This window comes from Amblyomma maculatum, chromosome 10, assembly GCF_055883805.1.
Source record: "Amblyomma maculatum isolate TAMU_Amacu chromosome 10, ASM5588380v1, whole genome shotgun sequence".
Taxonomy (NCBI): domain Eukaryota; kingdom Metazoa; phylum Arthropoda; class Arachnida; order Ixodida; family Ixodidae; genus Amblyomma; species Amblyomma maculatum.
The window spans coordinates 98,172,674-98,244,762 of record NC_139353.1 but is presented as its reverse complement, the minus strand read 5'-3'; the positions used below and the strand labels follow the sequence as shown (position 1 = coordinate 98,244,762).

General features: G+C 45.6%; 1 protein-coding gene and 1 long non-coding RNA gene across 2 annotated transcripts in view; both read left to right on the top strand.

The window, feature by feature from the left end:
• Nucleotides 1-22,269: 22,269 nt before the first annotated feature.
• LOC146177088 (sulfotransferase ssu-1-like) lies at nucleotides 22,270-47,770 on the top strand. The gene is made up of 2 exons (XM_084581089.1): nucleotides 22,270-22,619; nucleotides 47,064-47,770. The coding sequence occupies exons 1-2, from the start codon at nucleotides 22,294-22,296 to the stop codon at nucleotides 47,680-47,682; spliced, it is 945 nt and encodes a 314-aa protein (XP_084437215.1). The 5' UTR covers nucleotides 22,270-22,293; the 3' UTR covers nucleotides 47,683-47,770.
• Nucleotides 47,771-71,900: 24,130 nt separating this feature from the next.
• The window catches only part of LOC146177087 (uncharacterized), a 10,729-nt gene continuing 10,540 nt past the window's right edge, over nucleotides 71,901-72,089 (top strand). Inside the window, exon 1 of the long non-coding RNA XR_014701258.1 lies at nucleotides 71,901-72,016. This is a non-coding gene — a long non-coding RNA (uncharacterized LOC146177087). The remainder of the gene's footprint in view (nucleotides 72,017-72,089) is intronic.

The following is a 72,089-nucleotide window of genomic DNA, read 5'->3' as shown; positions in this document are numbered from 1 at the left end:
CACAGCCCTAAGCGGTGGTCTATTGTCACAGATTCAAAAGCAGCCCTGCGAGCCTTAAAAGCGGCTCTTCGCCGTGGAGCCCATGAACAAAGCGTTGCGGAAATGCGACTGATTCATCACTATGCAATTAATGGAGGACATGACATCATTTACCAATGGCTTCCAGGACACAGCGGCATAGCGGAAATCTCCGGGCGGACGAGGTCGCAAGAACAGCCCACCAAGGCGGCGATTGTGTGTTGATTCCATTTTCCAGGGCCGACGCATGCGAGCAGGCTTCGCGCACTTCCGCGGGAACACACGCTCTCCTCGTGGAATTCTGGCCAGTTTGCGAACTGCCGCTCAAAATCCCTGAACCCTGATCTCAAGCTTCGGCTTGCAACTGACCTACCCCGACGCGAAGAAACTTTGCTGTGCCGCCTGTGGGTTGGTGTAGCATTCACAAACTAGTATTATTTTATGATCAATATGACAAACAACCCTGCATGTACAAATTGTGGGTGCGACGAGTCTATAGGCCATATTCTTTATGAGTGCCCCCTATACAGTGAGGAAAGACAGTGTCTATGCCGTGCGCTGAAGCATCTAGATAGACGCCCATTGACTGAAATTAAGATGTTAGGTCCCTGGTCACGGCGATCGTCTGCGGTGAAGGCCTCTGAGGCACTGTTCTACTTTATGAAAAGCACAGGCCTAATCGAGACTATGATTTTGCTGTTATGCTATGATATGACTGTGATGTGATGTGATGCGACATGTCTGTGATGTGACTGTACTAACTTCACCCATCCCTCCCTCACAACTTTCATGTCCACTCACCCCTTTCCCCCAGTGCAGGGTAGCAAACCGGGTTCTTTTACGCGTTAACCTCCCTGCCTTTCCTCCTCATCTTCCTCCTGCTTCTTGTTATTTACAGCTGCCTGGGTCGTTATTCCGAGTAATATTCATACATGAAGGACCTACATCCGTCTGAACTTCCCGGCAGGAAGCGAGCCGCAGCGCGAACCTTTTTTTTTTGTCTAGCGCTCACGCAGCTGCAATGGACAGGTTATCATGCACCTTTCCGTCTTTCCAATGTAGGTGTGCTAAATTTCTACGTATCCTCGATGTGTTTGTAGCCCCAACTAAAGCCTGCAACGGATGTGAGCACAGAGTACTTATGGAGAGCTTTCAACTCGCATGTACACGCTTCTCTTGGTGAGACCACCGCATTGCCATTCTAGTGTTTAATCAGGTGAGTCCATTGTAACTCTATGAGCCGTTATTTATGAAATATATAAAAGCCTAATAAAAACACGCCTTAATAATAATAATAATAACAGCTCAGCCGAGAAGCATGCGGAGAGAAATATTTCCGAAGGAAGGCAGCAGTTTTAATTCATTTAGCTAGAGAAAGACATTGACAACATACCCTACAATTTAAGATGCAGCATGGCGCAGAAACAGTAGTGCTACTAAGAAGTTACGAGAGTAAGGAATTCTACCTAATTTCACGTTGAAATTTTATTGTTTCTTTTCCTATACTGAGTTACGCTATGGAAGTGGAAATATTGAGATACTGGAAAAAATTAAACTGCAGCCAAGACATTTAAAATGGAGCTTTTGTTGTTCTGCCTGCTTCCCTTTTGAACTTGAAACTAGCAACAGTTACCACCTAACTGAGTGAGACCACCATCGTTATATTTTCCGTTTAGTAGAGCAAGAAGAGACTACAAAAGAAATTTCACCAAGCTTACCTAGTAAGCTCAGTAGTAGTCGCCTGTACAACTTGAAATGTAAAAGTACGCTTGATCTCTACCAAGAAAGCAAGCAAAAATAACCCTGTGCAAGTGGCATCGCAAGGATTGTAATGATGCAAAACGAAATTTCATTCTCTCTCCCTGCGTTTTCAAAGGGAATACAGTTCCGGCCTTTCCCATTAAATAAAGCAACGTTGCATAATATTGTATTAGACATGCCTATATCGTGATTACAATCAGCCTATCCCTCTCACTGCAGGAAACAGACTGCTCCGATGGGCCTCCAAATAAGTCGGACTTGTTTTAGCCCATTTCTAATACCGCTAGAAAATCAGTTATTATTTCTGTGCCACTGCATTCTTGCAATTCATTTTGTTCCACTCCTTTTATACATACAATATTTATTTACATACATGTTTCCAAGTTTATCTTCTGTCTTTAAGGCCTAAGGGAAGGCTTCGTTCGTCACCTTTTATGTCTGTGGCATTACAGCTATGTTAATCTCACGGCTAGGAAAGTTTATAGAAATATTTTTTGCACAGTACTAGTCGAGCATTCGAAAAAAGCGCCAGCTAGAAACCAAGCAGCAAGCAACCACAGTGCAGTGCCCAAGTCTGACGAAGCGCGAGCATTTAACTAGAAGAGTAATAACTGAGACGCAAGGCATCTGCCCGGTAATCGCAGATCATGATAGGTCATTAGTATTTGTAAAGGGCAAAAAATGACTCAGCTTATCGAGTTTTTTGACTGAGAAAGGCACCTACATAAACTCTACCAAAAAAAAAAAACAAAAAAAAAACGTCCTGCTGAAAGTGAATACCGCGCATCCAGCTATCTAAAGAAAAATGTTCGGTAAACTATTAATAAGCACATAAAAGGCCGCTTTTAAAGATATGACATGGCAGCGTTAAATTTTTTTTTCTTGCGACTGCGACTAAGGATCTCAATCGTCCTGGATATGCAATTTGTTACTGGCGTAAATACTTTCATTTTATTTCAGGCAAATATTATCTCATCCATAAGTCATAGCATAAATTCTGACGCTATCACCTCATGTGCAAAGCAATATTTATAGCCTTGATTTAAACCAATCAGCAGTAACGCACCTGCGAATTTTATTGGCAGCGTCACTGATTAGGAATCAAAGGGTCCAGGTTTCGATTTTCTCCTCACCATCCCCGCTCCCAGGAGCTGTCCTTGTTAGAAACTCCTCCAACATTGTTCTTGGAATGTTTTCTGGGTACGTTACATAACGGGATGACCAGTAAGTGGTCGACCACCTCAATTGCCAGCAACCACTTGTCAGAAGACTGGACATGATTTTCGCTTGCATTCATTACTAGAACGTCGACGTCGGGGATTATAGATAGTTTTATCTACTAGTGACGATTCTCAAGGTCACAATTTGAGAAGTCCAAGCTAATGTGAGCCATAATTTTAAAATGGCAATGCAGTGTGGTCGTCGCACAAAAAGAACGTATATATACGACGCGACGAAGGTGCTACAGTAGCATTACACCAAGGTGGCCCCACACCATGTGACTACCCGAAAGCTGCATAGGAACAACGGATGCATATCGGCCGGGATCGAACGCCGCAATTCAACACATATTTTTTGTTTCGCTATATAAAGACCATTCTGTCAGGCATCAAGTTTAGACACCTTAGTACGCCCGTTAGTGCAACATTTTGGGTCCAGCCGCTGGGCGAAATAGCTTTTGGTGGATGTCAAACAATTCGACAGATCAGAGGGCACACAATTGCTAGTTGAATGGCAGCTTAGTCTGCGCGGGTGATTCGCAAAGGTGGAATTTGAATTCCTTTCCTAAAACATGTCCCCCCCCCCCCTTCTCCGTGAGTCTTCAGACGACCATTGCGGCCAAACAGTTTCTCGAAAGACGTTCCGGATGGTGTCAAAGGATACGTCAGATAAAAATTTATCTGCAGCACATATTTATATCTAATTCAATTCACAATCTTCATCCTGATATAAGAAGGACCCCACAGAATAAAACAGATATGAATATATACCGTGTTATCCGGATGTATACAAAGTTTGTTACAGCATTACTTAATATACTGCGCCATAACGCCTCTTCCTGTCGCCACTCCATCTTCCCTCGAAGTTTTCCACCGGTCCATCGACGCTGGCCTGACGCCCTTACAACGAGCCCAGCTTTTCGCCATCCTACAACGTTTCGCGGCTTCGTTCGACTCTCAGCAACCTTCGTTGGGGCGCACAACAGCCGTTACTCACCGCATTGATACCGGCACACATGCCCCTTTGCGCCAGCGTCCGTACCGTGTTTCAGCCGCCGAGCGCCGCATTATTGACGAAAAGGTTACCGACATGCTCCAGCGCAACGTGATCCAACCGTCGCACAGCCCTTGGGCGTCTCCGGTCGTCCTGGTCAAGAAAAACAACGGTTCCATCCGATTCTGTATAGACTGAAGAAGATTACGCGCAAGGACGTTTATCCTCTTCCTCATGTCGACGACGCCCTTGATTGCCTGCAGGGAGCTGAGTTCAATAGACCTGCCTTCCGGCTATTGGCTGGTGCCGATGGCAGAGGCCGATCGCCCAAAAACCTCTTTCGTCACACCCGATGGACTCTACGAGTTTAATGCCATGCCATTCGGACTATGCAGTGCCCCTGCCACATTCGAACGCATGATGGACAACCTACTCAGAGGGCTGGAATGCACTTGACTTTGTTACCTGGACGACGTTGTCATCTTTTCCTCATATTTTCCATCTCACCTGCAGCGCCTTCAGACAGTTCTGCGATGCCTGACCGACGCTGGCTTCCAATTAAATTTAAAGAAGTGCCGTGTTAAGAATTTATAAAGAGAAGAAATACCGAGCTCTTGCTCCCGAAAGAGCAGCCAGCAAAAGTCAGCGCGTTCCTAGGTATAGGCATGGTCCACTTTCCCGGAACGACCGGGGAACGCGCGATTGGGAACAAGGGACGGCGTGGCACCCCGCTGAGGACAAGGAGGGGCTTGGGCCCGCGACGTGGAGGCTGTGCGCACGTGCGGGGTGCGAGTGCTGCTGGGAACACCTGGCGGAGACAAGAGGGGACGAGACAGTGTGGAACGCACCCTTCGTCGGAGAAAGACGCGTGTAAACTCTGATGAATATATCCAGTGTTTTTGTTACCGTTAAAGAGTTTTTGTCCGCGTGTGATTTCTTCACTTTTATTCGAATCCCCTAAAGTTCAAAGTTGTAGTAACAAAGTTCAGTCTAATATCAAATCAACAACTACTACATGGTGCCGAAACCCGGGAAGAGAAGATAGTGGCGAAATCCGAAAAGACCACGACGGACCAAAATGGAAAAGCTCAAAGCGAAGAGGCAAAGTCGACGAGGGCAGAACACGATTAATATCAACGAGGCCACAACAGCATTGCCGACAGCCAACGTCCAACAGTTGACAGCTCTGCTTCACAGACTGGAAGTCAGCAATGACGAGCTGCGGAAGATCAACGACGAGTTGGAGAACTATCTCCCGGAGGAAGCGTTCGAGACCGAGTTTACAGAAAGCGTCGAATACGACGACCGGGCCATAAACCTCATCGGCCAACTGAGGACTCGAATCGTCGCTTCACAACGGACTGCGTCTGAACAGAACGCCGAATCGACGCAAACGTCCGTGCCGATGCCCAGACTCACTGCAATCAGGATTCCGAAGCTGCAGCTCCAGTCTTTCAATGGTGAGCTTGCCAACTGGCAGTCGTTTTGGGAATGTTTCCGCGAAGCGGAGCATGATAATCAGGCCTTGTCCAAAGCGGAGAAATTTCATTACTTAAAGAGCCTCCTCACTGGGCCTGCCGCGTCGGCAGTTCAAGGGTTACAAGCGACTGAGGCCTGCTATGAAGACGCTATACAGATACTGCTGCGCCGTTTCGGAGACAAGGGGCTAATCGAACAAGAACACCTTGCCGAATTAAGGACGCTACCACCAGTGTCGTCATCAGGAGTTGTCAGAGGACTCCGCCGGATCTACGATCATGTTCAAGCCCATATTTGCGGGCTAACGGCTCTCGGAGTGACCAAAAATGCCTATTGCGCCATGCTTTGCGACATTATTCTAACGGCGCTGCCGCGAGACACGGTGGTGGAGTTTCACCGCCTGGCAAGCCGAGCGACCAAGACAGATGTATCGTCGCCGCCCGATAGTAGTCCCGCGTCACCAGCGCAGCAGTCCTCCGCCTCGACGCAGGCAGCAGACAGATCAGAGAGAAGGCTAGAGGAGGTACTACACTTTCTGCTGGTAGAAAAAGAGTGTCGAGAGCGATGCAGGCAAGTTCCCGCTTTTGAAAAGCCGTCTTACAAGGAAAACTTCGGCAAACGCGCGAGGCAGCCGATTCCGAGTGCCGCTGTTCTTTATGCGCAAACAGAGAAGACAGAAAAATGCTCATTCTGCGATTCGAAGAGGCACGGCACAGAGATCTGCACGGCTGCACTGACGAAAGAAGAAAAAACCGAAAAACTTGCCAGGGCGAAAAGGTGCTTTCGATGCACAAGGTGGGGACACCGAGCAAAAGACTGCAGGCGAAAGGTAAAATGCGGGAAGTGCGAGAAAAGGCATGCTAGCTCAATGTGTAACCCCAATTGGGCAGCGATCAAAACTGACGTAGCAACAGAGATCACCGCCATTAATGTGCATGCAGACGCCAAAACAGAAGAAACGCAAGAGACGGCACTGCAGACTTTCCGTGCCTTTGCGCTGGGGAGCACCAAATACGGCTACATCCGGGGCGTAATGGACGGTGGAAATCAAAAGACGTTCATTCGAGAAGATATCTCAAAAACACTTGATTTGAAGGTTTTAGGAAAGGCCGACTTTCGCCTAAACACCTTTGGTGCTGCGGCCGCGCAAGTCCAAAGCTGCCGGCTGGTAGAAGTTCGCCTCCGAAGTCAATACGGAGATCACGAAATAGCAATAGAGGCTATTGAGGTGCCCTTCATATTGAAGGACGTCAAACAGGTGCCCACAAATCACAGTTTTGTGCAAAAGATGGAAGTTCGAGGAGCACTGCTCGCAGACAGATCGATCCATCCGGGCATGTCTTCAGTGCCAGGTATTGGATTACTAATTGGAGCCGACCACCTTTGGAAATTTCAAACAGGAGAGGTTCAAATATGCAACGAAAATGAAGGCTTAGCAGCGGTGAATACAAAGTTTGGTTGGACGATTCAGGGACCCCAATACACTATAGCGCAGCAAAAGACGAGGACACAAGAGCGAGAGACGAACACCACGAGCGCTAACTTCCAACAAATTTTATTCTCCTGAAGCATCATATATAAACGCCAGAAAAACATGAATCATATGTGCAAACAGTATCAATTCCTTAGAAAGACAAGCTCTTTATCTGAGAGGAGAATGGAAGGTGTGCTTACACACGCGCATCCTGAACTATTTATCTTTTCGGCTTCAATGATTTCACGCGTTACTCTTTCTCTGCTTTTTTCCTATTACAACACTTTTATCAAAGAAAGGCTTACAGGTTTTTGAGTTGCATTCGAGAATGTGGTCAACTAGCGATCCGCCTAGCCGGCCGTTTCTGACGTTGCGAGCGTGTTCCATTAGGCGCTCGTTCAGACATCTCCCCGTCTGGCCGATATAGTGTTTCCCGCATGACAAGGGAATTTTATATACAACACCTTCATCGCACGACCCCGCCGGGGTGGCGCAGTGGTTACGACGCTCGACTACTGTTCCCAAGGACGCGGGATCGAATCCCGGCCTCGGCGGCAGCTTTTCGATGGAGGCGAAAAGCAAGGCGTCCGTGTGCTGTGCGATGTCAGTGCACGTTAAAGAACGCCAGGTGGTCGAAATTTCCGGAGTCCTCCACTACGGCGTCTCTCATAGCCTGAGTTGCTTTGGGACGTTAAACCCCACAAACCAACCAACCAACCTTCATCGCACGAGACGTACGGCTTCTGGTGCTTAATTGCGCATCCGCCTGCTTTTTTGGTGTTGGTTTCTTTCAGCTTGCACAACGTAGAAAGTTTCTTCGGCGCCGAGAACACTACAGTCGCATTCGCTCGTTGACCAATTCTTTTCAAATTGTGAGAAATCTTGTGCAGATATGGTAAAACAACAAGATTTTTCCGTTCCAGAGGAACCGGATTTGGGTGGCATTGATTTTCTGGTTTCATTTTTTAAAGAAGTTTTTCGGCAACAGAAACTTGAACATGGGCGGGATATCCAGCATTAGTCAGCCTCCTGGACTGCTCTTGAAAACTATCGCTCATCATGTGTGGACAAGATTTCCGGATTTCCAGAACTCGGCGGGTGTGTCGGCGAGCAGTTTTTTAGAAATTTTAGCTATTTACTTGCAGTCAACGTTTATTAACTGGGAAGGAAAACCCTACCTTCAGAAAGAAGGGATATGCATCGGGTCGTGCATAGCGCCGATTCTGAGTAATCTGTTTTTATCCAAACTTGACAAGGCTGTTTCCAGCCACCTTGAAAGCTTGGACGTAATCAATGTCTTTAGATTTGTTGATGATTTGTTTGTTCTTGTTAAGTGTGACCATGGCTCTCTTGAGCCAAAGGCTCAAAGCATTGTAACTATCATGAAAGAGCATTTTAAACCACTTGTTCTAACATGCGAATTGCCCATTAATAACTCCATTAGATTTTTAGATATTAACTTCACCTTTCACGCTCATCACATATGCTGGGCCTATCAGCCGCGTAGCGACAAGCCGATGCTGCCATATCACTCCGCTCATTCTAAACTTGTGAAAAGAGGTATTATCAATTTATGTTTTCAAAATGCTCTCCGGAAATCTTGTCCACACATGATGGGCGATAGTTTTCAAGAGCAGTCCAGGAGGCTGACTAATGCTGGATATCCCGCCCATGTTCAAGTTTCTGTTGCCGAAAAACTTCTTAAAAAATGAAACCAGAAAATCAATGCCATCCAAATCCGGTTCCTCTGGAACGGAAAAATCTTGTTGTTTTACCATATCTGCACAAGATTTCTCACAATTTGAAAAGAATTGGTCAACGAGCGAATGCGACCGTAGTGTTATCGGCGCCGAAGAAACTTTCTACGTTGTGCAAGCTGAAAGAAACCAACACCAAAAAAGCAGGCGGATGCGCAATTAAGCACCAGAAGCCGTACGTCTCGTGCGATGAAGGTGTTGTATATAAAATTCCCTTGTCATGCGGGAAACACTATATCGGCCAGACGGGGAGATGTCTGAACGAGCGCCTAATAGAACACGCTCGCAACGTCAGAAACGGCCGGCTAGGCGGATCGCTAGTTGACCACATTCTCGAATGCAACTCAAAAACCTGTAAGCCTTTCTTTGATAAAGGTGTTGTAATAGGAAAAAGCAGAGAAAGAGTAACGCGCGAAATCATTGAAGCCGAAAAGATAAATAGTTCAGGATGCGCGTGTGTAAGCACACCTTCCATTCTCCTCTCAGATAAAGAGCTTGTCTTTCTAAGGAATTGATACTGTTTGCACATATGATTCATGTTTTTCTGGCGTTTATATATGATGCTTCAGGAGAATAAAATTTGTTGGAAGTTAGCGCTCGTGGTGTTCGTCTCTCGCTCTTGTGTCCTCGTCTTTTGCTGCGCTATAGTGTATTGGAATTATGTACCAACAAGCCCAAAAAACCACGCTACTGATTCAGGGACCGTTCAGTGTGACTTCAAGCCTCGCAATCGCAAACAATGTTTGCATACTAAGAATAGGCTTGGAAACTGCAGACAAGGTCCATACTACGCTGCAGAATTTCCGGGAACTAGACGCCATCGGCATAAAAGATTCCCCAGAGACACACGACGAAAGAGCACTGAGCAAGGTAAAGTTGGAGAAGAAATGTCTGCGCTATGAAGTTGCCTTGCCATGGAAAGACGCATCCAAAGAACTCAACGACAACAAAAACATGGCAATTCGGCGACACGACAACTTGACAAAGCGACTATGCCGCAATCCAGAACTCGCTAAGCAATACGACGACGCCATCAGGAGTTATTTCGAGGCAGGGCATGCGGAGCGGGTGACCGAAGAAGTAGCGTCTGGGAAAGTTTATTACATGCCACATCAGCCAGTCGTACGTAGTGAGGCAACTACAACGAAGCTGCGTGTCGTGTTCGACGCATCATCACACGCTCCGAAGAAACGGTCACTCAACGACCACATGGAAAAAGGACCTAACCTCGTCAGTGATTTGGTGCAGATTCTCTTGCGATTCCGCCTACACAAGGTCGCTCTCGTAGCAGACATCGAGAAAGCATTTCTGGAGAGAAGCGTGCGGCCTGAGGATACAGACGCCCTGCGGTTCTTCTGGTACAGTAGCCCGCCGCTTGACCCGTCAGCATTGCCGGATATCGAAGAATGGAGAATGACTCGGGTACCGTTCGGTACGACAGCCAGCCAGTATTTGCTGACCGCTACCCTCCTCCACCACCTTGAATGCGCGACAAAGGAAGTTTCGAAAACGGCGAGCCTCATGAAGGACTCCTTTTACGAGGAAGATCTGGTGACGGGGGCGGCTACAGTAAACGAGGCGTTTAAAATGGCCACTGAAGCCATCGACATAATGAGCGACGCCGGCATACGCTTAAGGAAATGGTCCTCGAATTCCGATGCAGTCCGCGCGGCGTTTGGGCATGACGAAACTACATCTTCGAACGGTGAACAGAAGATCCTGGGAATGAAATGGAGCGCAGCTGACAAGATGGCAATATCCCTGGCCAGTGTGATCAGCTCATTAACTAGCGGAGCTGCGTCGAAGCGCGTAGTGCTTGCAGACGTCGAGGCTACGATTAATTCTCGGCCACTAGCCTATGTCTCCTCAGCACCAGAAGAAACATCGGTTCTCACGCCTTCCCATCTGCTCACTGGGAAACGGTTGATTGCCTTGCCCGAAGCGAAAGCAGCGTCCGTTCCTTCGGCCAGTGCAACCGACTTAGGTCGAAGGTGTAAGTACCGATAAACGGTCATGGACTCGTTTTGGAAGCGATGGCTGAAGGAGTACCTGCTTCAGTTACGCTCGGTCCACTTGTCCGTTTCCAGCCCTGCGAGTGCGATCACAGTAGACGACTTGGTTATCGTGCATCAAGAAAAGGCGCCCAAGCATACGTGGAAGACTGCTCGCGTGGTAGAGGTCTTTAAGGGGCGAGATGGACATGTGCGTTCGTGCACAGTTAAGATGCCTTCCGGGGCCATCATAAGGCGACTGGTTCAGCTTCTCTATCCCTTGGAGACACGCATAAAATGAGTTGCACTCATTTGGGGGGGGGGGGGGGAGGGAGGATGTAAAGAATTTATAAAGATAAGAAATACCGAGCTCTTGCTCCCGAAAGAGCAGCCAGCAAAAGTCAGCGCGTTCCTAGGTATAGGCATGGTTCACTTTCCCGGAGAGACCGGGGAACGCACGATTGGGAACAAGGGTCGGCGTGGCACCCCGCTGAGGAGAAGGAGGGACCTGGGCCGGCGACGAGGAGGCTGTGCGCACGTGCGGTGTGCGAGTGCTGCCGGGAACGACTGGCGGGGAGAAGAGGGGACGAGACAGTGTGGAACGCACCCTTCGTCGGAGAAAGACGCGTGTAAAATTTGCTGAATATATCTAGTGTTTTTGTTACCGTTAAAGAACTTTTGTCCGCGTGTGATTTCTTCACTTTTATTCGAATCCCCTAAAGTTCAAAGTTGTAGTAACAAAGTTCAGTCTAATATAAAATCATCAAGTATTACATGCCGTTTCGGAGCACGAAAGCTAACCATTCTTGGGCATGTCGTCTCCAAGGATGGTGTTCTAAACTGCGCGCTGTGGCAGAATTTCCCAAGCCAGCTAATGTTAATGAACTCCGCAGCTTCGTCGGCCTCTGCTCGTACTTCCGCCGCTTCGTTCGCAATTTTGCCACAATCATCAACCCTCTCACCAAACTTCTGTCCAGCTAGGATCTTTCAGCCTGGTCTCCCACTGTAATGATGCCTTCGTGACACTCCGCCACCTTCTGACGACTCCGCCGATCCTGCGTCATTTCGACCCTTCTTCTCCCACGGAAATCCACACTGATGCCAGCGGCGTCGGCCTCGGCGTAGTACTTGCTCAGCGGAAGTCTGGCTTTGATGAGTACGTTGTCGCTTACGACAGTCGGACCCTAACAAAAGCGGAAGCAAACTATTCCGTCACCGAGAAAGAGTGTCTCGCTATCATCTGGGCGAAAGCAAAATTTCGCCTCTACTTGTAGGGCCGTTCTTTTGATGTCGTCACCGATCATCACTCCCTCTGCTGGCTGTCTCCTTTGAAAGATCCTTCTGGTCGACTGGCCCGTTGGGCTCTGAGGCTCCAAGAATACGACATTAACGTCATCTATCGCTCTGGCCGTAAACATGCAGATGCTGATGCTCTCTCACGTTCTCCATTGCCGTCGAACGCCACTCCTGCTATATCCGTTCTACATCCCACCGACATGCACACCGATATGACTTCCGAGCAACGCAAAGACGCGTGGATCGCTTCACTCCTGAATGTTTCATCGGGCCGCGCTTCACAACCTCCTTGCCGCGCTCTCCGTCGCCAGTCTCACCATTTCGCCATCAGAGACGAGCTCCTCTACCATAGGAATTACCTTCCGGATGGTAGAAAGTGGCTGCTTGTAATTCAGACCCATCTGCGCTCTGTTATTTGCTCCCATTACCACGACAATCCCCAGTGCGCCCACGCAGGCTTATTCGCCTGCGACCTTCACTCGCCTGCGACAGCGGTACTACTGGCGTGGGATGTACCGTTATGTTCGTCGGTTCGTCCAGTCCTGCCAAGAGTGTCAGCGCCGAAAACACCCACCTCGCCAGCCCGCCGCTCCTCTGCAGCCCTAGACCTGCCCAGCTTAGCCCTTCGAGCGCGTTGGAATCGACCTGTACGGCCCGCTTCCTAGCACATGAACAGGAGATCGCTGGATCATCGTTGCAATTGATCATCTCACACGCTACGCCGAAACGGCGTCTTTGCCATCTGCTACAGCCCAAGACATTGCCTCCTTTATCCTCCATCACAGCATTCTTCGCCACGGGGCTCCCAAAGAATTGCTGAGTGACAGAGGTCCCGCCTCCCTTTCAGAAGTTGTCGTAGCTGTTCTTAGAGAATGCAAAATTGTTCATCGCGCCACTTCCGCGTGCCATCCGCTAACGAAGGGAATGGTTGAGCGTTTTAACCGCACCATGGGCGACATGCTGGCAATGTATCTAGCTTCCGACCACTCCAACTGGGACAGCGTTCTTCCATTCGTCACATTCGCTTATAACTCTGCCACTCACGCAACTACTGGATTCTCGCCATACTTCCTTCTGTACGGTCGTGCGCCCTCTTGTACCATGGACACCATTCTCTCTTACCGATCGGATTCTTACAAATTCACAACTGTTTCACAAGCTGCAGCTTATGCTGAAGAATGCCGCCAGCTTGCCCGGTCCTTCACTTCTCACTCTCAGCAACAGCAGAAACCCACACGAGATCAAACTGCACTTCTTCCTACATACCGTACAGACTCTTTGGTCTGTCTATGGTGCCTTCCTCCAGTCCCGGCCTTTCATCCAAACTTTTGAGCAAGTATCAGGGCCCCTACCGTATTGTCAAGCAAACGTCCCCCGTCCACTACCTCATCAAGCCCCTTGCGCCATCCACTGACCACCGTCGCCGCTATCGTGAAATAGTACACAGTAACCGCCTGAAGCCTTACTACGACCCTGCCATCGTCACATCGCGATAATCCGCCAGTATGGCGTCTTTTTGCCCGGGGGAAGGTGTAAAACAGATATTCGGCTCTGATATGTTCAGCGCCTGATGCCCTGAAGTGAACGACAACCATGTTCAACGCGCGTGACGGTCAGGAAAGAAAACGACAACGAAGCTCTCTCACCGATGCTCGGGCGTGCGCTTACAGAAGTGCAACGAGTCCGACTGATCGCAGAACGTTCCATTGACTGTTGACGGCGTAGCGCCCTGTTCAAGGACTCCTATTAGAATACTTATACATGAACGAAACAAAAAAAAAACGAAGTATATCATTAAAGCTAGCGCTCGGTAATCTGTCGCTGCCTCAGTGTCGGCTCATTTTTTTACAGCAGAGTGCTTAACCCTGTTGTGTTCAAATTATGAATATAACGTAAGAAACAAGAAAAAGGAACAGTGGCCTAGCAACATTGGGGAGGTATTGGCATTCTACACAAGTTATAAAAGGAAGAAACGGGCAAGGCTCAATGGATTCAAAGAAATAATTGTGGTACCTAATGGTAACCGAAAGGACAAAAAAGTACCCGTTGCATAAAAGGGCGCCCCATTTGTATGGTATACGAAATTGAGACATTTTGCGAGTAGTTGTGTGGCACCGTTCACACAGGGCACTGTTGATTTCAGAGATTTGGTAGAGACCGTTGACGGCCTATGGGAAAGACACATGATAGTGATTATCTCTTTCTTCTTTTGCATCTTTAGTCCGCGTTTTAGCGCAATGAATGAGTTAACAGCCCACAGGCCCAGTAATATCAGGCTGATCAAGAGACGCCTATTCTTCATGCAACATATGTACGACCTAACAGTGGAAGAGAAAACATCATGCTAAGCTAGCTTGCCCATATTGAAAGAAACGCGGCCTGGAATGCCAAGCATTTGTTTTAGGTAGATCAAGGTTTTCGCGCGTGACCTTGCGTAGGGTGAAATTTTGTCGCAATCCACAGTGTTGCTCTTGGTTATTATTTCCAGGTAAATTACAAGACACAGGTTGACCTCGTGTATCCGATTCTAGCTATGCCGTAACATTCTCATAGATATAAGTTACAGTGATAGCTCAAAAGGTGGTTCTTCTTAGAAAATACTGCCACAGCCTTTGACGTTAATCGTTAAGAAAAACTTACTCTGGACTAAGAAAAAGCTTAATAGATATATCTGAGCCAGTTGTAGATCTTGCATTGGTAACTAAGTGATAAGAGAGTGTGACAGCGCTATGTGGAGAGCTGGGTGGTAGGTGGTTACTCACCTCATTGTTGTATACCTCGTTTCTGTGTTCGAATTTCAATAAAAAGACAATATTTATTGCCTGAAACATGACAAAACAGATAATAAAGTGAAAACATTGTGGTTTCATTTATGAGTAAAAAGATTGCTCATGTATATCTTTATTGTGCACTATGCTTAGGGGATTCTTAGTCCTCTTCATCGCGGTTTGGCATGCACAGTAAAGTAGCTAATAAAAAACATATTTTCATCTCCTCAAATCATGAGTTTGTTTCGCTTGTTGTAATACGAAACATTAAAGAAAAAAAACCTACGCATGCAGATATGACATGATGGGTACATCGGAGGAAAACAAACGGCGCTCATTTTTCGATTCCCCTCCTCTCTTCACCTTCAAGCAGGATAGGATAGGATGTGATAAACTTTATCGCTCTAATTTAGAGGTATTGCCGCCAGAGTTTTTCCATCTTCTTTGCGTCGATGTCGTGGCTCCTTTTCTCAAGGTCGCCCCTATTCCAGGGCACGATTGAGTTTTGCTGCTCGCTGGCCATGGATGACCAGTCAACTTAGGAGGACTGGGTTGCCACTGGAGAGCATGCTCTCCCACTGTTCCACACTCGAAGTTTCTATTTTGTGGAAAGCTTTGTTTCTATCGCATTCCCAAGTGATGTGATATGGGGTGGGTATAGTACCGCACCATGGACAAAAGTCCCTATATTGGTTCAGGACAATTTTACTTAAAATGTGTAAATTAGGGAAGGTTCCAGTTTGCAGCTTCTGCCAGTAGACTGCTTCGTGTTAATTTACTTGTGGACAAAAATCCTCACGCCGCCGGCGATGCACGAATCATTGCCGTGGCTATAACCATAGGTTTCTACACTTTTCATGTACGTCCTTGCAGCAAGTTTCAGTTTCGCATTTTGCAGCTAGCGCGCGCAGTACCCCTAACATCGCTCGCATAACGCAGTATAGGCATAGAGTTCCTTACACTAACTAGAGGGAAAGCTGAGGGCGCTGCACTTCAGCCACCATGGGCGCGCTAAGAATCATGGGCCGGTGTGCTACTTGTTGCGGGACAGTCGGTTTTTCTCGAGTACGTAGAGTGGCGTTACTGCGATGTTTCTTTTTCGTCATCAACATAGACCACGAAAGCCATAGTAGCGAAGGCGCAAAAGCAGACGTCGCCAATAAATGGTTTCTGTTTCCCGAAATGCCACTAAAAATTTCCTTAAGTGATAGCACAACGATAAATATTTTCATAACATTTTTTTTATTTCAAAGTTTGTCTATTAAGTGCGAAATATTGGTATTTGTGCTGCTCAAAACTAAGCCAATAGGAGAAAGGGCCATCGCTTATATTGGATAAATCTCACACTGGCATTCTGTTTCTCTCTCTTTTTGTAATTTATAGTCAGAATATTCAATCTTAGGACATTATTTACGGTAGAACAACGTTTATCTTTGCATTAGTTTTGGCCAAAAGTTGTAGTTCTGCACTCGGTAGCTCACCGGCCCATGATGCTTTGAGCGCCCATGGTGGCTGAACTCGCCGTCTGGAAACTCCATGTAAACGCCCATAGACGGCAGCATAGCTTTCCCTCTAGGTAAGAGTAAGAAACTCTATGAGTATAGGGCACGTGTTTTGTCATTCTACCAATAAACGATGTCATACTCAGCGACATTTAAAGCGATAGATCTATGAGAATCCCAACTGTCTGAAGCGAGTAAGAAATTCGCTTCGTGCATCTGGTAAGTTTCACCACTTGGTGCCAATAACGAGGACAAAACTCGTAGGTTAGGCAGGAATTCATATTTAAAATTGGTCACTAACGTGAAGTTCGAACGGATGACAGTGCCGTGCTGCTGTCTTCTCGTTGCGGCTGATGTGGTAGTCGCCTGAGGCGTCCTAAATGGATATGTATTTCAAGACAATGTCAAGCGTCATAGAGACAGCAGTCCTTGTTCATATCAATTGCAGGCAATATTACCGCGAGCGTTTATTGTTTCTTCTTGATTTAGATTCTTGGAAAGGCTTTGAAAAAAAAAGATCAAATAACCGAAGACGTCATTATTCTGGTAACGGCATTGCCAGTCGTAGCGCTATTATGGGCAAACTTTGTATTTGCAAACAGGAACACATATGGACAGTTTAATTCAGGCGATATATTTATTTCTATTATTGAGAGCTAGCTTCATAATCACAAACAAACCTTTAACATGAAATGTGCATTTCGGGTAAAAGCAACGTTCAAATTCTTTTGTACGACTTATAGGCGGCGCTGGCGACACGGCGATTGCCATGTTGCTCTGATCCCAAAACGAGTCAGGCTACGAGAGAGGCCACTTTGAAGGGGTCCGCAAATTTTGACCACCTGGGATTATTTAACGTGCCCTGACTTCACACAGCACACGGGCGACCAGCTTTTTGTCTCAATGGAAAAGTGGCCGCTCTGCCGGAAGTCGATCCATCATCCTTGGCGGAGCACTCGGGTGTCCTAACCACTGCATCACACCGGCGGGATTCATTCAGAGAAAGGTCAAATGATGTTAAAACTAAGGTACAAAATTTCTTGCTTTGTCTCTAAGCACTACAGCCACGTATTCGTATTTTGACATAGGAGCTTTCATTTGAATGAAAGGAAAATTCCCATAAAAGGCAGTACATCCTTCTAGATGCCTCTAGCTCATAATAAAAAGAATCCTGGCGTGCACCGGAGCCCGGCCTTGTGTTGCAAATCTGCGTGAGACAATGCGTGAAATCTCGATTGAAATCTGTTAAAACGAAGACTTGTGTATTTATTTTTTTATTTCAGAGATGCTACCAGCGAGGGCCTTAGGCAGGAGTGGGACGTACAGTATAGCAGAAGCAATAAGCTGCAAAAAAGTTACATCAAAAGACGTCAGTAAAGGAGACAGACCTTTTGACCCCGTTTGAACAGACAGCAAACAAACATATACTGGGCTGAATGATCTAAACCCCGTTCAACAGGCGTAAAAGTTTAAAGTTAGAAGAAGATGCAGAAAACGACAAGGAAAAGAAGATATGTGAAACACCCGTACGCAGATCGCTGCAGATGATCAAACAGCATTTCGGTCCAGAGACTAAGCGCCAAATTTCAAAATACTCCTTGTTTTCCGCTACTTCCTCATGTTCCACGAAGAGCCATCCATGCTTCCTCAACTCAATACGGGGTTTAAGGGAGACGTCGGATTCTCGAATCATCCTTGGCGGCTCCTTGGCTAAGGGGGAACTCAGAGTGAACAGGAGCGGCTAGCATCGATCTGGTGTCGAGAATATGAGCGTATAATGGTTCAATTCGAAAACAAAAAGCAGGAGCACGTTTATAACGTTGTGTCTCTTTAAAGGTGGGCTCATATGCGCTATCATGTTTTATTTGATATGTTTATTTAAACGCTGTACTTGGCTTGACAAAATGACCTGGCCACAGGAAGGTGTTAAAACTGATATACTGTGCTGGAACTGCAGCGAATATCCGCTCTGCGCAATTTTCCACGCCCAGTGGGGGTCTCCAGAGCCGCCAGAGACGCCCTACGGCGCAAGCGCGAAGTAAGTTGTTCAGGGAAGCGTGCGCTGCAGCGAATGAACGATAAAATGGAGCATGAAGGTAGCGCACTTCCTGCCTAGGGGAAGGTTCATTCTAAGGGAGGCCACACTAAGCTCTCCTCGGTAAGGCATGTTTAAAAATGGAGGAAAGGAAGGCGAGCTGCTCTTAAGGCGTCCTTACACGGCAAGAAGTGTTTCAAAATTTGGCACTCAGAAACTTGTTTCAACTTTCTTTCAATGAACTCGGAAGGCGGGCATTCCACATTTTTAGCAGGAAGTGCGTTTCACTCTCAAACTGTTCAGGGAAAAAGCAGTTATTTGATGAATCGGTTTTGCAGCTATATTTTTCACTTTCTTGAATAGTTTCAATGCGTGGTCTGCCGACTAGCCGATTCTATATGAACGCACTTTTCTATGCCAAGCCTACTGCAATAAATCGGAAGCATATATATTTGTTCGTTCCTGAAAGCGTTGTAACTGCAAAACATCTAACTTAGCCCTTTTCTGAAGTGCTGTATATGCTGTTCGTCACCTGTTTTGAATGGGCGGTTGAAGGTCCTTCCCAAATAACCATATTTTTTAATGGCCTTCTTTAGACTTAATTGACATGTTCATTTTATTTGAGTTTGGAGGTTAATATATGACCCATAAATATTTGTTACTGTCGACGCATGTCAAGAAGTGCTCGTTAAGGAAATACGAAAAAAGAAGAATTTTTTATTGATTAATATTTTCATTGATATGGTATGTTCTCTATTTATTTTTATCTGCCACGTTTTGGAACAATTCTCTATTTTAGCTGAAGACATATTCAATACAGTCCGATCACTGGGATGTTTAATCTCTTGGTAAAAAATAAATCATCTTCAAAAACGTTTATTTTCACGGACACTTCACTGACGATATCACTAATGAATACTAAAACAAAAACAAGCCCAAGGACAGAACCCTGCGGGACGCCCGGCAGGACCGGCCTAAATCAAGAATACACATACCTTCGACTGACACACACTGGCGCCCTGAAGAAAGGTACACCGCAATCCAGGAAAGCAATGATACAATTTTAAGCATGGGTTTCAGTGTTAATAATAACGGGCAGTGGGAAGTACAGTGAAACAATTTTTGGAAGTCTGAATATATTTATTTGGCTCTGTCTGTCTATAGCAGCTGGAAAGCAATCTACTGCCTCAATTTACTGTGAAATCCTGGAAACCATACGGAAACCATGGGGCCGTTGATGTATTAGATTTTGTTCGTCAAGGATATTAGGCATGCTTAGATATGATATGCTTCATTACTTTCCCGGCGTGTATACGACTTAAAACACTTGCGCATATAAAATGACGGTTTCTTGTTTTTCACATCACACGCGGTATCAGCTGGTCCACGTAGTTGACGTTATTTTTTTGCCGGTAATGTAGATGGTTGGCTGTGGAGGCGGTAATTGCCGAGCTGCGAATCGCTATGATGAAGTCGGAGAAAGTAAATTAGAGGGAAGCGTGCATGAGTGAACTTTGTAATGTGTTTACAACTTGAGTGGGCAGATGTCCACGTAAATTGTTATTGACTCTACCCATTTTAAGTTTTACCTTATCAACAATACAAATGAGAGAAAGGTAATGAGTGTGTCCACGCACGTGCATGTTATTCACATGCCAAAATGGTGGTCGGAATTTAGTGGCTTGCTATTCTTAGGAGCTCTAATTAGAGTAATTACGTTAAGTGGAGTGTATATCAGCGTCACATGAGTTTGAATGTTTTACCTTAGAGAAATAATCTCTGTGCACCGCCGTGGTGATGCAGTGGTTAGGGCGCTCGACTAATGTGCCCAAGGATGCGGGGTCGAATCAAGGCCGCGGCGGTGACTTTTCGGTGGAGGCGAAATGCTGGCGCACGTGTACTATTCGATATTAGTGCATGTAAAGAACCCCAGGTGGTCGAAATTACCGGTACCCTCCACTACGTAGTTTGTCATAGCCTGAGTCGCTTTGGGATGTTTAACCCCATAAACCAAATCAATCAATAATTTCAATGACGTCACGAGCACACTAGTCCCGTGATGCAGTGCATCACGTTGTTTCATTATCACCAGCGCTACACGTATTTCACATTTCTTAATATTACCTGTAGTTGAGTTAGATCGCTGTCATAGGAAAGTGTTTTTAGTGCGGTGATCAATCACGTAATGTGCTAGACGGCCCCTGAAGCCCATGACCTCAAAATTAAGCAACATCGCAAGCGCAATCTTTTCAAACCGTGGCGGCACTAAACACTCGACGTGTCATCAGCGCCTGGAAGTTTCATGATGTCTGGCGAGGCAGGAAATGTCATTTTGACACCAGATTGCTGCTTGTGGGCACCGCAGTGGATTTACAGATGGGAAGATAGCCCGCTGAAGAGATATATTAGCGCCATTTTGCCATCCTGAAAGCGAAGCTTAAGTGGCATGAAAAGAGGCCTGTTTTTGCAGTGCGCAGATTCGTATCAATCTATTACTCCTGTGTGATTAGGGCTGCCATTGAGGCGGAAATTTCCCGTTCTGCGTGCGGATATTCTCTGAATAGTGCTTGAGGTACTGAGGTATTTGCCACATGACACTGGACGTGAAATTCATAAGAACGACGTATATACGCTCGAACTGTGGCGACGTAAATAGGGAATCCCCATTGGCCTAAAATAATGTGACCTCGTGTAAACAGAGCTTTGGGCAGACGAAAGGCTAATCTGGTAAATCGTTCATAATGTGATAAATCGCTCGTCTGGCATGACTTATACCGATGTACGCAGCCGTAGGAAATTTTTTAACTGATATGGAGAACTGAAGGCATCCAGCATCAAGAAACTATTCACACGAAAGAGCCAAATTCGTAACTAAGCTAATGGCTATCAGAACATTGGGCGAAAGCCAAATATATAGCAGGCGACCCATCCCTTAAAGGCGTTGCCCCACTCCCATACCTTTAAAGTAGACCCACAACAGTTCAAAGACCTCTTGTAAAGTTTTAAACATTCGCCTAATTTTATTGGCCCGCCTCTAAATTAACCCCGCCCGCCCTGAGACTTCAAATTTATTCCACCTAGTGAGGTCTACGACCCGAAAACTTAGGGTTAACGCTCATTAGCGGGTGTAATACGGAGTTACATTTTATGATTTTTCATCCTCCCATATATCTCTGGATTAATATCTATTTCCTGCAAATAGAAGTAGAATAACGAATCTCATTTGCGTAATCGGTGTTTAAGCTTATAAAGTTCCTACAATATTTGGCGAAAAGATGGCTCAAACGTGCGCAGCTTCTAACGGTTTACTCATTTATGAAAGCGCTCTAAGACGACCCACCTCACAATTTGGATAATGACTGAAGACTGATGAGTACAGTAGAAGTCGTATTGCGTCAAATTGCAAATCTTTCCATCTTAAACACTTGGAGAAAGTTCTATTTTCCTCCCTGCTAAGAAAGATTCCTTAGCAGACAGATGTTAACACCAGTGCCACAGAGGGATTTGCTGTGACCTTGGGAGACAAGTGTACGATTGCACACCGACTATATATCGAAACGCAGGAGATGCGAGTAGAAATTCACAGCGGTGGCTGTGATGCTGTGCGGCATCAGGTTAAGACGAAGACAGTTTCGGTTCGGAGGCCATCCCACGTGTACAATGTATTGCCTGTGAGATCCAAAACTAGTTTCCCTAGTATTTTACCAAGCCGCTTACGAACACGTACACTGCCTTAAATTCTTCTAGTGAACATGCTGTAACGTCAATAAATTGAATATATATAATATATTTTCGAAGTGTCCGCTTAGTGCCCGAACACTTGTATTTTAGTGTTTCCTACTCCATACGAGCGAGCAGAAAAGAAAACATGCCCTTGTAGTCTCATGTTTATAAATTTGGTGACCGTTCGAGGAGTACCTATGTATTAACGTCTGAGGAATGATGTTAATTATTGCGTGTAACTCCTTTCAGCAGCCGTAAACAGAATTAGGAGCACGATGCTGCGGAACATGTGTAAGCTTGTGGACGGGTTCCTCATCAACGACTTTCTGCAAGACGAAAACGTGAGATCGGCGCTGAACTACAGTGCGAAGCCCGGGGATCTGTTCGTCGTCAGCTACCCAAAGTGCGGAACAACATGGACCCAGTATATCGCCTTTTGCATCCTAAACAAAGGCCAACCTCCGGAAGACTACACCGATTTCATGCTCCGCTCTCCATTTTTGGAGCTTCTGGGTGCTGAGTCGGTGCACCGGATGACTGGCCAGGGACCCATAAAGACGCACTTTCCTTTTGACCGGCAGCCACAACATCCGCAAAGCAAGTACGTGGTGCTCCAATACCTGATATTATTTTATGAAGACGTGTCTGAGACCGAATGCTGCTTTAGCAGTGATTAATTCATGGATGTATTATAAAATTGCAATTGTTGTATTTGTATTTAAACTCCAGCTATCATCAATTATTACTGTTCACCAGATAAGAGTTTCTTCTCTAGTAAAGCATACAATACTGGGTTTACTGCACAGCTTGTGTCATATTGCGCTCATATTTATTTTAAAGCGGTAAAGAAGCCTTAAAGCTGTAAAGAAGAAATCTGGCATAGGCAAAACCCAGATGTATGCGCCAAGGGACGAGGCTGCCAACGTCATCACGAATATGGACAAGATAGTCAAAGTAGCCGAGGACTTCTATACAGATCTCTACAGTAGCCAAACTAGCCAGGACCGTAATGAGATTGACGGTAGGGAAAAACCGTCAGACGTTCCAGTCAGACGTTCCACGAGGTCAAGAAAGCATTAGGAACTATGAAAGGGAGAAATAAGCTGGAGAGGATCAGATAACTACAAATTTGTTGAAGGACGGGGGGGATATCGTGCTAGAAAAACTGGCCACCCTGTGTACGCAGTGCCTGGTGTCATCGACGGTACCGGAACCATAGAAGAATGCAAACTATATCTTCATTCACAAGAAAGGGGACTCCAAGGACCTTAAAAATTACAGACCAATCAGCTTACTGTCTGTTACGTATAAGGTATTTACTAAGGTAATCACTAATAGAATCGGGACAACCTTAGACTGCAATCAAGCAAAGGATCAAGCAGGTTTTCGAAAAAGGCACTCTACTATCGATCATAACCATACCATCAACCAGGTGGTAGAAAAATGCTCGGAATATAACCAGCCCTTATACATAGCATTCATTGAATACGAAAAAGCATTTGACTCAGTAGAAACCTCGGTGGTGATGCAGTCATTGCGAAATCAGAGGGTAGACGAGCTGTACGTGAAAGTGCTGGAAGATATATATAGTCGCTACACAGCAACCACAATTCTGCATAAAGAAAGTAACAAAATTCCCATAAAAAAGGTGTTAGGCAAGGAGACACGATCTTCCCAGTACTATTCACAGCTTGCTTAAAGAACGTATTCAGAGACTTGGAATGGGAGCAGTTAGGGATACGGGTAGATGGAGAATACCGCAGTAATCTGCGATTTGCTAATGGCATTGCTTTGCTAAGTAACTCGGGGGATGAACTGCAAATAATGATTGATTACCAGGAGAGAAAATGTAGAAAGGTAGGCTTGAAAATCAATATGCAGAAGACTAAGGTAAGCCTCGGGAAGGAACAGCAGTTTACGTTAGGTAGCGAAGCACAAGGAAGTAGTAAGCGAATAATTCTACTTAGGACAGGTAGTAAGCGCACATGCGAACCATGAAAAGGAAATAACAAGAAGAATAAGATTGGGATTGAGCGCATTTGGCAAGCACTCGCTGATTATGACTAGCAGCGTACCGGTATCGCTCAAGAGGAAAGTATACAACAGTTGCATCTTACCTGGATCGCCAAAGCGCAATCTTGACACATAAAGCTACTTGGAAATGATTATTCTCACCGGCAGTGAGCAAAAAATATTGATTTGCCACAAATATGCATCTTACCTGTACTTACCTATAGGGCTAAAACGTGGAGGCTAACAAAGAGGGTTCTATTTAAGTTGAGGACAACGCAGAGGGCTATAGAACAAATAATGGTAGGGGGGTAACATTAGGACAGGAAGCGTGCAGATTCGGTCAGAGAAATAACTCAAGTTACTGTCATTCTAGTTGAAATCAAGAAGAAGAATCGGGCATGGGCAGGACATGTAGTGCGAAGAGAGGATAACCTATGGTCGCTAAGGGTAACAGATTCAATTTCAAGGGAAGGAAAGCGTAGCAGGGGGCGGCAGAATGTTAGGTGGGCGGATGAGGTTAAGAAGTTCGCAGGGGCCAACGGGGTGCAGCTAGCACAGAACCGGGTAAATTGGTGAACTATGGGAGGAGGAAGAATCAACAATTATTATGCCCGAAATGTTTCGGTTGGTGCATGCTTGCACCAGACGGGGTGGTTCCCTAGTTGCGGGACCCATATGTTCCCAGCAGCTCCTGGCCCCTGTCCGTTAATGCGAGCTGAATGGATAGGGCGGGGCTGGATAACAAGGTCTCCCACCGCTGAAGGGGTTGGGGATTATGAGAAAGGCCTTCGCCCTGCAGTGGGTATAGTCAGACTGATGATGATGATTTATTTTCAGCCGTTGCAAAAGCAGGAAAATACTGTTGATAATGGCATTTCACCCACATATTTCTGCCTTCAATGCTTAAGACGCATTGAAAATAGTTCAAAACATCACAAGTGGCCATAATAGGATTATCTGCGAAGTGCTGATGCCTCTCTGTTTCTCCCAGAATAAAAGCTTGTGGGGAAAATCGGTGCATGATAGCCGGAGACGCTACAAAACGAGGACTCATGCTGTTATTCTGAGATACCATTCTTGTACTGTGTGCCCTATTATGTGAGCTTGAGTTTTGTTATCTCTGTTCGTGTTGACCTTAATGTGCCGGTGTACCAAGCCTCTCTGATTGCTTTAAAAACTGAAGAGAGGCGTGTGGAATGTCTCCTTATTTTTTGTGCCACAACTTAGACTTGCGATTACAATAATTGGAAAAGATTTCCGTAGACGTTGGTCGTAGAAACCAGTATTCTGCGGTGAAGTTCGATAGACTGATGGCTCAGCTAGGAGTTCGCGGAAAGCGGGTACCAGCTTTCATCGTTGAAAATGCTTGTGCATGCCGGTGGAGTGAACATGTCATGCGGACTTAGCTATTAGAGTGTTCGTGCGATGGCGACGATTTCTGAAAAGGAAGTCAAATGGGTTTAGATGGATGCACACAGGCGTAAGCGCTAGGGTAACGCTTGCACGGGTGGGTTGATGACGACTACTGTAAGATTTCGAAGAATTGAATATATGGAACTGCTACAAAACACGTTGACTAGTAGTGCATATGTGGACAAACCATTGACAGTGAAGCTATGTGTACATGTTTAACGTTATTTCCATTAGCGTACTAAAGTTGACAATTTAGAAATGAACCATAAATCGCAATATGAAGAAAACCTTTTACGTTCAATAAAAACATTTAGCTTTCATTATACAAATGTGCTGTTAAAGCAAGCATTTAAAGTGGGGTGGAGAGTACAATTTACTCCGTGTTGCTGGTTTGAATGTTAGTCGAGGGTAAAACTCAAGGACACCAATGTCCATCTACTTGCGTCAGGCAACACCACTGTGTGCCTTGGTAAACGTCCGATGCCGAGTGTGAGGCGGAATCCGCCTTTTTCGCGAGGATGTGGCGCCATCATGCGGGAGCGGGCGGGAAACACATTGAGCGGCAGTGTAGCAGACGACGCGAAAACTCACCATACGAAATGGTCACGCCAACGCTAGTAGAAAGCGAAAGCTTCCCCCTTTTTTGGCCTCGGAGCGGAAAGTAGTGGCAGTGATTGCAGCATATCATGTTCACGCAGTATGGGGGAAGGTAGAGCGTTTTCACAATCCACTCATAACGCACGTACGCATATACTATCTTCGTATTGTAAGAGCGTGTAGCGCGGGCAGTGTTCGACGTGACAGAATGAGACGCTCTCAGCGTGCAGGTTTTCGGCAGACAGGAGAGCGTGGGGGCAGAGAGAGAGAGAGAGATCTCAAAGGGCAAAGCAGCCAGGGGTTTGTTGATGCTGCAGAGCTAGGTGGAATCGTCTCCTCTGACTTTGAGCGGCGCATATGCGCGGGGCGTCTTGAGTTACCGCGCAAAATGCGGTCACCGCAGCGCCGGCATGGTGCAATGGGCGTCGCTTCCTCCTCGCGTCATCTACGACCGTGCAGCTATAGGATTTCATCCACGAAGATCGGCAGAGAGTCACATATACACACCCCGTGAAAAGGGCATTGTCCCGGCCGGAATGCACACCTGCAGGAAACGCGCTGCATTTTTCTGGCAATGGATGATTCAGAGCTGTAGCCGGTTTCTGGCGTCAGGAGTCAGAACGGATGTGGTCGCAGTGGTGAAAAGGTTCTCGGTGCGCAGAGAATGGTCATTCTGTTGAGAAAGGATCTCCAACGTTCATTTCTGCCTCCGCCGCCATTTGTGCGGAATCAACAACTTGGTGACAGATGTGAACCTCCTACATATCGGATGTGCATCTCGGTCAGGAATCAACCCTGTTCTACGTCCAGAGCGATCCACTCTGCAAGTGAACGAGAATGAACCCTCCAGGAGACTCATTTATTGTGCCGGGCGGTTTCCTTGCCGTTCCCAAGCAACCACCGACATCCATCGGACGGCCAATGGCCATCCGTTTCGGATGTTCCGGATGGCCGACGGACGACCGCGAACAGCCAGTGGACGTCCGTCGGCAGTCCGATGGGCGTCCAAATGGACATGTTTGTCTGGCCAATGGACATCCGTTCCCGGATCTTCCTCGCATATATGCTGCATGCATTCTTTTTTCGCTCCCACGAGGCAATAAAATAGAAAAGCAGCTTAGAGTACAACAGGCATATTTTTATTGTGAAATGTCTAATTTATCACTATGACGTAAAACTTGAAGCGCACATATTCCGTGATGAAGTGGAAGCAACCAGCTTTCTGCAAAAAGAAAAAAAAACAGGTTAGTAATTAGCCTGTAGCTCATGCACAGCATAATCCTTGACTCGAGGTTTTCTGGAGGCCAATAACAAGAAAATTGAGTATTTCTCATAATGTACCTGCCCTAGAACACTTGTTACAAGCAGTCTCAAATATCAGCGAGGTTCTGCCCTCCTTTCCCTTAGTTCACGCCAGTTATATCGCACCCGCTATCTTTCGAATATCAAATAGATTCATCTGCAATGCTTCAAGGATAAAGCTAAATAAGCTAAACAGTTCAGAAGGCAGTATCATACAGGCCATACCTTAATTAAAATAAGCTGATAACACGCTTCAATAATTTCAAGCACAGAAAAGGCCACTCGCTATCTGAAATGCTTTTTTTTGTAGTGGTGCACAACTTTCAAGAGTGTCAAGTGCATCATATGCTCCGAGCGGCAAAAACACAGATACTACAGGTATGTATGCACCTAAGCGAAATAGGCATGATGAAAAGTACCTACTGGAGTTTTCACCCAGGCTGTAGCACACCAGTGATAGCTGCAATGAGGATTTCTTCGGTGCATGAGTGCTGCAGTTGCACCGGGGCCTGAAGGCGATGTATTTTGTCCCTTCTTATCTTTATGTGCGAAAGGGCTAGGTAGCTAAGATATCACAGGCGGCTGTGTGCGCTAGGCCGTAATATTTAGCATGTTTTATCGTGACTGCCACCTGACTAACAAGAAAAAAAAATACGGCGTTTTAATGCACTGCCGTTCGCGAGCCTCATGACCAGCTCAACCACTCGGCTCGCTAACGGCGGTGCATCACAACAAACACCCTTTTTTTTTCTTTTTAGTCAGGCGGCAGTCGCGATAAAACATGCTAAATATTACGGTCTAGCGCATACAGCCACCTGTGATATCTGCGCTACCCGGCCCCTTCGCACATAAATAAAACAAACGACAAAATACATCGCCATCAGACGCCCCGAACAAATGCTCATTGCGGCTATCACTGGTGGGTTACAGGCTTGGTGCAAACTCCGGTAGATACTTTTCATCATACAAATTTCCTTTAGATGCATACATACCTGTAACGAAGTGTTTTTCGCACAGTCGAGAGCACGCAGTCGGCTGCCAAGGTCGCCCATCACGTCTTGACGCTTGGTTGCCCTAATCCAAGCTTCACGCTGTTGCAGGTCGCGGCTCGCCGAAGGAAACCTAACAAAACGCGTCTTGCATCCCGGCACGCCTCGAGAGTGGCAGCCGTAAGCGGCACAGGTGGTTGGCATCGTTTTACCGAGGCTGTGAACGTGACCGTGCCTCCCGCCCCCGTGCGTTGGCTATGAGTGCGGCGACGAGAAGCGCCGTCGACGCCGCTCAGTGTGTTTTCATCAGTCGCCGCTGGGGCTTCGCGCATGCGCAGAAAACTCGCGCAAAAGGCGGATTAGCTCTCATGTCGTTCATAGCTTTTATTTGAGGAAAAAGGCATGCATCAGCATACGTCCGCGCTTATTCGATTCCTGATTTATTCCTACGAAAATGGTAAGCCTTATTGGATGGTAGTGCATGTTACTTTCATTTATTTTCTTACATCTTTTTATCGTTTCTTTCAAAAAATATCTGCTCTGCTATCTCTTCTTGTCACTTAACTTGCCATTGCTGTCACTTAAAGGAATATTACACACCTATTTTTATAGATAAGCAAACGCTCTTTTTTAAGTAATTTTTATTGGTTAACTTTCTGCCGAGTGTTCTCATAAAACGAATAAGTGTATTTCATGAAGGCGAAAATTGCGAAAAAATAACAATTATTTTGCAATCATCGCGACTGTGCTGATGGGCGCCCTAAAACGGATGGGAAAAGGTTGAAATCACAAAAATACCTAAACACTAACAAGTTACATTAGCTTTTCTAATTTGTCTTTTGATTACAATCAGTGAATTGTAGCGCCAGTAAGGTCACTCAGTGTCAACTGATGGGTGAGGAAAGTTGCCTTCTATCCGCGCAGAAATCAGGCGAACAACTTTAGTTTTCCAACGCATGGAAAGGTGTAGTGGAGGGGGAGTGTTGCCAGCCATAAAATGACAGTGGCCTGGTCTATCCGTTTTTGCCGGCTTGAGCGGCCCAGTGCATACTACAGCACTTATCTTGTAATTTTCAAGTTGGGGGCTGGAGTCAACACGATGACTCAGCTTTCATGTGTATCTCTACATATACGAGCCTATGTTGTCTCAGCAGTCTCCGCGCGCCTTTTCGATGTGTGGACAGCCAGAATTAGTACTTCCCAAACTCGAGGCCATTATCCCCTGTTGATATTTAGCATTAGGTGCTTACTAACCTGATCACGCGTTACAATTCTCCTGTCTCAACCAAGCGCCTCATTGATCAGTTTTATTGTTAGTGGCAGATTTAGGAGAATTACATTACACGTTTTTCTGACACATTTTTATGGCATCTGCAAATGCTTTCACCATAATAGCTTAGTAAGCAATCAGGTGTACCTTAAAATATTTCCTGAATTGCATGATTACTTCCCGAAAACACCTGGTATTTCCTTGGCCGACCCTCATTGGCTAAACAAAGGACCTAAAGGGAGTTCCCAAATCTATCTGAGGAATACTCCACAAAAGAAAAACAGAATAAAATGATGTCTAATATTGTGAGCCTTTTGCTGAGATTAGAGGTTTTTGAAATTATGCTTTTACTTTTCTGCTTCCAAGGCGCAGGAGTTGGGCGTTTGAGGTTACACTTAGTGCGGTAGCGCATAAAATTCCTCACTTCAAAATGCATCACAGTTGCTGCAGCTCGGAATTGAGAGACAGAGGGAAAGATAATGGAATAGAAAGGCAGGGAGATTAACTAGGCGATGCCCAGTAGGGTACCCTACACGTGGGGATGGGAACAAAAGGAGAACAAAGAAAGAGCACAAGCAGTGGTGTCGGTCACGTGTACAGAGATCTATGACAAATGTTGTAGAGAGCGTACACTTAAAATCTTGACCTCAGCCCCAGTCCTTTAAATACTTAAGGAGCGCCTTCACTGCTTTCCTTTCTGATGTAGGTGTCGTCCAAGGGCCCATAATATTAGCTTCTGTAACAGGACGATAATGTAAGCGGCGGATTGTAGCTGCCAGGAAGGCATGCTCAAGCTCTCCTTGAGGGCTGTCACAAAGCATGTGCACAATCGTTTCAACCCACTCGCACTGGGAATTTAAAAAACATGTAGGAAAAAGTACCTGAAATATTTTCTAAATTTGAAGAGCTAGTTCTTTTGGCAGCGTTAAGAATGGGGCAACACCATTTTCCTTCTTTTAACATAGCGAGGTTAAGGAACTCTGTGACAAAGAGAGCATTCCTGCTTTCAGTTGTCTGCCGTGAAGTTTAAGGGCAGGTGTCCACCATGAAACGAAGTCAGACATAAAATGAAAGGAAAGTTCGCTGGATCATGTATTAGCCAAAGTCAACTTGTCTGGCCGCTTGGCCTTCAAATGTTGTTGTGGCATTCACCTGGTTTTGTGTAGTGTAAAGAAGAACAAGCAGGGACAAGGCCGTTCATTCGAATGCCCTACTGTATTCTGTCTTCATCGTCTTCTTCTGTTTAGCTCCTGCACTGTTCACTTCGTTGTCGCCTAGTACATCACACTCGTCCACGACTGCGCTTGTCCTTACATGGAGTGCCACCACATCGCTGACATCGCATCTGCTGCACATGGCGTTCATGTTTTTTTCGGGCTACCCTCCTGCGGAGCCATGATGATATTCGCACCGATAAAACTTGCTTATTGTCTGGTTGGGCGATTGGCGCGTTGCGGGACTCTTTGGGCAGTTGCCACGTGGGTGTTCTGCCAAGGCCTTGATGATAGTCTACTCCTGAATGTTTCTCCAATACCAGGTACTTCCTGTTGACTTGCTCTACTTGCGCGGATGGTTATCTCTGATCTGGAACTGCCTTCGTCAGGCATCCGCAGTGGTGCCGAAAAGTGAAGCTTCATCACAATACATGTGTTGTCGACGACGCCACGCACTTTCGGCCCACATACGGAATGCGCACAGACCCTCTCCGGGGTCCCGCCTCGGACTCGACGGGGAGTGCTCTGCTCCGCGCTGCGAAGTAGCTTTCGGGTTACTCGGCCATTCCGACCCCGGACATCTGGTGGGAGAGGGTGTGCGGGGAAGGACCGAGTGGACCGTGCCGCCACCGAAACGGACCCTTTTCGGTCAGTGTGTGTTCTGTACGCCGTGCGAGCGAGTGTTGTAAACGAAGGGACAATAAATCTATTCCGTTGTTTTGTTTTTGGCGACTGTGTCGACTACAGAACCTTTCTCAGAAGTGGGATTTCAACCAACTACCTTCCTCAACGAGTGCCTCTAAAGTTATTCGACCACGAAAAGCCACGATGATGCTACGCTCGAAGACAACGAATGGAGGACCCGAGGGCGAGGTATCACGACCGGCTCACTCGACGAACGAGAGCGTACAGAACGAAGGCGAGACGCAGCCCAACATCAAAAGGGGATCAATGAACGCTGCAACGGCATAGCAGCCGCGACATGGACAGCCCCAACGAAGCAGTGCCCGTTCCCAGTGCCTTCGACTTTCAGGCGCTGATGCAGGCGGCGATCCAGACGGCGGTACAAGAGTGTTTGCAGGGAGCAGCCCAGCTAATGCAATCGGCTCAATCGCCACCACACCACCCGTCAGCAGGAGCATTGGCCGTCGCGGATGGACGATTGGCGACGGTGAGCGCGCAACTGGTGCCAATATTCGACCCATCTTTGCACGATCAGCCAACGGTCGATACGTGGCTCAACAAAGTGGACAACCTGGCTGCAGCCTACAGTTGGAGCGACCAGCAGACCACTTGCTTCGCCCTCACGAAGCTCCAGGGCGTCGCAAGAACGTGGTATGATGGGCTCACAGATGTCCAACGAACTTGGGTCGACTGGAAAGCCTAAATGAAGAGGGCGTTTCCTTCAGCATCCAGTTTCCAACGCACATTACGGGACATGGAATCACGAACGAAGGAGCGCCACGAAAGTGTTGAAGCGTACTTCTACGACAAGCTGGCCAAAGCAAGGCGATGCAACATCGGTGAAGCGGCTTGTATCGAGTACGTCATCACTGGACTCAACGACGAAGGTCTTGTGCGGACCCTCAGCGTTCGAGACTACGCAATCCCAGATGAGTTGCTCCAGTGTATGAAACGGCTCTGCGACAGAACGGACACCATGAGGCAGATGAGACCTAAGACACTCTATCAGCCGTTGGATGCTCGACGTTCACGCCGCGTCCAAGACGGCAACGACTGCGTAGCGGCAACTGCTCAACGTACACCTCGCACCGGAGGCGAATCGGCAAAGGCACCCGGACGGAAGTACAATAAAAAAGGCGAGCCACTTTGTTTCAATTGCTCTTCATACAGACATTTTTCGGTAGCATGCCCAAAACCTTAACGCAAACCGCGATGCACAAATTGTGGAAAATCGGGCCACGAGGCCAAAGATTGTTATTCGAAGAAAGGCTCGACAACTAGCAACGGGACGAAACCAGCTGTCCTTGCGCAAGGAGCAACGATACAGTGGGCAGCATGGTGCCAAATCAGAAGTATTTCATGAGTGCCAACGTGAACGGCAAGCCGATTAAGGCATTCGTCGACATGGGAAGCCAGTGCATAACGATGCGGGAGAGCGAAGCAGAAAAGTTGAAATTCTCATACGAACCTATAAACCGTCCCTTTACGATCAGCGGGTACGGGTCGGGAAAAACGACGCCAATGGGCAGTTTTGAAGCGAAATGGACGGTGGACCAGGCTACAGCCGACGTACAGATCCACATTGTCCGAGACGATGTACAAGCTGTCCCACTGACTGTAGGGCCACTCTTTACCGAGCAGCCGCACATAACGGTGGCGCGCCGCAAAAATACAGTGCGCATTTTCGAGGAGCATGACGAGTTGGAGGATGAGGACGGGACTCTGGCCGACTCAGCTGTACCAGCCCTACCACCGCGCTGAATGAACTTGTGGGCAAAGGAGGCTGTTGTCATACCTCCGAATTAGGTCTGCTTCGTTGCACTGGGCAGTGACAACGTTACTCACAGTGACATCTTCGTCCACGGAAAGCTGCACGAGCCACGCGGCGAATACGCAGCAAGCTGTGTGCTGAGGGAAAACGAAGGGTGCGAGCTATGCCTACCTGTAGCGAATGTCTCAGAGTCTCCGTTGATCATCACGCAAAACCAGAAAATCGCAAGGGGGACATTGAGCATGGAAGAAGAATATTCGGAACCCTTCATTCTCGTAAGCTGCAACGAAAAAAAGCCGACAAAGGCAATCGCTGGAGCTTCAATGCGCCATGTTGATGCCCTCAGCAGGGCGCCAACCTCGGAAGCAGAAGAAATTGATGTTGCAAGAAGCATTAATGTCTTTGTAACGGAGCTCACCGACGACGACTGATTGACGCTTGCCCAGAAAACGGACCCAACGTTGCAGTCTATCGGAGACAGCTTGAGGGGATCGTCGAAGACGTAGAAGCGCACCGCATAAGAAAGGAGTATGTCCTGATAGAAGGCGTGCTTTTCAGGGGATTATGCAACAAACTTTACGTGAAGAACGCAACGTGCACACCTAGAGCCAACGGGCAGGTCGAGAGGTACAACCGAATGATAACGCCCGCCATTGGCAGTCTGTCAGAACGAGGCGACGGAACAGACTGGGACGAAACGCTAACGCAGATGCAATGGGGAATCAACAACACCGTAAATCGAGCTACGAAAGCGACGCCATTCAGTCTGCTTTTCAACTTTCACCCACGAAACGTGACGGGAGACCCAGTTGATGACGCCATCGCACTGGAGCTTGACGCCAGCCTACTTAAGCTACGGGAGACGGCAATTGACAATATTCGTCAGGACCAGAAGAAACAGAGAGAGCGTTTCAACAAGCGACGAAAGACAGCGCCCAGCTACCAACCAGGCGACATAGTGTTGATCGAGAGGGAGCCAGTTTCAACGGAAAGTCGCGCGAGCTGTGCCCAAAGTACAGGGGACCGTACATGGTCGTGGAAATTCTTCCCAATGACCGATACAAAGTGCAAGACTTCCCCGAAGTACAGCGTACCCGGCGATTCTACGAACGTGTCGTGGCGGCGGACCGGATGAGGCGCTTCACTTTGGAAACCGCGGCCAGCGGCGATTCATCTTCAGAAGACACCGAAAGCGACGAGGGCCAAGCGGCCTACGAGTAAGAAAAAAAAGAGAAAACGCAAGACCCCATTCCAACCGAGGGCGGTTGAAAAGAAAAGGATGGCCGAATGTTGTCGACGACACCACGCACTTTCGGCCCACGGACGGAATGCGCGCAGACCCTCTCCCGGGTCCCGCCTCGGACTCGACGGGGGGTGCTCTGCTCCGCGCTGCGAACTAGCTCTCGCGTTACTCGGCCATTCCGACCCCGGACATCTGGTGGGAGAGGGTGTGCGGGGAAGGACCGAGTGGACCGTGCCGCCACCGAAACGGACCCTTTTCGGTCAGTGTGTGTTCTGTACGCCGTGCGAGCGAGTGTTGTAAACGAAGGGACAATAAATCTGTTCCGTTGTTTTGTTTTTGACGACTGTGTCGACTACACATGTTGCTGCGGCTACTGTTTCCACCGGAAGCACCGTGCCGTGCACAGCTTCCCTGAGTACGCCGGTAGGTCTCTGCTCGTTCCTTACCGGCAAACACGCGACGTCCTGCGCGGACTTCACGTCTAGCACACTGACATTGGCCGCAGTGAGGCCTTTTACTCCTGGAATTACTTTATATCCAACTTCCTGCCTTTTCTGGATCTGGTGAAGGTTACGGGAGTGTTGCAACGCGGTGCGGTGGACAAAAATGTCCTCGCCAGTGTCGCTGCAGTTGATGAAGCCGTAGCCGCCGATCGTGTTAAGTCCTTCAGTCTTCCACTGATCCGCTCTCGGGAAACGTTGCCTTTCTTCGGGTGATGCACCGCTTCCTGTTGGTGTTGCATGCGTTTAGCCTCAGGGGCTAGGGGCAGTACGGCACGAGCGGAACTGCACTTCGCCGTTTTCGATGGACAGAGCCACGTCCCCTGACATGAGGTAGTCCGCACCCAAGATGAGGTCAGCAGGCAAGTCCACAAATACCGGGACGCCCACCAGGATCTTGCTGCCAGCCTGAGTGTGGATGCAGATATTTACTGCACCAACGGGAAAGGCGCTTCCCCCCAAGCCTTGCAGTGTATACGAGGTCCATTGATTCAGTGGGAGCGGTGCATGGCGTTGGAGCAATATCGTTTGTGGAGCGCCAGTGTCAACGAATGCGGTCAACCCCCCGATGTCGTCGATATGCACCGGCAGGAAAGGCAGAGGATGGTTCTGAAAGTTTATGCATGGACGGGCAACATCTTGGGGTTCTGCGGATGTACCAGCGGCAGCGAGAGCCCCGCTACGAGCTGCGGTGTCATGCAAGGCGGCTGCCCGGTGGACAAAGATGGGCAGACTATCGGTGTCCAGAGTGGTCATACTGGATGCGTGGGTGGCATTGTGCTGGCCGGCGACGATGTATTGCTCAGTAGCACGCGCGGCCCACTCGATATTGCAGCCTTAAGAAGACGGGCAACGTCTTCATCTGCAGCCTGGCGCCGCGATCTCATCGTCGCGAATTTAACGTCGTACGCATTGGCCAAGGGTTTAAAGGCAGCAAGGAGGGCAGCGGTACAGGCGGCCAAAGTGGTGCAGCGGCGGCCTTCGTATGGATGCCAGGCAAGGGCGGCACCCTGGAGGTGGTCTTCCGCGACGGCGATCGTGGTGGTGGGTGACCAGGCAACGCCGGGCAGCAGCGTCAACAAGTTGAACCCACGCTTCGGCGTCATCAGAAAAACCACGGAACTCCGGAAGCGGTACCGGCGGTACTGGGCACCCAGAGGACAGCGAGGCGCTGCCAAGCGCTGCAGTGCAAAACGTGGATAACTCACGAAGGGTGGATAGGGCTTCCGGAAGAAGGGCCAGGGCCGAATCCACCGAGGAGGCATGGACGCCATTCTCGGAAGGGGTAGAAGACCCAGGCGCCGAGTGAGCCAGCTGTGTGACTGCCCGGCCGCTTGGAAGGAGGAGGAGGTCGGGTAGGTCCGGGGCTGGCCTGACGTTAGTCGACTGCTCCAATGTAAAGGAGAACAAGCAGAGACACGGCTGTTGTTGCTGTTGTTGTTGTTGTTGGCCGTCTTTCGAGCACCCTGCTGTATTCTGTCTTTATCGTCTTTTACTGCTTCGATCCTGCACTGTTCACTTCGTCGTCGCCTAGTACATCACACTCGGCCAAGACTGCGTTCGTCCTTAAATCGAGCACTGTCACAGTAGGTAACCACCATTCCATGATGTCCACCCATATGTATACTGCGCCTTGCATTAAAAACACGGTTTTACAGAGGGTATCGCGGCGACTCTAAAGCAAACCTTGAACGTCTTCATATTTCAAATTGTCAGATCATGCATAAATATGCCTAAAAAAGCTTTGGCTAGTACCTCCGTATTTCCCGTTATGCTTAACCTTCATTCAATTACGCATTCGCTGAACTAGCATTAAACTATAGAAAAGCTAATGACTTTCAAAGTGGTGCTGCTGCTTAACGATACTTTTTACAATTATAAGAGTATTAAAGATCCATGCGCATGCATAAATTCATGAGAGGAGATTTAGTAGGCAACTTTGACGTTGAAATACTCATACAAATCTATTTGTAGACTTGTACCAAAATGATTTCATGATTTCTTTCCGATATACCTGTCTGGCATAGGAAATCGTCACAGGTGTTCCCAATAGGTAATTTCGAGTAGCGTTTTTCTCTACGCTCGGCCAAGGTTTCCTCAGTGCTTGTGACCAATTCATACATCTTGGCACATTTTACACAGAAGGGAATGAAAAGTGCATTGAATTCGTCGGGATCCACAAACTCGAATCGGCGCAAAATGGCCGACGACGATTCAAGTACTGTCATTCAGTTTATTCTATTTTAAATCATTGCTAGGGGAAATAGGACGAAAAACTGAGCGAACATTGTTACTAGAACATAGCTTGTCCTATGGATAGAGGTCAAGGTTTATAGTTAAGGTTTTGAAGTAGGTGTTTAGCAGTTCGCAACCAGTTCTTCCAATCAGCTTGGACGTGAGATAGAATTGACAGTAATCTTGTCGAAATGCCGTAGAAATGCACACCAACCATCCTAACAATATATTCGAACCTCAGTAGATCAATGTCAGTTGTAGATTGGTATGAACCTTGAAAACAAAACACCGTTGTTTATAATAAGTGAGCCATGTGTATTATGGCATTGCTGCGCAATGGCTTTTTGTCTCTTGCTATTCTTCTCGCCCCCTGCTGAATTCACACAGGTGTTTTAATGCTCCACAAAGAGACTTTACACGTACTCGCCGACGGTTTGACCTTTATGATTCACAAAAAAGCAGAAGTTGAAGGGCAACAAAAGATAAAAATTCAGGGTTAAATTAAATGAAAATATTTGTCGTCAGCTCGGCGCCAGCCAACAAGCGACCTTTATTCTGAGTGTGGGCGCCAGAGTTCAGCTAAAAGCCAAAACTCACAACTGCTCCATTTTCATCATTTCGTACGGCGTGCCTACTTATACGATGTTTTGCAATGCCATTCCAAAACAGCATTTTTTGCTAGTGGTACATTTGCGAACCTGCCCGAAAGGAATGGCAGCTCTTCTTCCCTGCATATTTCCCTTATTTCAATACGCACTTATTGTTGTGTTTGCGGGCCTCCCGCAAGAATTCGGTATACGTCTTCGTAAAACATTAACACCTAATATACAACATATATTTTCGGGCAAGATGTTCTCGTTTTGGTTGTGGCCGAGGCCGCCCGCAAATTTTGGGCCTAACTATCGTGAAAGTACTATTTCATGGTCGCACAGCCCAAGCCCAAAATAGGCCGTTAAATAAGTGCGATTACTCAGCCGTCGTGTATGTGTCAATCCTGTCAAATTTTGTCACGAACCGCTTTTTAACCATTCGTTTGCATAGCGGATTGTGGCTAACGTCGCATTTTACGTTGAGTAAGTTGATGTCCGATGGGATCCGCTTTTTGGGCACTTGTGGCCAAAGCATGGTATAAATGCATAAAATGCAGCAGACATGTAGGCAAAGTATCTCATAAAATAGCCTCTACAGATAAGCCCAATACCAAGGAGTGAAGAAAAGATCTATGTGACCGTATTAATTTAGACGCCCAACATATTCACGGCCAGCGGTATGTCTGGTCCCAGCCAACCAGGTCGGCCAACCTGGTGGGCCAGGTAAAATGACGGGGTGGGAAAAGTGGTGGGAGATAAGGACTTTGGACTACATGTAGGAGGGTTCAGTTTCAACGTTTTAGGAAGGCAGTTCTGGGAGCGAGGATGATGTGCAAGCTTTTAGTGCTGTAGCCTATGGCTTCACAAATAATTTCGATTAAATTCTGCAAATTATGCGAGCTTCACGATTGAAAAAATACATTTAGAGAAGTAGGACTGACAGATGCGACCTCATTCAGATGCAGTTTACTTTGATGGCGTTGTTAATGAGCACCCACTCCTCTGTGGAGGTGAGCATCACCATAGGATTACAGGCGTCCTGTATGAAAATTCGCGGACGAGGTGTTGGGCCAGCTCATTACCGTTAATCCTATAATGACATGCAGTTAATCGAATATTTACAGGGTGTGTTTTCAACTGGAGCAGCATACTCTTGGGTTACGCAACAGTAGCCAGCCAAATAGAGAAAGAACGAAGAAAAGAAAGACGAACACTGCTATTCCATTGGACAGGAACTCAATAGCTTGTATCGAGAATACCAACTAGCTCAGTTTTAAAACATTCGTGGGGCGGTTTGGACCACTTAAGTCCTCTGAGGTGGAAAGTTTTATAGCGCGGTGGTTGTTCGGTTTTTGCACGCTCTTTACTGTTGTGCCGCAGTTGTACCACTCAGTGACGTCATTGGAATAACTGTGATGACGTCGTTTGGTCCATTAACGAATTGAAAAGCAAAATTAGTTTATTTGTTCTCATAATTGTTTCTGTGGTTTAGAAACATTTTTTTAATTATTGTTTATGAGTAATAAAAATACATCACTTATTTTGTTACTCAACTGATCTTTGTTGGTATTGGATTGGTTATCAATGATATTTTTTTTGATGACATCACTGGTTGGTGATCGAGGACGTGATTTAATTGACAGGTGGAGTATGACCATATCTGCGGATAGGCTGACATATGGAGGAAGCACACTCGTCAGCCTATAAAGCATTTTTCCTTAATATTACGCTCATCATCACAAGGCAAAAAAAAATATTATCCCCTTACGCGCACCTATAGCGTCACGGAAAGGTTTGTGCATAGATGTGGTAATTTGGCTAAGTTGTTTATTACATAAAAATAAATACGAGCGCGAGTAAGGTCTTGCGTTTTACAAATTCTTGTCCGCCAGGCCGTGTGCCAGAGCAGTAAGCATTAATATAATTGCCGTACCGAGGTTCCAAGCAAGCGGTGACATATCACTGAGACATACAACGTTATGTGGAACCATGTGCGCGTGTGTGTCTTTTGGACATGCACCTACAGCTTGCATTTCAGTCGACACCAACACTCGAAAAAGGGAGGTGAAAAAAAATCAAAGTGGCAATATGTGGTATTTGCGAGTATGTACTCCTCTTCCCGCAAAGTGTAAACCTGGCGAAAACCGGCACCTGCATTCATTGCACAAAAAGAAAATAATCATGCTTAAATAAATGGGCATGCAAAAATCTTTACAATTTTATCAATATCATTGCATCTGGCGATAACAATGCGTTATTCCTAAGCAATTATTGTAATTAGCGGCGCTAAATAACCCTCCTAAGTAACATATTTCGCTAGTTGGGTAGGCTAGCTGTACTTAATATTGCTACATATCAGTTCCTTCTCATAGTTTTTATCAAAGTTCTTAGTTTTCGGTAAATTGTTGCGCTTCGGCATTGTAGTGCCCTGCATTATTCGTAATGAGTTGGTATAGCAAAGCATGTCAAATCTGAAGTGATCTTGCCCTTCTACCTAGTGTGGAGGAAGCATGCCCGGCCTGTAATCGAAAGAGTGGCGTTTAAGTATCTTAGTCAACCCATTTTTATTTTACACATGACTCTCGTAATTGGTTTTAAGCCACTTTGTAGTGTTTATTGACGACATCATAACCAGCTTCGTCATCAATGTGTTGGCCAATGAGAAAATGTATATATTACTCAAAGGTTCCCGTAAGATGGCAGTCCCAAGGGAGGCCCTAACAAGTTGCGGCGGAGGTCCTTGCCGGTGAACTACCTGTTATGCGTGCCACCTCGCCCGCCTCACTTCGGTGGGAGACGACAGCTATGGCAAAAAGCGTCTCTTCTTTCAGTCTTACTTCTCGCACTTCTTTCAAATCTGCCTTCTTCACACAAGGCAGCAGCAGTAAAGAACCACTAAGCAGTCCCGAGAATTTCATTTTCCTTAATCGTCCAGCCGTCATAACAAAGCTAGTGCGTTGAAACATTCGATCAAAAAATCTGGGCCTATATTTCCAGCTTACAGTAATTTATACATACTTTAAATATGGTGCAAAACACATGAAAGATATTTAATAAATTTTATGCTTTTTGGTACAGCCCACAGCAGCCCCCAGCGCCCATCGCTGGGTGTAGTAGGTGTCATCAACTGCAGAGGGATTTCATATCAAGATTCCTTTACTAACCAATTCATTCACGCGTTCCACGTATGTTAGATGATTGTTTTCAGTTAGCGAGGGTAATACAATAGGAAAGAGCAGGCTAGCTTTGGCAACTGTGGAACTGTGCCTCAGCCCAGCGCGTATGTGTCCACAAAAGCAATCGCAGTGGCTCTGTGCTTAGTTAGATACGCTACCATGGTTCAGTTCGGGCAATGTTTGCAGACTTTTGATCGGGCCAGCAATCATAAGGCGTCTCCTTGATGTGCGATGTGAAGATAGTTTACAACAGCAGGCGAATTAAATTTATGCGAAGACCTCAATATAGGGCGCTCGCCTCTCTCTTGCTTTCGACCCTTCTTTCATCCCTTCCAAAGGATGCGGCGCGGCTTAGCTGCCCACGACAAGCGATGAAGTTCTTTGCACCCATTTCTTGAAGCCTTGGCTTTCAGCGAGAAGGCGCTGGAACTGCCTTGCTAATCCTGGCACCTTGCCTGTTATAGTACTCATTCTAAAATCGCGAAAGTGCCTCCGGAGCCCTTGTAGTGCTCAAGAGGCCCGCTGCGGCCCTTATTTATCTTCTTTCTTTCGCTGACTTTCTTTTCGCCTCCCACCCAGTGCGGCTTTCGTCTCCAAAATCATAATTTTTTCTAAATAAAACAAGCCGCCATCAGTTTTGCCGTATCGTCAGTCTTAGTCTCTTCCGATGGCTTATTCGTTTCATTCTTAATTTTAGAGAAAGCATGAAATCAGCGGCGAAAACTTACAAGAAAAATACATCCAGAAGAGGTTTTAAATCGGCCTTACTTGGCTCATGAGTGGCATAAAGAGCAACCATTGCCAGGGAACCGCAGAAAAATCTCGTCTCACCATGGATGCTGTTTTGCCACTCATTCCTGTCCCCGGGGTAGGGGAAAAATAGCTGTGGTTTCAAACCTAGCGTAAAGCTTAAGCTAAAGCATGGTTACACAGGGTAAAGCTATTTACTTAACAGGTGTTTTTATAGGTATGGATATTGAGAGACTCCGGTAGATCTATAAAGTGTTCGTCTTGGTTTGAACTTGTCGTGCTCCGAGTTCGTAGCGTGTCTGCGTTCTCGACATTGACGTCAGCAGTCGTGTATCTCGCCGCACAGCTGGTCATGCATTAAACCACTTCCCACCTCAGTTGACTTTTGACCTTGACCTTTGATGGGAACATAACTGCCCAAAGTGGTTGTGACTTCAGTTCCAACTTCTCCTCCAAGATTTTTGAAGGTCATCGGAAGTACAGGGTGACCTTGGACTTATTTCGCTTAGTGAACCTATCGCTTCAAACTTGTCGCAGTTTAAGAATGGCTTGAACCTAGTGATAGAGCGAATGCTGTGAGCGTTGCAGCGATAGCGTCTGCAACACCGCCTTTTCAATAAGCAATTTTTCCATAATTCTTCAATTTTTTCACAGGAAAGGAAGGGATCTTCGAAATTTTTCAGTCAAATTTGCTTGAATGCCGACGTCTTAAAAACTTGTGTGATGAAGCTTTCAATTCAAAGACAAATAACCGCAGCTGTTAGCATGTCCTTCTCTACACACTGTTTTGAACGGTTGTTCGTACGGGAACGTAAGGTTAACAGCAAAGTTTTGCGGAATCTCAAATGCGTGGCGGATCGATGGAAACCTGCATTGGTATGCCATTTGCCGCAGTTGCACTCGATGACGAGGCGAACGGAAATCGCATTTGAGGCACGCTTTGCACACAAACGCCAGTCCTTCCTTCGCTTTCAAGCATGCCTCGTCGCTTTTTTCTTCGTGTGAAGGCATGCTTGATAGCTAAATAAGTACCGGCGTGCGCAAAGCCTGCTTCAGACGGAAGTTCCGTTAGCCTCGTAATTGGACACAACTGCAGCAGATGGCACAGCAATGGAGTTTTCCGACGCTGTGCCACGCGCTGAAGATCCTGGAAACTTTTGCTGCTAAGAGTACATAGTCGCTCTGCTAAACAATATACTCCAGTATTGAGTTTGCTTTATACTGTAAGGCTTAATGGGCCAACGTGACTCAGGCTACGAGGGACACCATAGAAGACGGCTGCAGATACTTCGACTATCTTCATTTCCTCTCAAAGTACATACACTTCCCAGATGGTGTTGTTACCTCACATTTAGCCTCTTTAAAGCGGCTGCCGACTTAAATCTTTTCAGCAGAACTAGGAAAATGCTAGCGAAGTGATGTGCCTCACAAAAGACATCAATGGTATAAAAATAATATTTAGAACTACTAATTTTACACCTGCTAATAGCCGTGATTCATTTTTCTCGTTCCTTGAACATGGTCGGTTGAGGATTGCTACCCATTGAAAGACTTGTATTCGCTGCTGAGCCCAAATGCGTGTGAAGAAATATGTCTGTTATAATGACTGCTGCTCACCACCTCGGCTATTTCCATGTCTAAAGGCTGCATTGTTTCCTGCTTAGAGCGGACAGAAAATTGTTCTGTGCGCGTGGCTCAAAAAATCTCTTTTCGCCTTTCTGGTTGTCATGGCAATTGCGGTGCAAACCGTTGATTAGCCATCGAAGAGGAGAGTCGGAAGTCGGAATGCTCATGACTTAGCACAGCGGGCATTCTCAAAAAGAAGGATAGTGACGAAGTCGCAACCAGTGTAACAAAATGAGTACAGAGGGCATTGCGCTACCTGTCGCGTGATTGTGGGCGCCACAGGACAATTACTCGGAAATATAGGCAGCCAAAATGCGAAGACGAGCTTCCAGCTTCAGGCTCATAGACGTCTAAGCTGAATTTTTCAGCTGCCCCCCCCCCCCCCCCAAAGCGAGTAAAATCTCATCTTTGTGCGTCTATTTACCACATCCCACTCAGGGAACCCCGGTCATTATCGGTAGACTTGTCGTACCTGTATGATTATCTTTTAGTCCCTTGAGTACACCTTATAATATCATTGAAACATTGATAAGCATGCATCCTAGTTTCAATCCTGTTAAGAGAGTGGACCGGCCAGAATCAATATTGTAAACAAATACTAATGTGAAACTTTCCACTACTTAAAACTGTCATCAGATTTAAAAATAAAACAGCGCAAAACACACGCACGAAAGAATAGAAACAGACACCACAAGCGCAATCATACAGTCATGTGGCATTTCTGTAGGGGGGGGGGGGTTAGAACTGCTGTCTTTTTATGTGCAGTCTACATTCATTGAATGGGAAGGTCTTCTATACGTCCAAAAAGCAGGTGTGTGTATAGGTTCTAGAGGGGCGCCTGTACTTAGCGATATTTTCCTTTCCTTTATCGATAGAGCCATTCAAAATGACTTAGGTGAGACAACATCACGCATTTTAAGATACGTGGATGATTTCTTAGTATTTGTTGATAAAATGCACTTTCCGAGGCATATGGTAGAAGTGATGGATGTATTCAAAGCGAACGGTTGTGGTTTACAGTTAACCAATGAAGTCCCGGTTGATGATCAAATAAAAGATTTAGATTTATGTCTGTATATAGAGAAAGATCATTTATGCTGGAAATATTCGCCGCGGACTGACAAACCTTTACTTAACTATGTATCTAAGCATTCAATAACCGTTAAAGCCGGGATTGTTGTATCTTCTTTGTCATCGGCGTTATCTAGATCCTGCACACACAGAATGGATCAGAGCTTCCATGATCAAGTACGGAGGCTTAAAGAGGCAGGTTATCCAGATGAGGTGATCACTCTTGGATGCAATAAATTAATCAAAAGGCTCAAGACCTTGCCGTCTACTCAGAAAGTTTGTGAAAGGCAGAAGATAGCGGTTATTCCCTATATACACCGATTGTCGCATAACCTTAAGAATGTGGCCCGTAGGTTCGGTGTTCGAGCTGTTTTTTCGGCCCCAAATAAGCTCGGAAAGATTTGTTCTATCGTTGATAACAAGAACAGTAACGCTTTAAATCCAAAACAGGTGTGCAGGATAAATCATGACCGGGAGTATGTTCCTTGTTGTCAGGGGGTGGTATATAAAATTCCCCTTTGCCTGTGGTCAAGTGCATGTTGGCCAAACGGGACGTTGCATTAACACACGTCTCAGTGAACATAACCGCTCCCTGGTATCTACCCGTTCCTCGAACTTAACAGACCATTGCCATATATGACAATCGTGTTCACCTTTATTCCATTATAGCGGCATTTTGTGCAAACACCCGGTGCAGCTGACACGTGAAATCGTTGAAGCCTTTGAAATGAGGAAAAGAACCAGTTTGTGCGTCAGCGAACCTTCGCTGTTACTGCGCGATAGTGAAGTGGCGTATCTTGACAACACGTAGCCACACGTGCTATTCTTTGTATTTGTTGTGTTCCCCTATTTATAGTGTTTCCGATGATTAAAAATCAGTTGAGAACAGCGCTTGTGGTGTCTGTTTCTATTCTTTCGTCTGTGTGTTTTGCGCTGTTTTGTTTTTAAAACATGTATCACCAACTCGCCCGCTTTGCCACTCTGTCATCCGAGTTTACGACTTGTTCCAAATGCTAAACAACAGAGATGAATACAAGTGCCCTGATTTACCGTTGTCTTTCTTCTCGACCTGCGTCAGGGTATAAATGGGGTGTTAAAGAACAAAAGGCGAGTTTTTGAATAAATACGAAATGCAGTCAATGCTCTAATTCAATCAAGGAGTAAGCGATGATATGACTCCTGATGCATGCACTATATGATGAAAGGTTGCTCGGCTGGAGCACTGCTATTGCCGGCCGCCGTATTATCGCAGTGCCTGGTAAAGCTTGAACAATTATTTTAGTATTTTTTACAGCTTCACAAAATGTATTGTGCTATACGGGACATTACCTCTGCAAAGGGTCGGCGTTCCTTTATTTGCGTATTTTAGTCAGTTCGTGCCTTGCTTGATATGTTACCGCGTGCCATACATTCGATCATAAAGTAGGCCATCTTACCCAAATTAAGGCTCCTCAGCCTGAAAGGTAGTTAATGAGTTCATGATAAGTGAACCTTTGTAGCGGCTGCTCCTTAATAGCAGGGAAGGAATGTAAAAAAAAAAAACAATAAAGCGAAAGCATCCGCGTAATTTTCAATACCTCAAATCAATTTACTTTGTTATACCGGACTTAACTACAGCAAAAGGTTAAGCGCTCACTAAGCTTAGCGTTTTAGTCACTTGTCGCACATCATGACAAGGCACAGTTCTTTTATCTAGCAAGGCAAGGTAGCTCATTACGGAAGGTATTTCGAAAACAATATTATAAGTCTACAGCTCACCGTAGGACACCACAGTGATTATAATGCTTCTCATGGAACCCCTTGTCCCCGGTGTAGCCTGACAGTGACGTGTAGCAAAAACATAGCGTCCATGCCATTCTGACAGGCCCAGCTTGCCAAACGAAGGGTAGATGCATCGTGACAACATTGTAAACTAGAAAATCCGCACATGACGGCTTGTTTTTTACACATCCGTTGCTATTTCTCTTCATAATATAAGGAACCGTATTGGTCATGCTCTCTTTCCGTTTAACAATAGAACGTGTTTATACATTAACATACGCTAAGAAAAAACAGCCTCCATCTGCACTGAAGCAAGCATTGCATATTATTTATACACTGTGAAATATACTCTTTGGTTAACAATTACCAGCCCCACAACGGTTTTTTGAATACACAGAAGATATCAACATATCGTTTACGTCTATAACAAAATTTCTCTTTTTTCGATTTTTGTTGTGTTGCGCTTGAGTAAAAGGCCTACAACACTTCTTTTGCTAGTAGCAAAATTTGAGTCTTACCCTATAAACTGGTGGGAACGGCTGCCTCAAAGCAGCCGTTTTCTCTAAGCAGTGTAAGGAAAATGACGCCCGTTTTGCGACTAATTGGATCTTTAGTTGTACCCAAATTGCTCACCAATAGCGACACACCACACATAATTGTTTTCACACTGTACAGTGCTCGCTGTACATAAAGCGCAAACTATTATATTGCCGACATTAAAGCGCTACAGTATTCACTGGCACAAAAAAGAACTCATTAACTTTCTTCAATAGCAATGCGAGGCGGTATTTAGGTTACGGTTGCTTAAACATAACCACGTACTGTGTTATTCTGTTACAGGTACATTTACGTCACACGGAACCCTTACGACTGCTGCGTGTCCTATTTCCACCACGTCCGCGATTCGCCCGTCTACAACTATTCAGAAGCGAATTTCGACATGTTTTTTGACGTCTTTCTTGAGGGCAAGGTCAGCTGCGGAGACTACTTCGACCACCTTCTATCGTGGTACGAGCATCGGAAAGACCCAAATGTCCTCCTCATCACGTACGAGGCTCTGAAAGACAACACGGCAGCATCGGTGCTCAAAATAGCTGACTTCATTGGAAACCAGTACGGCGAAGAACTGCGCAGTAATCCAAACCTCTACTCTAAGATCACTGACATGGTGAGTGCGTCAAGCATGCGCAAGGCCTTCAGCCAAGGTATCAAATCTATTATGCCTAACTTGCTGGCTCTGCCCCCAGAGAAGGCGTTGAAGTCGGTTGAGGTCTACCGCGAAGTGCTGAGTAAAAAGCGCATGTCGGCCGCCAAGAGTGAATTCATCCGCAAAGGTGTCGTTGGCGACTGGAGGAACTACTTCCAGCCGGATCACATCGAAAGAATGAAGGCTTGGATTACTCTGAAGACGCAAGGCAGTGATGTGATGCAGCTTTGGGCCGATTGCGGACTTCCGTGAGACTAAACGTTGCCAATAAATACCATGACTTTTTCATTCTAACTGAATTTACATTATGCTAAAATAAAGCGTATATTTCCAATGTAGTGTGGAGATCTTCATCCTAGCCACTGTCATGCGTCGCGTGCTGGCGCACTCGAGGACGAAGAATTTGGTCGCTGCCTTGCTGATTCGCCACGCCTGACGCTCCACTGCGAGTTCCTCCTGAGCGGCTGGACCCATCTGGGCTAACTGAATAAGCACACCCCTACACTAATTATATTGGACATCTTCCCGTAAAAATGCGCATTGGTTTCATTTGTTCAACGAGAAGTTTTCATAACAATGTTAGCTTGTTAGTATAATTGCTCGCATGAAGCTTATTTTTCGTTTTTTTTAACCCTCAGGGGTTACAAGAGCATTCTAGAGGGGAAGGGCAAAGCAACAAATGGTACTGTGGAACTGAATTGAAGGAACTAAAATAGGAGAACAACAACAACAAACAACAAAACTGCACTTATTTTAAACATACAAGTAAGTTGCAAAATATCAGATAAATTGACTAGAACCGATCATTTCATGTAAGATCAGCGGTTTCTGTACCAAAATATCTAGGAATGAAGATATATTAATATACAAAAATGTGAATGGGAGGTGCGAATGGGAGGTGCGATTGCAGGTGCAGACCCGGTGTTGAACGTGTGATGAATATGACACGTAGGCAGTGGCTTTGAGTCATGCTTTACAAAGTCGTACACACCCTATTGCAAAATCCAGTGCCACTAGGTGCCAGCGCCCCAGCGCCATAATTAATTATGGTCCCAGTATGACGCTGGAAACTCGGCGCACTGGGACGCCGCATACTGGGGCGCTCCGCACTGGCGGCACTGTTCGCCCGGAGAAAAAAAGGTGCGGGATAAAAATTTAAAAATCAAAAGTAACGAAACAAGTTAGGTACAAAAAAAAGTAAAAAAAGAAAAACAATTATTGCACCAAGTGCGCCTCGAACATAGTTTCCAGGCAAATATCAAACACTAGCTCAGCATGCTAACCACTCGGCCACGCCGATAAGTTTTTTTTTCTTTATTGCATGGAAAAACTTGCGTAAAAAAGGAACAACTCCACTTACCTAAACATGTCCATGTCTAAAGTTACCGGGCTGCTTAATACGAGCCCGTCATATCCCCAGCCCGACAGTGCACAATCATAAGAACATCAAAAGTCTGGGAGACAAACACATGCGTCTAGATACGGCATCCAGTTTGGAGGTACTTCACGTGCAGCATATACAATTCTCACCAAAGCACACTGCTCCCGAAACACGGATTTGGACGATCTTGGTGGCTCTGACAGCCTGCCGATCATGCTGCTTTTTTAAAGGCTGAAGAGTCCCATCAACACAAATAGATCGTAAGGCACGACAGAGTTTTTGTCAGGAGGCAAAAATCTAATAGTATTAGGCGTACTTTCAATGTCCTTTTTAAGAGTTCTTTGTAGTATGTCCCAAAAGAACATACCATCACAGCACAGAATAAAGCAATGACCAATTGTCTCAGGCACGTTACAGAGTCGACAATTTACCGACAAGGGCACAAACATCTCCTTATTGTGAAGAAATGCCTTCACAGTCAACGTCGCTGTGTGTAATTTGAAAAAGAACGTTTTTGCAGCTGCCTGAATGCACATTTGCCTAACAGGCTTTAGAACAGTGGTGTCCAAAAACCCCAGATAAGGCCGCCGATACAACGGTGTAGGGAACAAAGACTCAGTGAGAGCCTGGGTCATCTGCTTTCTCGAGAGGCTATACAGGTAATCTACAGAGAAACGCACAGTGAGAAAATTGAAAGTGTCAGCAACCTCCTTAAGGAATCCCCATAGACGCCCCTCACGAGCCTGCCCAGTTGGTGCGAATAAGCAAATGTGGACTAAGACGCCTAATGAGCACAGTTACAAGAAACGGATGGTTTGCCGATTTGAAAAAGAAAAAAACGGGAAACAAGTTGGTGCGCAAACAAGTGAACAAGGCCCACACCAGCAGACTCTAAGGGAAGAAACAAGTTGTCACGCCGCATGGGCTCCCATTGAGAGCGCCACACAAATGTTGCAAATATTCTGTGTATAACTTGTACTTTCCTTCTTGCACAATGCAGGACTTGAAGGACATACGCAAGCATTGCAAACAAAAATATGTTACAGACCTGTGCCCTAGCAAACACTGACAGTTCCCTACCCATCCAAGCCCGCGTTTGTCGCCGCATAGGTACGGTTTGTGAATCCCAGTAGGCTGCGCTGTTACGAACTTGGTACAGCGGAACCCCTAGGCACTGAAGAGGACTACAGTCCCAACATATGCCTCCAAACTGGCTTGGTCTAGTGCCCCAGTGTCCCAACCAAAAACCATTGGATTTATCTACATTAAGGGCCGCGCCTGATACATAGCAGAACTGTTCAGTCAAGTGTAGAGCCTCAAGTACACTCTTTCTGTCAGAACAAAAGAGGGCGATATCGTCCGCGCACGCTAAAATCTTTTCACATTGAGCCAGAGAGAAAGCACGGTTGGCTGCACTGTTAATTATCCTGAGACAGAGGGGTTCCAGATATAAGCCAAACAACAGTGGAGACAGTGGACATTCTTGACGAACACATGATTCCAGTGGTATTGGTTTCGTTAGCTACTAATTAACAATTAGTCTTGTGTACGTGTTCATATAGCACAGCCTTATTCATTTGAGCAAAACGTCACCAGTGTTTGCATTCTTCAAGACCGCGAACCAGAAATTGTGCCGAACTTTATCAAACGCCTTCGCCAGGTCAATTTGAATCAGAGCTACTTGGCCTGTCTCATCTGATACTGTCTCAATTACTGAACGTGCAATATGGATATGTGTTTGAATACTACGTCTTCTGATACCACATACCTGATGCGAACCTATCAAGTCCATGATAACCAGCTGAAAACGAGAACAAAGGATCTTGGCAAAAATTTTGTAACCAACATTACAGAGGGAAATTGGACGATATCCTTCAACAGTTTTCGACCGATTAGTATCTTTGCTTTTGGGAATTAGTATTGTGTGGCCTGAATAGAAAGTGGGAGGCAGGAAACCCACATCATAAGATGCTTGAAGTACTTCCATCAAAACAGGCGTTAGGCGAGGCGAAAATGTTTTATAAAATTCGCTAGTAATACCATCTGGGCCAGGAGATTTCTGGTTCTGAAGGTCTGAAATGGCTGATTAAATTTCGTCCAAAGTGATGGGTCCCTCTACTACAGCACACTTCTCATCGTCTAGTCGAGGAAAGTTCTGAAGTAAGGAATTATAATCGAAACCCTGATTTGGATGTTTACAACTGCCGAACAGCTTTCGATAATAATCATAGAAAGCAGCAAGAATACTAGGAGCATCACTATATGTGCAATCACCATACTGAATTTCCAATATTTCCTTCGTAAGAGCATTCTTTCTTTCATCACTGAGGGCCCGACGTGAAGGTTGCTGGTCAAGAAACCTTCGAGTCCTAGATCTTATTACGGCCCCCTTGTATTTTTCCGTCGCAAATCGTTGAAGCTCTGCCTTTACGTTATTAATTTCTTCAACATAGGCACCCAGGCTAACCTTCTCTAACTCATGTAGCTCAGTTAGAGTGCGCCCAAGCTCACGAAGGTGGTGTCTCTTTAGGAACGCGATTCTTGCAGAGGCTTCAATTGCCAAGTTTTTGGTTTCCTGTTTAAACAAGTCCCATTTTTGGAAAACTGACCGATCATGGCCTGACCATGTGTCTTTCAAATAAGTAGGTACAGCACGCTTAAAGATTTCATCTGAGAGCAGACAGTTATTCATCTTCCACAACTCCCACCGAGGGTGAAGTATCTGCCAACTGTACCTCCCTACCTGAAGGGACACCATACAATGGCCACTGAAGGAGATGGGCCGCACCCAGTGACCAAACACATTTGCTAACGTGTCTGCAGAACAAATTCTGTCAAGGCGCTCATTAGAGAACTGAAAATGAGTGAAATGAATACTGTCGCCTTTTTCCTGCCCCACATCCACAAGGTTGTATTCACAAGCCAAATCGTTAAGTAATGCAGTACTAGGGTCACATCTCTTACATACTGCTGATCGGTCCTCATCCCTACAAACACAATTAAAATTTCCCGACAATATAATTTTGCGATCTGTGCACAAATGGTGAACTAATGAAAGAAAAAAATGCATTCTGTCTCGCTGTTTTAAAGGGGCGTAAACACAAATAATTCGCCACTGCACACCTGAGATTGCGAGGTCACAGCATATAAGTCGCCCCTCGTCATCTATGCAATAAGACATGGCTTTCATCTCCAGCGTTTTGGCCAGGAATAGCATACACCCTCCGGACAAGCCTCTAGCGTGGCTAACAATAATGTTATATGCCGGCAAAAACGGCTCAAGAGCAGCTTCCGTCTCTTCATCGGAGGACAACTTTGTTTCCTGAATTGCTGCTACAGACACACTTCATTTCTTTAACAGATGTCTTAACTGCTGCTGTCTCCGACGATTACGCATACCCCTGACGTTAAGGGTAGCGACTTGATATGCTGCGACGCTAGCCATTTTTGGTACTAGTCCTTTTAAACACCATCCCCTGGAATGCGGTGGCCCACCTGCAAATTGGCGGCCTTTCGGGCAGACATCGCCCTCCTCTTTAAAGGCACCCTTCCTGTGGCCTCTACACAGTGTGCCTTCTGGCCAGCACCATCGATACACACCTCATCATCTGCGGGACGCTTCAAAGGCACTTTGTTGTCCATGTCCTCCTCTGAGACACTCAAGGCTTCGGCCCACGAACCTGATTGTAGCACATCGCTCGCTGCCACACTGACAGCCGACAGAGAACCGTACGAACCAGAGATCGGCGCCACAGACGGCTCACTGTTACCCTCCAACGACGAAGGAGAATCAACGACGAAGGAAGATAGGCAAGCATCCACTGGCAGTATCTTCTCCATTGGCTCCACAGGAGGCATATCCAGGCGTCCTTCAACTACAGGTGGTTCTTGGGCAGCAAGCGCAGCACTCTGAGTGGCACTCACAGGCGGGCCCGGGTCCGGCGGTTTTGGCTGTGGAGACGCTGGTTCTTGATGGCCAGTCACTGCAGATTCTTCTGTGTTGATGTGAGGTGCAGAAGGCTTCTGGTCCTCATCAATTTGAGGTTCACGACTTAACTCACCAGTTACATCAACAACCTCAGACACATCCATGATATGTTCGGACGCCACGTCATCTTCTCGTGACCACTGGCCTTGACGCAGTCTATCGGCATAACTTAATACACAGTTCTCCACAGTAAGGCCAAAGCCCCGGCACTGGGTGCATCGAGGCGTGCGGCACTGACGCCGTACATGTCCTACCCGGCTGCATCGAAGACACAGTGGAGGTCTCCTTGGGATAAGAACTAATGCCTGCACCCCATAAACATTAAGAGTGTCGGGAATTCTACTTGCTGAAACTCCGTCCTTGAGCGTGAGGGAGATTTCACGGTTCGCCGTTTCCATGTGCTCCATCCCTGGGCACCGCCACTTTTCACGCTCCACATATTGAATCGTTCCATAAGGCTCGAAAGCTTCCAAAATCCTCCGGTTCTCCATATAGCGGGGAAGCCAAAGGAGCTTAACCTTGACATTCTTTGTATCCGGGTCGAGCACCATGCACCGAAGTCCTTTCACAGGGAACTCTGCTTTGTTAATTAGCTTCTGCTTTGAAGAACTACTCTCACAGGTAACCATCCACACATGGCTCATTTGGTATTGACCAATGCACAAAGTTTCCCGGAAGTCCAAAATCTGTGCAAGTGCGTCTCGAAAGTCAGGTGCTCGGTAAGGGCGACCCTTAAGGTCGGCATGCAGGAAAACGGTATTAAGGACAACATTACCGGTGGGCAGGCGTGGAAGGACAACTTTGTACGTTTCGGTAGTATCCTGAGGAGTCGAAACACCTCGGCCAACGGCCGATGCGCTGTTTCCAGCAAGCAACATTTTCAGGCTCAGCCGCCCACGCCGAGAACTGAATTTTTTTTTAATTTCTGCAGTTTATGTCATGACCCGCATTTATAAGGTTGGGACTTCATGTTTCGCAGTCTACAGGCCCCATTGCTACCGCTCTAATAATTGCAACTTCTTGATCATTTTAGCTTGCTGTCTGCTCTCAAGACTTGAAACTAATGTTCTGGGTGCCTATGCGCGCTATTTTGTGCACTCGAATCATTTTAACATGTGAACTTTGACATCGCTGGCAAATTTACCCACGCCGGCTCTTGGGTGGTGCTCTGCTACCGTGGGCGTAATTTTCGCTGAACACGTAGCTTTAGTAGAAGCAAGCTTCAATACCGGCAAGCGCCGCAGCGATGACCCTAACTGCGTGTAACTAAACCTTATTTGTGTGTAAACATTGCGGGTAGCGTTGCGACGACCGAGGGCTCGGCTGCTTGAACCGCACAGTAAGAAGGAGCGCAAAAGCTTGAGAATTACGCCAAATATTATGTATTACAAGCGCTGTATGTTGTTGCCTTTTCTCTCACGGGCCCATCGCTCGGTAAACTACCACCTTCCTGGTTTTAGTTTTTCTTTCTGCTGTTTATACTGGGCCGTGGTGCAGGCTACGCTCGCCTGCGATTGAACCCGCATTGAACATTTTGGCACTAATCATTGTGTTAGAGTGCCATTAAGATCAGCTGTGAAGCTGGTTATGCATGGTAGCCCACATTATTCAATTCCAGCTTTAGTTGTGCGTTAATCGCCAGTGTGTCATGAGATCGAGGCGCGGCGGTCGTTGTCTCTCTCGAAATGCTCGAAACGACGTATGGAAACATGGAAACTCTAGAAAAAAGATACTGCCTTTGTTTTCTTACAAATGCGCAACGACTTCGCAGCAAAAAGCGCTTGCTTTAACCATATTTTTCATATGCCCCCCGCTGGTCGATTGAAAGTACGCTGTTGCCCTGTTGGCGCCTGAGGGATGATACTCCGGCTGACGCCGCAGGCCGCACCTGCTACACTGGGGCACTGGGACCAGTGCGGCCCCAGCGCACATACAGCGCTCCTCCCAGTGCATCGCGGATGCCAGTGACACACCCAGCGTCAAAAGTCTAATCCCAGCGTTTTTCTCCCATCGCACCAGTGCAGCAAGTGTCTTCCCGTTACTGCTCCAGTGAATATCACAGACCTCCAGCGTTCCCAGCAGATGCAGTGCAAAACCAGTGCGAAAATCTTACTGGTTTCGCACTGGAGACGCTGATTTTTGGAATAGGGCTGTCACGTGTTTCAGTAGTAGTTCCACTAGAATGCGACACTAAGTTATAGAAAGAGACAATAGTCATAGCCTTAACTTTGGTCTCCATGCCTGGTTGCCCCTGCTGCTCAGTGTCAGAGCTTTTTAACGCCGCGACGGAGCAGGATACGCCTTCTGCGCGAGCTTTAGGCCCCGAGGCAACACAGCTGGCTGTTCACAGTGGTTCACTGTCCACAGGTCAGTGCGGCCTTTAGTCGCGGGAACGACGCAACGAGGCACAAGGATACTCTTCGTAGAGCAGGTGAGTCTCGTAGGTTCTACTCAAGCTTCAAAAGATTCGCACCGTTTGCGAATAAAGAAAACGCGCACGAATGCTGCAGGTAACGCTGGCACAATTGTGTCTTCTTCCACAGGAAATGCTCCAAAATCAGGTGTCGAGTCATCCACAAGAACCGAAAGTAGCGAATTATTCAAATCAATCTTTCCCGTGCCACAGTCTAAAGTTTCGCCACACTCTTGCAGAAAATCATTTCCAAGAATCAAATCATGTTTTGACCGAGGCAGCACTGCAAATTCTACTCGAAACTTGAGGCCGCCAATAACAACTTCCGAAGCACAAACACCAAGAGGAACTAAAAGTTCACCACCGACAACACGGAAGAACACTGCACGGTCACCACTGAACGTTACTTTCCTACCTAAACGGTTCTTAAAACTCATACTGTAGCACCAGTGTCCACAAGAGCCATGGTTTTCACACCATCAACAAATATTTCCAATTTGTTCTATAACATGAACACGGGTAGAAGTATGAACGTCATCGACTCGCCGGCGGCCTCACCTCCATCGGCCGTGCCTCTTAGTTTCCCTTAGGCGGAGGGGAAGAACGACGTCTAGGGGAAGGTGACCTGCGCGGGCGCTGGGGTGGCGGCGTCACACATGAATTTGCAAAAAGGTTCGTCTTGGTACGGTACTCTCTAATTTTGAGAGAGTGGTCATGTCGTTTAGAAATGTAAAATGGCTGTTTTAACTAACTTTCAAAATAAATCCCCGTTTTTCCGTGAATTTTTTAGTACAGCAATTTTAGGCTCAACTTTCTTCTACGGAAAGCGAGTGGTTCCCACTGCAATTCTTCTTTCATTGCTGTACAACTATCCCTTCGCCCATACCTCCCTAAGACGAACCTTGCTGCTTTATTACGAATTTTCTCGAGTTTGTCAATTAATACGTGATGTGCAGGGTCCCATACAATACACGCATATTCCATGATGAGTCGAGCACAAGCGAGAAAATCAGTTTTCTTGAGGTTTGGCTGCGAACCCCTTAATCTTCGCTGTATAAAATTTAGTGCTCTACCTGCTTTGGTAACCACATGGTCGACATGAGCATTCCAGAAACAGTCATTTGTCAGTATAACACCTCAGTATCTGTATGTACATTTCTGGCTGATCAATTCATTGCTTATACGATACTGAGCTTGGACATTGATTTTTTTCCGTGAAAAACAAAGATGAGCTTATTGCTCCGTATTCAAAGACATTTTTCACTTAAGACACCAATCGTGGATAAGTCCTAAGTCAGTCTGGAGTTGAGCAACATCATTGGCATTGTTAATTTTCTTGTACAAAACACAGTCATCTGTAAACAGACGTATTCTTGAGGAGATGCCGAATGAAATATCATTTATAAAAATTAAGAACAGGAGTGGCTCCAGGACCGACCCCTGCGGGACCCTCGATGTCATATCAACATAATCTGAGCATTTGCCGTTCAGGACTACACGTTGGCGGCGGTCGAGCAAAATAATTCTGAATCCATTTTATTGCAGCTGCATTCAGATCTACCATTTTTAGTTTATAGAGAAGGAGTGGGTGTGACACAGTGTCAATCGCTTTCCGAAAATCTAGAAATATGCAGTCTGTTTGGCCCCCGCGGTCAACTTCAGATACAAGTTCATGGTAAAATTCGTCAAGTTGAGTAATACATGATAAGCCTTTGCGGAACCCATGCTGTTCCTTTATTAGCAAATTATTCGTTACTAGCTGGTTCATTATTTCGGTGCATAAGATGTGCTCCAAATTTTGCATGAAACTGATGTTAGAGAAATAGGCCTGTAATTTGACACATCCTTTCTGGCTCTGCCTTTGTGAATTAGGACAACATAGGCTATTTTCCAGTCTGGTAAAAGAAGTGTATCCAAAGATTTTACAAATTAGATATAAATGCTGTGAAATAAGATGAGCACAGTTCTTTAAAAGCAAACGGGGCGATATGCCGTCTGGACCACAGGCCTTTGATTCATCTATATCCTATAAGAGCGCTTGAATCCCTCTTACACTTATTTCAACTGGCTGCATTGTTGGCTCATAACTTGTGTATTGTTAGGGACTTAGGATATCCTTAGATAGGAAAACAGATTTGCAGTCAGTACTAAAACACGTTGCCGTTTCTGCATCACCTGAAATGACCTGTCGATTATAAACGATACCACCTACGCCGAAATGAATCTGATCCACACTCCCTTCAGTAATGCCAAAAGAGTTTAGGGTTTTTACTTCATTTTAACGTCCAGCATTTCAAAGTACTCTTCGTTCGCAGTTTTAAGTTTTTGCTTTTGCTCACGCGTTAGCTCAAGTAATCTGCCAAGGTGATCTTCACATTTTGTTCTTTTAAACTTGAGGTACGCACGCCTTCTTTTCCTTATTATCTTTATCAAACAAGCAGTCACCCACGGCTTTCTACGTTTCTTCAATCTAGCCGAATCTATATTTGGCACGTGAGCATCCCTCAGTTCAAAAACATTTTACTAAAATCAGCGCCATAATTCATGAATATCTCACTCATATAAGCACTCAAAAATGGGCAAGTGATCGAGTAATTTTCGCACAGTCTAGCATAATCACCTTTCCCGTAAAAAAAAAAGATTCGGCTTGACTCACATTTCTTTTGTCTATTATGTGATGCTTTTACTCATGCAATGACCGCATGATGATCACTAATGCCTGGACTAACATGAACAGCATTAACCTGATCTGGAGAGTTGGTGAAGAAAAGATCTAAAATAATTTTACCCCTAGTTGGTTCTTGAACGTACAGTAATAGGCCAAATGTATCTATGCTACTCTTCATTTCTCATTGATTCCGCAACCTGCTGTGGTTACACACACGCCATCACCCCAGTGCAGATCCGGCAGATTGAAATCACCCCCGAGCAATATCGGGTTTTTAGAAACCTCGGAAATAATTTCATAAAGTGATTGCAACATGCTCGGATCAAAACCGGGTGGGCGATAAAATGATCCGACAGCGTATGACGAGTTGTCGTGTAGCGTAAGTGTACACCATATTGATTCAATATCGTTGTAATTGACATCTAGTAATGATGATCTTAAAGAAGAATGTACCAACAGAAAGACGCCCCTGCCAGAGCGGGATCTGTCTTTGCGGTAAGCAACAAATTCTTTAGGAAACACCTCGCTATCACGAATTGATGCATCTATCCATGACTCAGTACCAAATAATATGACTGCATTTACAGACTCCAGAAAACTAGCAAACTCAACTTTATTTACAATGCTTCTGCAGTTCACAATTACGGCAATTAAATCTCAGAAGTGCAAGATGGCGGGCTAGTTGGCACTGCATAATTAAATAAAACAGCGCAAGGAACGGGACGAAACACGAAGGAATGGAGACAAAGACACAGAGCCTGTGTCTTTGTCTCCCTTTCTTCGTGTTTCGTCCCGTTCCTTGCGCTGTTTTATTTAATTGAATCTCGTTGAAGGACTTTCCTTGGATGAATGCGGCGTCATCGTTTCATGGCTAAAACAACCACCTGTTCTTCGTTGTCCCACGTAAAAGCCTTGTCCGTTCAGAATATGTTTGTCATAGTTTAGGTTTATCTTGATTTTGTCAGCCTCTTTAGTTTTGCATATTCTCACAGTCGCTTCCGCTCCCGCACCCTTAAACGCTCTCGCGCAACGCATGACTTCTCGTTTTTCTTTATAGGAGGCAAAATTCGCTATTATCGGTCGCACAGTGTTATCATCGTAACGCTCGACACAGTGCACCTTTTGCAGTGTTTGCAATTCAATCCCTAGCTTTGACTGACAGATGCTTTCGATTAGGTTATCTAATTCTTCCCATGTTTCTGATTGGTTGCTGTCTTTTACATCATAGAAAACAAGGTTTAGCCTAAGACTTCGATTTTCAAGATCGGTATTCTTGCTGTGCAAATCCTTTACTTCTCGCGTCTAGCGTTTAATAACATTTCCCTGTTCACTAACCAATTTGTCAAGAGCGTCAATCTGTCCACTAGCATTATCGAGTTTACTGTTTATATCCCCTATGATGGCTTCATGCTTAGTGACCCTCTCGTCAATGGTATCTAACTTAGCCATAATAGCTGCCTGACCGCTTTGTAAACTCTAGAGCAGTTCCACCTGACTTTCACTCAGAGGGCCAGGATTGAGCTCAATATCTCTGGAAAGTAGCAGTAGGAGCACCAGGTACAACACCCGATTCACAATCAGGCGAAAAATGCTGGCAACATACAAATCTGTGTACTCGTCTGCAACGACAAACAGAAGCACTTAACATGGGTGGAGCCGGCAATGCAGACAAACGTTCTCGTATTACAATAGGGTAACGGTAACTAACCTGCATGTGCAACAGTGGCGTGAGGCGCATGTCTCCAAATCCAACAAAGCCAAAGTGCAGCGGGTTTAAGTAGGTTTGCTTGTTGTCACGTGGTTCCTTACGTTGCTCGAAGAAGATTGGCGAGTCGCCGACAAGGAAATCAGTGTCCGCGTAAAGCTACCTTGGTAAAGCTTGGAAACGTTGATAACCGGTGATCCGCTCTTGTCGACGATAGACGACACGGCGGTGGCCTCCCAACCGTGCACGGCCGATGAAAAAGGCTTGATGAGTCAAGAAGACATCGCTTGTCCGGTCGGGCCAAGCTCAGCCGAGGTTCCGAGCGTAAAAAATGACCTGCATGTGCAACAGTAGCGTGAGGCGCATGTCGGCAAGCGTGCTGGCTCCAAATCCCTTAAATTATAGCCTCGACGTTGGCTGCAGACAGGCTCTCGCTGCTGACGAACCACGTTTCTAGAGTAGGCGCGGGCCTCCTTACCGTCGGCTGGTGCTTATAACGTTGAGTAGAGCTTCGGCGGTCGTCCATATGCGATGCGCCGCTAGGTTGAACCCACGGAGTGGACAGGACGGCAACATTAGCCGGCTGTGCTCAACTCTGCCGCACATATTCTTCACCACAGATGGTGTCCCCGTATCTTGACAATTCCTCGCGTACAATCTTGTATCATATCAGCCATTGAAACTGAAGGACAGGCTTCAGCACTGGCTGCAGAGATGACATTGGCCAGTCTTCCGAATTTAGGTGTAATTCGTCGCAGCTTGAGAGCCTCAAATGTTCTACAACGCTTTATAACATCAGCAGTGGTGCTCAGGCTCTCTTTGCTAATAAAAAAATTATAGACGTCTTCCGCTATTCCTTTCAGGAGGTGGCCGACTTTGTCTTCAAGCATTGTGGGATTGACCAGCTTGCATAGCTTTGAGTTGAGTTCAATGTATGCCATACAAGTTTTTCCTAGTACTTAGGCTCGGTGAAGCAAAGTTTGTTCAGCGCGCTTCTTCTTCTTTGCAGGTTCATCACTAAAATTTTTCTTAATCTCGCTTGAAAAATAGCCCATGTACTTAATGAATCCTCGTGATTATCGAACCAGTCAAAGGCAGGGGCGGCAAGAAAAAACACGTTAGCCAGCTTAGTAGCGGCGTTCCAGCGATTATATTTATTCACTTTTTCATAGTGTTTTAGCCACTCATCAACATCTCCTCAGGTTTCCCAGAGAATGTACGGGGCTCTCGATAATTGGGCCAGTTGTTCGCCGTGGATGGTCCTGGCTGCTCGGTACTGCCATCTTCAGACATGTTCGATGGCATTGGATGTAATCCAGCCAATCTACGGCGTCTTTGGTAGCTGGAACGCTCTGTAGTCGCATCCATGCACCTCCACCAAGATGTTACGTGTTTTGTACGCACGGGGAATTTATTTACAGGGATCGGTCCAAACAGGACTGTGGCGAAGCGTACAAACGTCCCTCTGCCCTTGTTCTTTCTTCTTCAACGATCTACCCAACCGTTCCTCTACATCTTCCTTCGACTTTCTGCGAAGGCGCGTGACAATACCATTCTTTGCCACGGGGCTCCCAAAGAATTGCTGAGTGACAGAGGCTTGCCTTTCTTTCTGAAGTTGTCAAAGCAGTTCTTAGAGAATGCAAAATAGTTCACCGAGCCACCTTCGCGTCCCATCCGCAAACAAATGGAATGTTTAAACGTTTTAACCCCATCATTGGTGACATGCTGGCAATGTATGTCGCTTCCGACCACTCCAACTGGGACCGCGTTCTTCCATTCGTCACCTTCGCTTATAACTCTGCACTCAAGCAACCATTGATTCTCGCCCTACTTCCTCCTGTACGGTCGTGAGCCCTCTTGTACCATACACACCACTCTCCCTTACCGACCGGATTCTTCCGAATTCACTACTATTTCACAAGCTTCAACTTATGCTGAAGAATACCGCCAGCTTGCCCGGTCCTTCGCTTCTCACACCCAGCAACAGCAGAAAACCACCCGAGATCAATCTGCACTTCTTACCATACAGGCTCTTTGGTCTGACTATGGGTACCTTCCTCCAGTCCCGGCCTTTCATCAAAACTTCTGAGCAAGTATCAAAGCCCCTACCGTATTGCCAAGCAAACATCTCCCGTCTACTACCACATCGAACCCCTTACGTTATCCACTGACCACCTTCGCCACAACCGTGAAATAGTACACAGAAACCGCCTGAAACCTTGCTAAGATACTGCCATCGTCACATTGCCATGAGCCGCCAGGATGGCGCCTTGCCGCCCAGGGGACGTTATACAACAGCTAGGTATTCGGCTCTGATATGTTCAGCGCCTGGTGCTGGAGAAAACGACGACCCCCATGTACAACGCCTGACTGTCAGGAATGACAACGACGACGAAGCTCGCTCCGACGCTCGGGCGTGTACTGACACAAGTTCTACGACTGATCGCCCAACTTTCCCTTGACTGTTCACAGCGTAGCGCCCTCTTCAAGGTCTTCTATTACAGATGTGATGTACTGATTAGATATACATTCGGTTGGCTTTGCATGTTACGTAGTTAATATGAGTCTTCCAGAAAATGTTATTCGTAACATGTACGCTGAGGCACTTATAAGCTGAAACAAAACCTAGTGGGGAATCACAATAGTGTAGTTGGTACAAGGTAACGGACTGCGAAAAATTCGCATTGTTTTACATTTTGTTGCTTCAGGTCCATTTGCAAAAGGGATCACAGAGAGCATAATGTGCCTGAGAAGCTTCGCAAGTTTTAATTACTCAGTTTTTGCTATTGATCTGCCTGGCGCCTTCTGGCACAAATGTCAGCATGACTTAACCTGAATTCGCGACAGCGTGGTTTCGATTGACGCCAGCGTCGCGAAGCGTAGGTCTCGTAGAGCCGAGACAGTTTCGTCATGTTTGCTGCTGTTGGTAGACAGCTGGACCGCATGTCAGATGTGACTTGACCTGCGCTGTAGGAGTGATTGTGGCCTTGAAGGATGCGTGTCGCCGCATCTCATTTGTAGTGGCTACAAACAAAAGTGCACCGAAAACACATTGCAGTTTGCTTATATCGAGTACCCGACATGACGTGCCACCGCTTGCGCGCATTTATGTTTTCCCTCAAACCTATTCGCAACTCTAACGACAGGGGCGCTGCGAAGTGTGGCCCCTCTGGGCAAGATGGCAGCAGTATCAAAGTCTGAGCGCAACTCGTTCCTTTAAAATGTATTTCTGTTCCTTGCTTGTGACAAGATCTGCGGTATTTTGTTAAACGTGGTTGCGTTTGGGACGGTTTACGCTTCATTCTGACATGCCCAAATGTCCCAGGGACTATCAGACCGACGTTCAGGCGCCGGCAACGCTGGAGATCCTCAACAAATAGTGATCAGCTGACGAAAGTGTTTATGAAATCTACCGTGGAGAAAAATACGTGTTACTGCGTCGCCGATGCTTCTACGGAAGCACTTTGGCACTGCACCATGTTTACATATTACAACAGGTAAGGATCTCAACGATGTCGCGGTTATTCAGCGTGAATGGAAGGCACCACGCTCATCTTATGAGCCTCCGGTCGTCGAGCTTGATGCTGCTCTTTGATAGCGATCAGCTGTATAACACTTTTTATTTCGCCAGTCTGCGGTATATATTCGTTTCCAAGAAAAATATGAAGCTACATGACGAGAATGATCGTCGGGATTATTTTAAACGAAAGTGTAGATTTGGCTTGTACACAATTGGCACTTTAATTTAACAGCGCATTTCACTGAACTAGTGCAACAATTCTTTCGTGATTAATGGTGCCGCTTGATTTGCTCGGCGTCAGTTTGAGCACGCAGGTGTCTTGCGTTTGCGTGTTTTGTCGCTACGCGGATTGTCTGTGTGACGTGCATGTATAATGTTGCTTTCCTCGAGAGGGCGAGCTTGGTAAGTGATGCCTTCGAAAAGCTTGCGTGTTGCGTCGTCTCTTTCGCGGGTGTATTTACATCTAGGCTACGGATATTAAAAACTCTTTCTCTAGCGAAGCCCGCGGGAATTTTCGCTGACTCAGGCAGTCTGTGATTGAGAAGCTTGTTAGTATAAATTCCGTATTGTGTCGTATTCACACGCTGCTCGGCCAGCCTGGCTTGTGTCTATCTGTCGACGATGTACTTCCAACCCAGTTAAAGGGTTAAAAACAAAATGTGCTAAGAAAGTTGTTATAAGGGCAGAGAGGAAAGTAAACCATAAAACTATGCTTTCTGATGGCCTGCATGGTTCGTCACCCTCAATTTCGTCTTGCTCCTTTGATGCTTGAACCAGTAAAGTAATTCAACAACTGAAGTGACAGTGAAATTATGGTACCTTTGGCTCCCTACTGTGCGCCCTACACAGTAGTTACCAGTTGTTGCAAGGCACACGCCCCGGATGTGTGTGCTTTTCTCATTCGGATGCCTAAATCGGCGCGCCTAAATTATTCGGACAATAACATGTGTTACACGGTATCTCACCCATTACTTTTCCACTGGCCTGGTTTCAGGTTAAGGGAGAATGGCACATTAGTGTAGGATGGGTGGCAAGGGTTCTTCTTTCTTTATGGCACCAGCTTCTGATTTTGGAACTTTTCTGGTTACATGATATATAACATGTTCTCTATTGGCTTCAAGTACCACTAGGAAGATATTTCAAAAGATACAAAAGTTCTGCTTGAGGAAACATATGCTCATATGCATTTCGGCGCTAATAACTCGAGCATGGTATAAGAAGACCGACTTCTCCTTTAATGTTGTAGACCTTTTTACTAGACTGTGAAACAGCATATGATTGTTATTTTAATCTGTTCCCAGTCGAAAAATACTACAGGAAATTTCTGTTGTACAACAGAAATTTCTGTTGTACGACATAATTTTGTATTGTGCGACACAAACTTCTGTTATACAACACAACACGGTCCAGTTGTACTACAGGAATGTATGTTGTACAACAGAGCTCTTTGTTGTACAACACAAGACTGCTCTGTTGTACTAATGACTGCTGTGTTGTACTACAGACTGGTCTGTTGTACAACAAACCACAGTACAACAGAGCGCAACACTGTTGTACTGCAAATTGAGTTGTACAACAAACTGGTCTGTTCTGCACTGCTTATGAATTCATATCCATAAAGTACATTTCTGTGTCTAACTCGCATCATCTATATGTGTGTTTTGACATATAGATGCAACATTTTATGGGTGCAATGCTGCTTGCTTACACCCCTTAAAAGGGTCCATCAGTACTTCAATGCACTCTTTCTGGAGGGGTGCAACATAAAGCAGAAAAAGGATATACATATGTCTATTTGGTCATTGAATAATTAATGATGATTGTTGTATGTCCTAATGATCGACCTAAAAAATTTCTTTTTCATAATTACTGAATTAAGCAGCTTTAAATAACCGTAATTTCAATTGCCTTGCACACATGGAAGGTTGCCCGAAAACAGCACATTTCATTATATGCATGCAGTTGAGAACTATCAGTTCAAATGTTAAAATGTGTGGGTCAATCTTTATAGGTGTGTGTGTGTGTGGTACTTGAGAGCTCTTGCCATGCACATGTATTCCATCTCGCAAGGTTAAAATATGTATATTGCAATGAACATGGAAAAAACACTACTAGGGGGCTGTAATTAGGTCTCCAAGCTTATTGTGGGGAATCCATAGCTTTAAGTAGTACTTTGTGACCTTTGTTGCTTCTTTACCTGATCAAGTTGAACATGCTAAATTTTACTTGTACATGTTTATGCCCAGTTTATTGTTTGATTTTGGATTATGTACTTCTCGAGAAATTTTATATGGTATGTGACTTGAGAGGCTAAAGTTGAATTGTTAATTGCATCACTTTGCTAATTGATTCCTATTTAAGACTGGCAATTAATGTAGTGCATTTGAATTCAATATAAGCTAATCAAAGATGTATGATTTGATATATACAGCAGGATTTTCAATTTTTATTCTTATCATTAAACCAATTACCTGCACTGCATGCTAATAGACTTAGCATATATTTCAGTACCAATATACATGGCATAATTGTTATCTAATGATATATAACTTGATGATGTACAAGCACAATGTATTTCCCAAATAGCTAACAAATCATAATTAAGACCTACAATTAGCCCTCTCAACATAAGCTATTAAATGATATGATATGTGACTTCCTATTTCATAGGATGAAATTTATTTTTAAAAAGAACCTGCAATAATTCCGGTGAATATTGAGATAAGCTACTCATTCATACGTGATGATTTCATGGCCTGAGCTTCCATTTTTATTCACATTTACCCAATGACACTTCATTAAGGCTTGCAATTAGTCTAGTGCAAATATACTCAACATAAGCTCTCCAGATATATTACTTGATGCACTGTAATGTCGAATAATAAACACTACTATCTAGCTATGAAAATTAATTTTGACCTGCAATAGTTCAGCACAATGGTACGCAATGTAAGCCATATATAATGAAACACATAGCTGAAAAATGTAAGCCATCGAACAATTTATCATTTCATGTGTTTAGTTGATACCTAATCACAATATACACACAATAACAATTATAATCACAGTGTAGGGTTGGTTTCATTCAAATATACTTGACATAAGCTATTCAGGGATATTTGACTTAGTAATGCAATAAACTCAATTTAGTCACATTTAACCAACTAGCAGTAAGTGAGACCTACAATTAGACACTTACATTTACACTTAACATAAACTATTTGAGATAAATTGTACTCAACATAAGCTGGGCAACCACTGCAAATAATTTTGGTATACACATTTTTTGTCGACATTACTACCAATCTTCTACTTTTGTAATCAATGACTTTGACTGAGCGATGCATCATGCCACCTCCAGAAATTATTCAGAGCCTCATTTTTAACTAAAAACAAAATAGCTTTTTATACTGATATTAAGGTATCATACATTCAAATTGGAAGTTGTCACTTGCTGATTTTGCATGTCAGTAAGCGCAATGGTATCCATGCAACACATACCTGCCATGCATTAATGGCACAAGTTTCATTTATTTAGTTATGCTCTAAAACAAACGAATTGAGAAAATTATCAACAGCAGTGGTTTGCCAGGAGTTGAAATTTCTCAATCTATAAAGAGGGCATAGATGGTAAAAAAGCGGAATTCATTTTTATTTTTTTATTTCTGGTAATGTGTCAGTGAGGACTGCAGCTTTTATAACTGCGATGCTCGTGAGAAAGAAAGCAAACAATTACTTCATGAAAGAACAAAGGCTGTGTATTTTGAACAGAAAAGCTAAAATACAATAACTTGTTGAGAATTAAATTATGCAGAATTTACCAAGGACTGTGTAAAATGTGCGGAGAATCTATGCAGCATTTCAGGCGACTAGCAGTTGACGTTATCAAACCAACTTGCTCTTCAACACCTCTCACATATTACAGAGATGCAAAGTGCTGCCAAGTGTGCACCTTTGCACTATAATATATTAGATAACCATAATAATTGGTGCACACCAGTAACGTACATAATAGCTAGGGTATACTCGCCACACTCACTGTACATATTTTTGTACGAAGTCATGGTTTCTTTCACCACAAGCCAGCGATTGGTGTTGTGGCTCTTTGCATAGATGCCCATCTTTCAGCACTATTAAACAAAATTCCTCGTAATGTGTAAATAAAATATTTGTTACAAACGAAGCAGATGCCTTCAGAGAAACAAGCAGATGTGTAGAGAAACTATACTAATCAGCAGAGAGTCTATTTTGAAGATGTGGTGCCCAAATTGCTTCATTGTTAAGTACCTTTTTTTATAGGCTCAATTCATGGAACATTAAAGTCAAAGGTTATTGCATAGCTGAATGAGATGACATAGGACAGAATTTGCCAAAACAAAATTATACAGCAACACGAAACAGTTCTATTGGTGAATGTCAGACAATGTTGTGCGCAAAGCACATATTGCCATTAAATGAACAGTTTGCATGGCACCAAACACCAAGCAGCAAAAGGCTAACAGATTTGGCAGGTGGATGCGGCTCTTGCCACTATCATTCAATTTCTTAAACACCAGGTGTGGCACTCATAATTACCACCGCTTAAGTAGGAATGAGAAAAGGCAAATTTATAAATTAAAGTAAACTGAGGTAAACAGTGTAAAGAAATCAGACAGCGGAAAAATAAAGTAAAAGCAGGAGCAAAAAACAGCACATATAGCAAAGGCTAACATCTGTTATGGAGGACAAAACTTCTCATATTATACGTGGAATTCAATCTAGGCTGTTCTTGTTTGTACACATAATCACCTCGTTTCGTAAATTACCCCACAAAAGTTAATAGTTTAGCTTCCAGCTCGACAACAGCGGTCTGAGACCACTGCATGGCTAACAGCAAAACTGCGAACTTCTTATATAGTCACACATCCTGGGCACTTAATTTTGCCAGCATGAACTTACAGAAAGTATTGAACAATGCATGTTAAATAATAAAAATAATGCACAAGGAAAAACCGAAATCATGAATTATTAATTATACAGTACAAAACTTTGCATTGTGGACATGTAAATGAACCAAACAGTAATATATTAAGAAAGCACATCTACGAACAAGTAAAATGGATAAGATAGGGAAGGTGAAATGAATCAGAAAGGCTATTATAAAAAATTGGCAAAGTCTTCATGATGTAATTACCACCGTCATATGCACTGCTTGTATAATCTTAGACTTTAAACAAGGTAGACAAAGCAGTGAATATAACTGTGCATTCTAGGAAAGCAATGCAAAAAGAATGAAACAAAGGAAAGCATAGACTACCTAGTAATATAAACTAGTGTGCAAGAAAAGAAAGCACACAGCACTTGTACTACAGCACATCCTGCCTGTTTTTTAGCTCTTTCCGTCTTCCAAAGGCAACATATATAAACCATGCATCTGACTTCTCGATCACATAACACATCAATTTTTAGACCGAAGTAGTCTCTGGACCCTGCACAGGGTTAAAGCTTTGATAGTCACGAATTCCACCTTAATTAGGTTTCGCGCCGGAGCTCCAGAACAGCGTGACTAAACTAATTGGAACTCCATGCTTCTGAGCGCCTAGCACGGAGGAAGTATTCATTTCTCCATGGCGCCTAGAGATCCACATCAGTGTCCAATCTAGAATGCCGGCAACCAGCTTCAGTGTTCGAGCAGTGGTAATCTTAATTATCATAGCGGCTGCCTCAGACTATCTACTTCGAGACATGAACCCACGAATGTGAAGTGTGCTGCTGGCCATAAAAAAAATGTAGCTCTTCGTTCATTTGCTTTTGTCTCCCAGGCTGGCAAGATAGTCAGAGAGTGGACTCGAATTCTGACTTGGCTTGCCCTTTTCTCCGCCTATTTTTGATACTTTATGATTTATCTTTTTCTCATTTTTGCCAGGGCGTATTTTCCCCAATAACCAGCGGAGCCCAAGGCAGCGTACCATGCAATATTAGTGTGCCACGCCTAGGGGCACTGGGCCTCAGCGGCGCTCTCGTGGCGCTGATTTATGGGTTGTTTCGACTCAGATAGCACATGCACGGAAGATTTCGAGCGGCAATGACCCCTCTGCGACATAATTTTCTACATAACGAAGGCTGCACATCGTTGTAGCGCCACGCGCAAGTATCAAAAAGCACAAATCTCGAGCAACGACGCTCGCAATGCTGAACAAGGCCGAAAGAAAGAAAACAACGAGGTCCTTTTAACGGTCTTAGCAGTAGAAACTACAGAATACAGCTAGATAACTGCACTGCAACCTTCGCACCACCTTAGATGTTTGGCAGTTGGAGCCAATGTTTCAGTTTCGTTATTGCAGCTAAATAGCTCTTATGTAATTTAGTCAAACAATTTGACCCAGAACACTGCGCTTTATGCCATAGCTAACAATATTTTAATTTTTGTTTAATGGAAAACAATACTACCCTTTGCAAAGATATCGCATCATTTCATTAACTTCGTCAAGACACAATGTTGCAGTGGCCTAATACGACTAGTGAAACTGCCGTGATCATCTACTTTCGACTGAAGCGCCACTAGATGCGCGCAGCTTACTATTGTGTAAAGTCTACTTTGTAACAATTCTGTACCTAAAATGCTTGTCACGCGCTGGATACAAAATCGGAAATAGTTTTTTTGTACTTTCATGGTCTCGCACGCTGAAAATTGGCAGTTACAAACTGCATTTGCTGACGAATTCTGCTAGGTGACTTTAGCGCCCCCGTGTTGTTCGTCAGTGGCGGAGTGGAGCCGCTGAAACGTAGTCTGCTGCACTTACTTTGCTAATACCATCCATGCGTGACGCGTAGTAACAGCGGCATGGCGGCGTCGTATGTCAGTTGTTCGTTTTTGAAGTTGAAATACTTCGCTAAAGCCGGTGTTTGCGTTCGTCGATGATTGCTGCGCTTTGCTTTGTGCGTTCAGCGTGCAGTGTTCTATACGGTTGGAGTTGTTGGTTGATATAGCGGAAACGTCAAACGCTTGAGAAGCGCGGAAGCCCCGCACCTGGCAATGCGTTCACGTTCAACGCTGCAAGCGTCTGCCGGGTTCGAACCGCAGCGGAAAAGAACCACTTGAGGCAAGTCATCGACTCTTCATTTGCAGATAAAGCATTCATTATAGTAGTTGTTCTGCCTGTGCTGCAACGCTTGCCATGCACTGTTGTGTACGCGAGCATCTGTGGCTGGATACCTCATTTAGATTTAACTGCGTAGCGCAGCGATGGTCCTTGTTATATTCTTCGGTGCACCTTGCACAACCCAGTGTTGGTAGAACCTTTGTATCGCTGTTTGCAGTTCCTTTCAATAAAGTGCTTCTACTAGCAGTTCGATATAAATGCCGAAGTCAGTGTTCAGCGTAAAATAATGAACATCTGAATGAAAGGAAACGGAGCTTAGTTTTCTCTTGCGCAAGTAATATGTGCGTTTCAAGGTAATGCCGGAAACATCGATTGTAGTGTAGGACTCGTAAAGCGTGAGGAACTACTGTTTGCATTTCAAAATTTGTCGCGTTTTCTTGCGTTTCCTTGTGATTTGGAAGCCCTTCAATGTTTGTCAGCGACATGCAGAAAGGCTCAAGGGAAGTTTCCAAACATAGTCACACAAAGAGCTTTACTTCTATTTTTTTTTCGCGACATTATGCAGGCCAAGCAGGAGTCTCATGGCCCTACTGCGAGGCCACTTTTCATGCACTTGCCAGTTCATAGTGGGTTTGAAAAGACATATGTACTCAGATTTTTTTTTTTTTACACAATGAAGCAGCCGTGCTTATTTCACAGTAGCAATAAGGGACCGTTGACATCACAAACTGGGGAATACAGCGCTACTTGCTAGATGGGGGACAGGTGAAGGACAACACACGAATGAACGTGTCCCCGGTCTATCAAGTATCGCAGTATTCTCCAGTATGATCAACCAACTGGCCCCCGTGTTTGCATTGTTGACATTATAAAATCAATGTGAAAAGCCCTTCATTGTTTGTCAGCCATATGCAGAAAGGCTAAAAGGAAGTTTCCGAACCGTCATACAAAGAGCTTCACTTATAATTCTTTTTTTTTTGCGAAGTCACATTATGCAGGCCAAGCAGGAGTCTCATGGCCCTACTGGGAAGCCACTTTCCATGCAATTACCAGTTCATAGCGGGTTTGAAAAGACATATGTACTCAGATTTTTTTTTTACACAATGAAGCAGCCGTGCTTATTTCACAGTAGCAATAAGGGACCGTTGACATCACAAACTGGAGAATACAGCGCTACTTGCTAGATGGGGGACAGGTGAAGGACAACACACGAATGAACCTGTTCCCTGTCTAGCAAGTAGAACAGTATTCCCCAGTATGATCAACCAACTGGCTCCCATGTTTGCATTGTTGACATCGCAAAAGCAATGTGAAAACCCTGCATTGTTTGTCAGCCGTATGCAGAAAGGCTCAAAGGAAATATCCGAATGTAGTCATACAAAGAGCTTCTATTTTTTTTTTTGTCGCAAAGTAACATTATGCAAGCCAAGCAGTAACCCTCGCCAACAGCAACATCGGCAGGTCTCACAGCCCTGCTGTGAAGCCGCTTTCTATGCAATTACCAGTTCACAGTGCGTTTGAAACATACTGAGATTTTTTTTTACGCAAAAAAGCGGCCGTGCTCAATTCACAGTAGCAATACGTGACCGTTGATATCACAAAATCAGTGTGAAAAGCCCTTCGTCAGCCGTATGCAGGAAGGCTCAAAGGAAGTTTCCGAACATAGTCAAAGAGCTCTACTTGTAATCTTTTTTTTTTTTTTTTGTCGCGAAGTCACATTATGCAGGTAAAGCAGGAGCCCTCGCCAGCAGCAGCACCGGCAGGTCTCGCAGCCCTGCTGTGAGGCGGCTTTCCATGCAATTACCAGGTCATGGCAGTTTTGAAAAGACGTAAGTACGGAGATTTTTTTTTTGCACATTGAAGCAGCCGTGCGTAATTCACAGTAGCAATACGTGACAGTTG

Coding starts and splice junctions, on each gene's coding strand:
- LOC146177088 (XM_084581089.1), top strand. CDS start 22,294: ATGCTGCGGAACATGTGTAAGCTTGTGGACGGGTTCCTCATCAACGAC. Junction 22,620..47,063: donor CCACAACATCCGCAAAGCAA/GTACGTGGTGCT, acceptor ATTCTGTTACAG/GTACATTTACGTCACACGGA.